This window comes from Theobroma cacao, chromosome 2 (assembly GCF_000208745.1).
Source record: "Theobroma cacao cultivar B97-61/B2 chromosome 2, Criollo_cocoa_genome_V2, whole genome shotgun sequence".
NCBI lineage: Eukaryota > Viridiplantae > Streptophyta > Magnoliopsida > Malvales > Malvaceae > Theobroma > Theobroma cacao.
Window position 1 is genome coordinate 28,774,609 of NC_030851.1, and position 63,299 is coordinate 28,837,907.

Here is a 63,299-nt window from a genome sequence, read left to right on the forward strand (position 1 = left end):
TCAAATTATTCCAACAACAATTCCTCTTCCATACCCATTTTTCAGAATTGAATTCATCATGATAACTCAATATTCAACCATGGAAATTAAGAACAAAAGCATGGGTAAGCTAGGTATCAAGGAGAATTAAAGAAATTCTAACTTACCTAGCTTGTTTTCTTAATTTCTTCACTTTTTCTTTAAATTTCCACCTAGGTTTTCTTGTTTTTCCCTTTGTTCTTCCTATGTTCTTGTTGCTGGTTACTAGGTCGAATATGGTGAGAGAATTGGAGATTTAATGGGCTGATTTCTATAGAAAATAATAAAATAATCAAACATGCCACGTGTCACATGCTTATTGGCCCAATTTTTTAACTTTTTGACTTTTTCTTTTTAATTTTCCACCACAAATATTCCGGTATTTATCCAATACTACCACAATTAAAATCTCTTGGTCTTGACAAGCACTGGGGGGGAAAATTTACCGATTTGCCCCCGAGGTAAAAAAATTACAATTTTACCCTTATACTCCGAAATGTACCGAAATCACATTGTTTCTACTTTTCAACCTCAGATAACACTAATATGGATCAATATTAACCAAATGGGGCAAAAATCATTTTATAAAAATTCTCGTTTTGTCCTCAGTGGCAAAATTACCATTTTACCCTTGTGCTCCAAAAATATCGAGAATCATAATTTTTCACTGCTAAACATCATTTTATACTCCAATAATCATAATTATATTTCATATAATTATTCTTCGTCAAATGTGATCAAATCTTGGCTAAAAATCTCCATTTTATCATCAAATGGTAAAATGATCGTTTTGTCCCTAATCGGTCAATTTTCCTAATGGACTCCGAACTGGACCTTGAACTTCGAATCACTATTCTAAGTCATTCTGTGGATTTTAGAATTTTCAAATTCCTCTTAGAATTTCTATTTGAACTAGTTCAAGGCTCGATTTAACTTAATTGTACCACTCGGTACAATACCGTCTTTTAATCGAGCTTGACAAGGTCTCACAATGACTGTCTTGGGGAAGGTTTTGGGGATGACTTGTTTAAGACAGGGATTGGAGAGGAGGGTGAAACTGGTTTGGATTTCTCTGTCAACTTGGAAGACTTTCTTCTTTTGAGAAAAGCTGTCTTGGTTGCCATTGTCTTTTTGCCTTTAGTTAGTAGTTTTTCTTCAGTCGGTGGTGCTCAGTGGCTTTGGCTTTCCCTACTTTTGTCTTTACTCTAGCAATTGATGCAGATTTCTTTCTTTTTTCTACACCTTCACTAGCCTTTTGAGTTTCTATCCTAGCAGTGTCCTTTTCAACTTCTCACTCCTTAACCATTTGGTGGAAGATATCCATGATGGAGACTTTCTTTGAGTTTTGAGGAGAGGCCTGGTGTTTCTCTGTTTATTAATCATTTTTGCTTTAAGGTTCAGGGGAGGTTGTCTTGGCTGGATGATCAACCCCTTAGTGTGAGTCTTCAGTCTGCAGAGTAGGATTGGCAGATTTGTGGGTGTAACCTTCAACCTGAATGTCAGAACTTCCAACATGAGGAGCTGATTTTTTTGCTGACTTAGCTGAACTTTTAGCACCTTGTTGTACAGGTGTAAGGCTGGATGCCGTAGAACTATCTGCAGCCATAGGTTCAGATGGCATTTTTCTTTTTCCTTCAGCTTGTTTTCCAACTCAGTGATTTTATCTTCCATTTTCTATAGCTTCACTCCTTGGTTAGTCAGCTTACCATCAATCCTCATAAGCAAATTAAAAATCATCTCATTCGAAAATCTGGAAGAAGCTTCTTCAGGTTGAGCAGGCCGATTGTGATCTTTTCTTGGGCCAGTTTTAAAGGTCTTAATGAACATTTCTCCATCAAGCACATACCCTATTTTGACCAAGCTGCCATACTGAATAGCTTGATCTTTGGTTTTTACCAGGTCCATATCATACCTCTTTGCCCATATTCCCTTCTTCTACACAAGGGATGTAATCACATTCCCATACGGTAGATTTACCTTATCAAGTCTGCAGGCACTTCTCATTTTCTCAATCATAAATCTTCCCAAATTCAGAGACACTCCATTGAAAGCATGCTCCATCAGCCAAAGGTCTTGGAGGCTGATGTAGCTAAGGCTTCCACTTTTGCCTTGTATATTTGCTACTATGAAATAGTGTAGAATTTTGATCCGAGGGCTGGTTATCAAACCAGAATTACTTTTCGAAGAGTATTTTTCTTTCTTTCTAGTGATGATCTCCCATAATGACGGATCATATTTTTCAAGTAGTTCAAATTCACATTCTTCATACTCTATTTTCATCAAGTTTCCTAAATCCTCAACAGTCATAACAAACTTTTTTCCATTTAGATAAACATTCAAACCATCTTCTACATAGTGATCAGAATCTATTAATTCCTTTCCTTTCAACACAATTCCAGAATAAAATTCTTTGACCAGACTTGGACTGTAAGATCTATTCTTAAAGGTGTTGTATCCTTTTAGTTTTAGTTCATCAAAGTACTCAGATAGATTGGTCTGGATTTCTATATTTTCCTTAAAACTCTTTCAGTCAATGAGTTTTTCACAAGAGATTGGTGCATTCTCGATATTCTTGAATCTATACCCATGCAACTTATTCCTAAATTTTGAAGAAAAAGAACTAGTACCTTTGTGGAGTGAGGGCTTTGTTTCTTTCTTTTTGCCAGTTTTTTACTTTTTTTCTCTAAGCTTCTCGGATATATCTTTCACTGAACCAGGCATGATTTTTAATTTCTTCTTCACACTTTCAGTTCCTGTTTCTTCCTTCATTGGCCTTTTCCCTTTCTTCTTTTCTGATATCTCTTTGCTCTGAGATGTTCTAGCCATGTTGGTTACAAATATTTTTGAGGGTTTGAGTCAGTTTCAGAAGCAACCAATGAGATTTAGGTTTTTGTTTCTAGAGCAGCGGGTTTCAAGGGAGAGAGGAAGAAAGGTAGTCTGCAGTTATTGCAAAGAAAAACTGTTCATCTTCCTTTAAGTACTGCCCTATTTTATTTCTTAATAATTTCAAACTTCCCTCAAAAATTTGGTAATTTACCCTTGACAATTTTTCCTCATTCTTTTTGCACCCAGTAAACACATATTTTTACCACTTTTTATTCTTCTTTCTCTATACTTACTAGGTCTTATTATTTAAGACTGTTAGACCACTCTTAGTTGACTGAGAAATCCTTAGTCGACTGAAAGCATTCTGTTTCTTATGAAAAAGCCAAAGGTTTTCTTATAATTCCTTCACACTAATAATCCCTAAATTTCTTCTAATCTCACAGAATTTATCTTCACTCAGAGGTTTGGTAAAAATGTCTGCTAATTGATGTAAGGTGTTCACAAATTCTATCTTAATATCATTTTTCATCACATGGTCTTTAATAAAATGGTGTCTAATTTCAATGTGCTTTGTCCTAGAGTGTTGCACAGGATTTTTTGATATATTGATTGCACTTGTATTATCATAGGATATCGGTACATTATGCATAGTTATTCCATAGTCTTTTAATTGTTGCTTGATCCAAAGGATTTGTGCACAGCAGCTACTTAATGATACATATTCAGCCTCTGCTGTAGACAGTGCCATTGAGTTTTCCTTTTTGCTGGACCAAGACGCAAGCATCCTTCCTAAAAATTGGCATGTTCCACTAGTGCTTTTCCTATCAATTCTGCTACCAGCAAAGTCAGCATCAGAGTATCCAACTAAGCTAAGAGTTGAGTTTCTAGAGTACCATATTCCTAGTTCTCGAGTGTCTATGAGGTATCTAAAAATTCTCTTAACAACTGTTAGGTGTGATTCTTTAGGCTGTGACTGAAATCTAGCACACAAGCACACACTAAACTGAATATCTGATTTGCTTGCTGTTAAATAGAGAAGAAAGCCAATCATACCTTTATAGAGCTTTTGATCTACATCCTTACCTTTTTCATCTAAGTCGAGTTTGGTGGATGGACTCATTGGTGTGGAAATTGATTTCAGCTTTAGCATATCGAATTTCTTGAGCATATCATAAGTATATCTTTCTTGGTTGATGAAGATTCCTTCCTCACTTTGTTTGATTTGAAAACCAAGAAAGTATTTCAACTTTCCCAACATGTTCATCTCAAATTCACCCTGCATTTCCTTTGCAAAGTTCTTGCATAAAGCTTCATTAGTTGCACCAAATACAATATCATCGACATATATTTGCACAACAATTAAATCATTTAGATATCTCTTAATGAACAATGTAGTATCGATGTTGCCTCTATCATACCCTTTCTCAACTAGAAATTTTGAAAGCCTTTCATACCAAGCTCTAGGAGCTTGTTTCAATCCATACAAGGCTTTATGTAGTTTGAAAACATGATCAGATTTTTCAAAGTCTTCAAAACCAGGTGGTTGTTCTACATATACTTCCTCTTGAATTAATCCATTTAAGAATGCACTTTTGACATCCATTTGGAATAATTTAAAATTCATGAAACATGCAAAAGATAGCAACAACCTTATAGCTTCAATCTTAGTGACCGGAGCAAAAGTTTCATCATAATCTATTCCTTTTTCTTGGTTGTATCCTTTTGCTACCAACCTAGCTTTATTTCTAACTATATTTCCTTTCTCATCTACCTTATTTCTAAACACCCATTTTGTACCAACAATAGGGTGATTTGAAGGTCTAGGTACCAATGACCATACATGACTCCTTGTGAATTGATCAAGTTCTTCTTGCATGGCCATTATCCAACTTTCCTCTTTTTCAGCTTCTTCAAAGTTTTTAGGTTTAATTTGAGATATAAAAGCTGAAAACTCACAACTTTCTCTAGTTGCTTTCCTAGTTTTAACTCCTTGAGAAATCTCACCAATTATTTGGTCTTGTGGGTGATCTCTCACAAATCTCCAACTCCTTGGTATATCATCATGCTGATTTTCTGCTCTTTGAAAATCTTCTAGAGGTGGAGTTTCATCTTCTCTTCTAGGTGAGCTTTCTTCATTATTTTTATTGGTTTCTAAGCTCATTTCCTCCATTTGTTTTTCTAGGACTTCTACATCATCATCATCATCATGAACTTCTTCTTGCAATGCATTTGACTCATCAAAAGCTGCATGAATTGATTCTTCAACAGTCAAGGTCATTTTGTTAAAAACCCTATAGGCCTTTGAGTTTAAAGCATATTCTAAAAATATTGCTTCATCACTCTTTGCATCAAACTTCCCTAGGGGTTGTTTTCCATTGTTCAATACAAAGCATTTACAACCAAAACTCCTGAGGTGAGAAATATTTGGTTTCCTGCCTTTATAAAGTTCATATGGAGTCTTTGAAATCAAGGGCCTTATTGAGACTCTATTAAGAATATAAGTTGTTGTATTTACTGCATCAGCCTAAAGATATTTAGGTAGGTTATTCTCACATAGCATGGTCCTAGCCATTTCTTTCAAGGTTCGGTTTTTCCTCTCTACAACTCCATTTTGTTGGGGTGTTCTAGGTGCAGAAAAATTGTGATCCAACCCCTTTTCATTGCAAAACTTTTCAAACTCATCATTTTCAGATTCTCCTCCATGATCACTCCTTATGCTAACTATGGCTAGTCCTTTTTCATTTTCTACTTTCTTACGATGACTTAAGAATGCATGTAGAGCATCATTCTTATGAGCAAGAAAATACACCCAAGTGTATCTAGAATAGTCATTAACTATAACAAAGCCATAAGATTTTCCTCATAAGCTAGTTGTGCTTATTGGACCAAACAGATCAATATGAAGCAATTCAAGAGGTCTAGATGATGACACAATTTTCTTTGGACTTGAAGGATGTCCTAACTTGTTTTCCTAGTTGGCAAGCATCACATATCCTATCATTTTCAAATTTTAACTCAAGCAGTCCAGCAACAAGATTTTTCTTAATTAATTTTGACATAGTTATCACGACTCAAATTCCGAGCCATGACCGGTGCATGGGCCCAATGGACGTAATCCACTAAGCCCAAGTACGCCTATTAATCTGACGTGTTCATTATTCCATCATAAACTGCTAAGTCACATTTCATAACTTAAAGTCAATATAATATTAAACATGTGCCACCTCATACTAGCATACCAAACAAGTGTATATACATTGTCTACAACATGTATCTTAATAATTTACATTAAGTTTGTCTATACACAACAAAAGAATACTCGACTTCCAGCGGGGAGACTCATACCAATGTATAGCTACTGAATGCCGAGACACCTACCAAAAGATGGATACAAGTCTATGAGGACACCTCGTCCTAATTACCGGCTGCCTCGTGATCTGAAAACATGAAGTTGAAAATGGTGAGTATAAACCCAGTTGAGTGAACAAGGAAGGGAACAAGCAACCATAAGGGAGAATTTAAAATCATGATGCACTTGTTTTAAAATAATGCAATTTAATTTCATTCATATTGAAAACCCCTCATCAAACCCTTAAATATTAATCAGTTGGTAATGATGAACACATACATAACAAATAATTTGAAAAATGAAGGCTTTAGTGATACACAAGCAAGTCAAATGCGACAACGAATCTTCACTGCAGCGATGTTGGGATTAACTTATTAACCGAACGAGGGTTCCTTAACTGGCTGAGGGTTTCTCACCAAACCTACTCATTTTAAACTTAATTCACTTATTCCTTAATGTTGGAAGTCCAAGCTCAACTATGGTACCAAAGAAATGGAAAATGGAGTAGCAATCGAACCAAAAAAGAAACAAAACAGAAAGTTTTCACTGCAGCGAGAATGAATCTCGCTGCAGCGAAATTTTAGTTCTAAAACAGAATGTTTCTCGCTGCAGTGAGAACCAAACTAATGAGGCTCTCCAAAACCTTAGAGTTTCTCGCTGTAGTGAGAATGAATTTCGCTGCAGCGAGAACAGAGCAACATGAACAAGATTTCCATTCCCCCAATAAAAGCCATCCTACTAAAATGACACCGCCAACATGAAACACATGAAATCCCCAAAGTGCAATGTATCAAATTTCACATACATTTCAATCATATATCATTTTCATGGTCTTTCATTTCATAAGTAAAGATATGCATACATACATAAATGACATCCATATCATCATAATCACACCTGGCTCATGTACATCCCCCCACATCGTGCACAATCAGTGTCATCGTGTACATCTCCTCACATCGTGCACACGGGCACTATCATCATCCATCTTTCACGCCACCATCATCACCGGCATGTGCATTCCCCACATCATGCACACACACGGTTACAATCATCATACACAATATCGATCATCATGCACAACACACATATATATATTTATCATCATAATGCAATAGTGCATGAATCCATAGCAATCACACATCACAACATAAAACCATTTAGCAAAAGCTCATTCCCAAGGCACTTGTTTTTATGAAAAACTTGATAATTCATTCAAATGTGTGGCAAATACATTATATTCCCCCAAAACAAGTTTTGAAGGCAGTTCATTCATCGATATATTGTTGAGCCTTTAGCTAACTCTAATTCTCCTAATTATCCAATTAGGGTGATGGGGCTTCGTTAGAACCAACCATCAAATTAACATTACCATAATGTCAATTCATACTTATAAACCCTAAAAGCTATCCCTTAGCAAGCTTTCAATTGCCACTTTAAATGGCTATCTATGTTCACTATCTTAATCACTATAAAAAGAATGAACATACTCAACAATAAAACAGCTCCTAATCCCAATTACTAGCCATTATTCACAGCTCAAAATCAAGCTTAGTTCATCACTCACCCTAGGGTTTCTTTGTAGTTGAATTCTCTTCCAATAGCTTCCAAACAAATGGTGTAATTCTCTCTTTCTCTCTCTAGAATGCCCAACTAGTGAGAGAAAGTATGGAAATAAGATTTATCAAGGGTTTTGAAGTAAGAGAGTGAAAGAATACAAGGATTCTAGTCAAAAAGGCACAAAGGTATGAAAATTAAAGCTAGAGAGAGAAAATTATGCAAGCTCCATATCAAGCTTCCATGGAGGTTGAAGCAACGTGAATTGGGAGGAGAAGAAGAAGAAGAAAAGCTGTTGAAAAAAATGAGAGAAGAAGCTGCTGGAACAAAGAGATATTTATAGCTAATCTTATCCATTCAACTTAAATTACCTAAATGCCCCTCCACAAATTAACTTACTCTCCTCTAACCCTTTATGCAATCTTTTTACTCCTTTGACACTGGGACAAGGTCCATAATAGTCTAGAAATGCTTGGGTTAATGAAAACTTAAAAATTTTGACCCGAGGTGAAAAATGACCATTTTGCCCTTGTTGTGAAAATTATTGTCATTTATTGTTTCTTTGTGTTTTCATCATTATGCATCACTTATGTGGTCTTATGCCTATTTAGACCTTAAAATATCATAAAACCACCTTCTGGGAAGTTAGTAGAAGAAATGACGAAACTACCCCTGGTTTGTGTTATTACATCTATGCTTAGTTACAAGCCTATAGAGGTTGAGGTCTCACAATAGTATTCATGCTCACATGTCCTAATCTCCTATGCCATAGCCAACTATCATTTTCAACATTTGCAATAAGACACACTTCACTTTTAACTTTAAGATCTTCAAGAAAAATTACATACATATTCTTCAATCTATTTCCTATAAATGAGATTTTATTTGTATTCATATCTATCACTTCACACTTAGTCGAATCAAAGCACACTCTAAATCCTTTATCACATAATTGACTAATACTTAGTAAATTATACTTTAAGCCTTTAACCAACAACACATGACTAATTTGAGTTTGGGAATTCTTACCAACCGTACCTATACCATGAATTCTTCCTTTTGAATCATCTCTAAAGGATATGGTTCCTCCCTTTCTTTTATCCAGCTGAGCAAAAAGCATTTCATGTCCTGTCATGTGCCGTGAACAACCACTGTCCAAGTACCAAGGCTGTTTCTTCTTGAGTTGAGCTTTTGAACATGCTTCTTTTAAGTCCAGCTCAACCTACAAAATAGAATTTTAGTTTTTCTTTATAGGTACCCATACTTTAATGGGTCCTTGAGTGTTAGTTGCAATAAAAGATCCCTTAGGAACCCAAATTTTCTTAACTTTCTACACTGTTCTTTTCTTAAAACACTCAGATAATAAATGACCATGTTTACCACAATTATAACATATAGGTAATGCTTTAGCTAAATTTTTATTGTGGTATACATCTCTTTTTAACAATTCATTTTTCAAACATTTAAGAACTGTATTTTCATCAAGAGTTATTTGCAAAGCTTCAGACTTGTTTTCCAGCTCTTGTTTTAAAACCTCAAAGTCTATTTTTGAGTGTTCTAACTCAATTTGCAAAATATTTCTTTACTCAAAAACAGAAGTAAACTCTTGTTTGATATGTTCCAAATCATGTTCAAGAAGTGCAGTTGTCACGACCCAAATTTCGGGCCATGAACGACGCATGGGCCCAATGGATGTAGTCCACTAAGCCCAAGCAAGCCTATTAATCTGACATGTTTATCATTCCATCATAAACTACTAAGTCACATTTCTTAACTTAGGATCAAAGTAATATTAGACATTGCCACTTCATACTGGCACACTAAACAAATGTATATACGTTGTCTACAACATGTATCTTAATAATTTACATTAGGTTTGTCTATACACAATAAAAGAATACTCGACTTCCAGCGGAGAGACTCGGACAAATGTACAGCTACTGAATGCTGAGACACCTACCAAAAGATGGATACAAGTCTACAAGGACACCTTGTCCTAGTTACCGGCTGCCTCGTGATCTGAAAACATGATGTTGAAAATGGTAAGTATAAACCCAATGAGTGAACAAGGAAGGGAACAAGCAACAATAAGAAAGAATTTAAAATCATGATGCACTTGTCTCAAAACAATGCAATTTAGTTTCATTCATATTAAAATCCCCACATTGAACCCTTAAATGATCAATCATTTGAAAATCATGAATCCATACGTAATGAAAAATTTGAAAAACAATGAAAGCTTCAGTGATACACAAGCAAGTCAAATGCGACAACGAATCTTCGCTGCAGCGGAAAGGCATTCTCAACTAGCCGAGGGTTTCTCATCAAACCTCCTTAATTTGAACTTAAATCATTTATTCTGTAATGTTAGGAGTCCATGCTCAAATATGGTAGCAAAGAAGTGGAAAATAGGGCAACAATTTGACAAGATGGGAGACAAAACAGAAGGTTTTTCGCTGCAGCGAGAATGAATCTCGTTGCAGTGAAATTTCTACTCCAAGATAGAACATTTCTCGCTGCAGCGAGATTCATTCTCGCCGTAGCGAGAATGATACAGTATTTTCTTGCTGCAGCGAGAATGCATTCTCGCTACAACGAGTTTCTAGCCAACCTTTCTCCAAAAACCCAAGAGTTTCTCCCTGCAGCGAGAAACAGGGCACCAAAGGAAAATTTCACTTACTTCCCAAAGGAAACCACCCTGCTGAAATATCCAAAACCAATATGAAACACATAATAATTTCTCAAAGTTTAACATACCAAATTTCACATGCATTACACTGATATACCATTACTTATAAATTTCCTATAACACAAATAATTATGTATGTATATATATACATATACTCATCATCATCATGCACACCATCCCATCATCATCATGCACACCGTCTCATCATCACCAGCTCATGCGCACTCCCTACTCGCACATGGTTGGGTCATCACCAAGTTATGCACACTCCCTACTCGTACATAACCGGGTCATCATCGGCCTATACGCACTCCCTACTCGCACATAGCCGAGTCAATATAATTACACAACAATATATTCCTACATATATATATATATATCAACACAATGTAGCAGTATAGGAATCCATAATAGCCACATATCACAACATAAACCATTTCTCAAGAGCTTGTTCCCAAGGCACTCTTTTTTAAGAAAAGTTGTATAAAATCACTAAAACCCTTTGTACAAAAGAGTCACATTCCCAAAATAGTTTTGATAGGCAGTCCACTCACCGGTTGATTGTAGAGCCTTTAGCTGACTCTGATTCCCTTAATGATCCAATTGGGGTGATGGGGCTTCGTTAGAACCTAGAATCACATTAGCATCAGCAATAGGTCAATTCACATACTATAAACCCTAAAAGCTATCTCTTAGCTAGCTTTCAATTACCACTTTAAATGGCTATCTATGTTCACTATCTAAATCACTATAAAAGGAATGAACATCCTCAACAATAAAACAGCTCATAATCTAAATACTAGCCATTATCCACAGCTAAAAACCAAGCTTAGTTCATCACTCACCCTAGGGTTCCTTTGTAGTTGAATTCTCTTCCAATAGCTTCCACACAAATGGGATAATTCTCTTTTTCTCTCTCTAAAATGCCCAATTAGTGAGAGAAAGTATGGAAATAAGATTTTTCAAGGGTTTTAAGGAGAGAGAGTGGAAGAATACAAGGGTTCTAGTCATAAGGGCACAAAGGTATGAAAACTAGAGCTAGAGAGAGAAAATCATGCAAGCTCTATATCAAACTTTCATGGAAGTTGGAAGTAATGTGAAAGTAAAGAAGGAGGAAGAAGAAAAAGCTGCTGGAAAATGGGAGAAGAAGTTGCTAGAAGAAAGATATTTATAGCCCAAGCTTATCCATTCCATTAAAATTACAAAAATACTTTTGACTAGGTAGCTCATTCTCATGCAACCCTTTGTGCAATCTTTTTACTCTTTTAACACTGCGACCAAATCCATAATGGTCTAGACATGCTAGGGTTTACGAAACTTTAAAAATTTTGACTTGGGGTGCAAAATGACCATTTTACCCCTATTGTGAAAATTATTGTCACTTCTAGTTTTCTTCATGTTTTCATCATTACACATCATTTATGAGGTCTTATGCCTATTTAGACCTTAAAATATCCTAAAACTTTCTTCTGGGAGCTCATTAGAGAAAGTGACAAAACTACCCTTGGCCCGTGTTATTGTGTCTATAACTAGTTACGAGCCTATAGAGGTCAAGGTCTCACAACAGTCTTTTTCTTTAATGATTTGTATTTTGAAAAAAGTTTTTCAAATTCATCATAAGGCACTCATACTCATCCTGTAAATCATCATAAGAATTAATGCAGGGGGATGAGGGTAGCTCTATTTCATACTCTTGTGCCATTAAACAGATGTTTGCTCTTTCCTCAGATTTTTCATCATCAGTTTTAGAGCTTGATGTGTCACTATCCGACCATGCAGTAGCCACCATTACTTTCTTGGATTTCTTATTTTTCTTGGGAGTTTCATCTTTCAGCAATGGACATTCGAACTTGAAGTGACCAGGTTTCTTGCATTCGTAGCAGATCATCTCCTCCTTTTTGTTGGAGTCATTTTTGTTCCTCATTTTCCATGAAGCACCTTGGTCTTTCTTGAAACCTCTTTTAGTTAGCCTTCAATTTCTTCTGCTCATTTGTTTTCTGAATTTTCTTGCAACTAGAGCTAATTCTTCATCATCATCACATTAGTCTACTGATTTGGTTGACTAAGTTGGTTTTGTTTTTGGTTTGCAGATTCTGGTAGAGAGTACTTAGTTGATTGACTTGGTTGACTAAATTGATTCTGTTTCTTAAACTCTTCAGCCCACCATTTCTCCAATTTAAAATTTGGTCAACCAATGTTCTTTCTTGCTTCACCAATAAGCTTCCTCTTTGTTATTTAGTTACATCTTGATGATTTTATCCCTCTTTTTCTTTCAGAAATACTCTTTGAAAAGTCAAGAAATTAATTTCATATATTAATTTTCTACACACTCAAGTAAAGGTATTATCATCAAAAACTAATGGAACCAACAAATCCATCCACTAAACTCTTGGTTGTAAAATTATTTAATGATGAAGGAACTGCATTCAGCATGAAATTGGAAAGAAGGGAAATTTCCAGTAATTATCCAAGTAAAGCAATATAAACAGAATGTGTCTCGTTGCAATAAAAGCAATTTGCAAATAACAGTAAATCTTCAAGATTCATCATGTGCATCTCACCCAGCCCATGTGCATCCCACCACATCATGCACATAGCCAAACATCCTATCTCACCCAACTCATGTGCATCCCACCACATAGTGCACATAACCGGACATCCCATCTCACCCAACTCATGTGCATCCCACCACATCGTGCACATAGCTGAACATCCCATCTCACCCAACTCATGCGCATCCCACCACATCGTGCACATAGCCAGACAATATCACCATCCATCTCCCTCACCACCGTCATCATCGGCAAGTGCACACTCACCCCGCACATGCACGGTTGCATTTGTCACACAATGGTACCATTTATGACATAGTATATATATATATCAACATTATACAAAAATATATGGATTCATCCTTTTACACATTTCACAACATCAAACATTTTATCAAGGGCTTGTTCCCATGAAATTTTAAAGCAAAAACCAATAAAATTCCCAAATGATTCATTGAAACAGGTAAACATTTCCCCAAAACATTTTAAAATGCAAGTTCACTCACTAGTATTTGTTGAACCATTCATCGAGTATAACCTCCCTAATGGTCCAAATAGGGCTGAGGGACCTTGTTGGAACCTTGGTGATTGTAATGAAATTTTTTCCCAAGAGTCCTCAAGCTAACATGAAACCTCTCTTTCTCTCTTTACAAAGTTCAACTGGTGAGAGAAAGTAGTGAAGACAGACTTTTAAGGGTTTGTTTAACGTGAAGGAATAAAATAGTATGAAAAACCCTACAACAGGGTGTGTAAAGCATGAAAATTAAAGTTAGTTTGAGAGAGTGATGGAAGCTTGAGAGAAGCTTTCATGGAAGAGGAATGAAACGTAAGATGGGAGGAAGAAGAAGAAGAAGTTGCTGGAGATATGTAGAAGCTGCTGGAAAAGATGAGATCTTTATAGTTAAAGGTTATCTAATTTCTCATGCAATTACAATAATGCCCTTAACAAGGCCACTTGTCTTCTTCCTTTTCTTGTGTAATCTTTTTACTCTTTTGACACTGGGAAAAGGTCCAAAATCCTCTTCAAGAGGTCCCTTAAATAGCCCCCAAAAGTCCTAGCTTCAAAAATCCCATAAACTTGTTATTTGTGGAAATTACGGTGAGGGTCGTGGCTCTCAATTTCCAGCATCGCGACGCTCAAAGGTTCTGCCAAATTCTATTCCTCTAGCACAATACTTTCACTTCAACAAAGATTTTGACCACCTTGCCGTTAGAACTGGGCAAAGTGGTAAACATCAAAGTTGTATCCATGCCTCTTATCTTTCTAATGGTTTAAAAATCATATCATTTGGACTTGTGTAGTGTGAGATATACTTGAAAAACCAAAACATATGAAAATAGAGCAACAGTCTATTGTGCACCTTTCTTCACCAATTGAAATTATTTTTGATCCTACTCCTATAAAAACATAAAATAAATATAAATAACATAAAACTAGCATTGTTAGTCACCATATCAAGGTATGGGGTACTATATAGTCCACTAAGAGAATCCTAATAGAAATCTCTTGAAGTGATATGGAGGGTTATCATCTAGTAGAAAATAATGGGAAAACTATTTAAAATTTTAAAACTTTGTTTTAAATAGTTTATGCATGTTATTTATCAATTGCTTTATCCATTCAAACATGTTTATATATATTGAAAATGGATAAAAATTTGTCACTATGGTGCATCTTGGATGCAAATCAAACTCACTAGATCAAACACTTTTGAAAGGTACCAAGACTTGAGAAATGTTCTCAAGCAAAAGGTTGTCTATCTATTGGAAGCTTTGCCATAAGCCCATGTCGAAGCAAATGGTAATAGAGCATGGGATGCTCATTAGACATGTTAAGCCACATATGTGATGTTGGCTATTATGACTACAAAGCTTCAAAAGCAACATGAGAACATCTGTGTGGCATGTATGACTTTGCAATCAAATGAATTGTTCTATAATCGAGGTCATACATAAAGTTATGAGATAACATAAAAATTGTTTCCATGTCAGAAGATAAAAGATAGTTCTATTAAAGCCAAGATTTAAGGTTGCTAGCTTTATGGTAAAGCCAGAGCAATGTGTTTATCTTGAACTAAGTATCGACTTCATTCCATAATCTCTACCAAATACAATTCATAATTAGGAGTGAGCTTCCATAAGATGGAATTTACATTACCTTAATTATGAATTGCGAAGACGACCATGATAAGAGCATTAACTTGGAAATGTTCTCAAACATCTTTATGGTAAAGATGGACAAATGAGGGACTAAAAATGTTTCCTTAATAGAGTTAAAAAAGAATAAGCTTATAAAAGTTTCTACTTTGCCAAAGTTTATGATTAAGCTAAAAGTTACTACTATTGTATTAACATCATAAGTGTTTGATACTAGATGTTGAATGCATTTAAGTAATGACATAAATCGCAAACCAATAGTAGTAAGTCAATGCTTAATATAAATGTCAAGAAAACTAATTGCATATGATCGCAATTATGGCATTTGTCTTGGTCATTGAAGTAAGAATTAGAGTATGAAGATACTTAGATCCTTTTAATTAGGAATCATAAAGGAGCTAGTAATTCTTACGTACATGACTAAATCATTTTTCATGCAAAAGTGAATGACTTGGTATGTTCAAAAGGTTTTATATATATAGATGCATACGAACCATTGAATTTTTGAAATGTTCAGAGAATTCAAATATAAGATCATATGAGTTATATAGTATGAAGTACTCTTATTAAGATATGATCTTAGTGAAGATTACTCTTGCTTATTAATTTATCATTCAAAAGATGAATGTAAATTCATGTAAAATGGAACTTTCTTATGAATAGAACATAGAGATGTTTGTTCAAAGAAGAAAGAAAATACATATAGTGATATGATTTTGTCCATAACTCTCCAATATATATCTAGCCAATTATGTTATTCCAAAACAATACGATTCCAAGCATACATTGAGATGTATGTATGTAACATCATGGAATATTCAAAAGAGTTCGAATATTACTCTCACAAGGGATCTTAGATTTAGTGGGAGCATGATGACACTAAGAAAGGAGTTTCTTTAGTATTACATGGTTACATTGGAATCTAACTCTTAAGATTTTGCATAGAGATGCATAATCATATGTATGAGAACTACATGAATTTAGTAGGATACATTGGAGATGTATTATTCATATGAGATGACTATACTAAATATGTTTTTTATTGGACTTATACGCTTTGTTCTATTAAAAGGGATCCAAAGGGTTGGATTTAATAGAATGTACCAGTGTACTTATCTCATACACATGAGGAGGTTATGTCACATCCCATTTCGGGAGGGATCATGATCGACACGTGGACACTAGGCCCAAGTAAGCCTAAATCCATGAATACATGGGCTAGTCATCCATCACATTCACTAACATAAGTTTATCCATAATCAAAATAAGCATTAATTCATCAAAGCCAGCACAATACGGAACTTCTCAACGTAAAGTGTGGTTTCTTTCACATTTCTTAAAAATATTCACATGTAAATAAGACCATTGTAGTTCGGCACGCACCCCGTGCGTATCATGCTATGGACATCCACCATAGTCTTATCATCGTTTACACCCATATCCAGGGCTTAGCATAATATGTGGAAACATAAACAAGTTTGTCAAGGTTATTTACATAACAGAGTTCATTACAAATAAGATAGTTCAAAACTAGACTAGACTGATTGTGGAGTGTATAACACTAAAAGGCTAGAAAAAAGGCTCTACCACACCTACAACCAATGAGTTGCTCCGTTACTCCACAAGTCATCTAATCAAGCAAGCTATTGATTTGAAACAAAATAGGAGAAAATAACGTTAGTCATAAAGACTCCATAAGTGGATATGGGGAAAGGGACAAGCCAAAGGGGAAGGGTTTTGCAACAAACCATAATTTGCAAAACAACATGATAAACATATAAATCCTTTCAATAGTCATGAATGCATTCGGTAACGTTAAATACATATAAATAATGTTCATATGCAAGCTCAACTTACAAACATTTGCAAGAGATAATCGAGACCCTTCAAGCCCAACAACAAACATTCAAATCAAGAACATGTAATTCACTTAACAACACATCTCATTATTCCCACATAAACACAATAATTATCAATTGACAAACACAAGCGTCACAATACCCAACATACAAATAACATGTCAATACATGCCATAGTAAATTATGAGGAGAATGGGAACTTTTGCCTAACTCATCTTTGTGGTATTCTCATCTCCCACACTGAGATTCATAATGAAAGGAGAAGTGGTACAATGCCCAACTTAACCCTATGGTATTCTTACCCCCATACCGGGACTAAAGCTAATCACAACTAAATTACAAGAAATGGAAAACTACACAATCCACTTTAAATCAAAAACATGGGAAATGGAGACCTACTCAATCCAGTTTACCACAAATCATGGGAAGTGGAGACATACTCAATCCACTTGACAATAAAATCATGGGAAGTGGAGACATACTCAATCCACTTGACAATAAAATCATGGGAATGTGGAGACTTTCTCAATCCACATCACAACACCCATCACGCAAATGTGGAGACCTTCTCAATCCACATTCACATTATTCATATGCAAGAGCAATTCAATCAACCATAATCATTATCTCAACTAACATCTCATACCCACACTAGCTCGAAGGCTAGAGTAATTGAGGGAATTGTTCAAAACATTGAAAGGGCTTGTCCCCCCTGTCGAAAACTACTACATAGTAGAATATTTAATTAAACATAATAGTTTTGAAATCCATTTCAAAATGTTTTCTCATCCATAAACATATTTTTCCTTAGTCAAATATTTAAGGCAACAATGCTGATAACAAATCCATTAAATCATGCAATCAATCTTTCACCTTTACATACTCAAATAGTTTTGAAAGTGGTGTACCCACTGACCTTAAAAGTTGATTTCTACCACGTACACAAAAGTCTACTCCAACGAAATTTTTGAAGTTTTAACAGTTCTTAAATACCCAAATAAATATTTTCCATTAATACTTAGTCTAGGAAATGCATAATAATCATTCTATGCTATTTGGAACTATTTAGGTTCACCTAAACTAATTTTCTTGACTAAATCTAGTACTTATCAAAATACTTATTTGTACAAACCCATAAAATCAATATTCTTACCTTAAGTGAGCTATAGGAAGTGAGAAAATCCACCCAAATCCTCTAGTTCACATAAATCAATAATTCTGGAACAATAAACCATATTTTCAGAATAAAAACCAAAGTTTCAAAGATTCAAGAGAAGAAAAAATCTCATTTTTCATTTAAAACCTAAAACCAACCTCAAATCTTTCACAAATGGTGATTTTGAGCAAAAATGGGTTGGAAAAGCTTAAGAGTTAGGGTTTTACGTTCAAAATGTGGCTGAGGGTTGCCATATCTCAAAAAATGTGGTATATTTATAAGCTAAGGTGTGAAAATACATTTTTACCCTTTTTATTTTTTTGAAATCGACAAATGTATCGATACATTGGCCCACGTATCAATGCATCATGAACATATATTGATACTGTCACAACCCAATTCTCAGGCCATGACTAGCGCAAGGGCCTAATAGGCATAGCCCACCAGCCCCAAGCAAGCCTCTTTTTCTTTAAGATCTATTACTTAAAATTTCTAATGAATGTTCTTTCAAAATTAGACCGTGAGAACCAAGTATATATATATATGTATATATAACATCCCCAAAATAAGGTTATCATTCTTCAACCCAAAACGACAGGGGTAATCAATCAACATACAAAGTGCATAACAATCTCATAATTTACATTTCAGTAAATATATACACTGACAAGAGACCTTGACTATCAGTGGAGTGACTCTAGGCGTGGGTGCCGCTACAGGATACCATGGTACCTACCAAATGGAAAATTCAAAATGGACACTTCAATATAGGTCTTGACTACCTCCGAATCTGAAAACATGAAGTTAAAAAGAGTGAATATAAACCCAGTGAGTGAATATAAGAACGGAACAAGCAAACGATACGGAGAGCTTTTCGACAACATGATGCACTTGTGTAAAAACAATGCAATTTTATATCTATTATCAACAAAACTTGATGTCGTGCTGTTTTTCAACTCATTTTAAAACATTTAGGAAATTCGAGTAAGGCAAGCATAGTAGAGCAAATCTTGCTGCAGCAAAAAGGCATTCTACAGCATATAGTATAATCACATTTTTTATTTTCATAACTTGTCTATAGCATATATATATACATGTACATTACCGTCGCCTTACTCAGCTCATGTGCACTCCCTACATGAACAAGGCAATATCATCATGTGCACTCCCTACACGTACATTTCAATATTATCACACGCACTCCCGCCCACATCATTACAGGCATGTGCACTCCCACACCGCACACCACCGACACCATCACGTGCACTCCCACATCGCACATGCACGATTATAGCTATTATACAGCATTATCACTCAAAGCATAACACACATATCCACATAATATAAGAGCACATGGTTTCATTATATCACATATTTTACCACATAAAAACATTTCATCAAGGGCTTGTTCCCATGCACGTTTTAAAGAAAAGTCCGTTAAAACATTTCAGGTGATTCAATTAAACACGTATGCATTTATCCTAAAACATTTTAATGCAAGTTCACTCACCTTACGAAAGCGGGATATTACATTGCTATTAGTTCGAGGCATATCTAACTATTTCTACTTGTCGATAGCTCGTTATTTCCTCCGGCACGCCACCACAGTCTACTATATTGTCACGACCTAATTTTTCGGGTCATGACCGGCATATGAGCTCAATGAGCATAGCTCACTAAGCCCAAGCAAGCCTATCCATTTACCTTTGCTTAACAAATTTATCATATCATGCATACACACACACCTTTTCCCGGGTGTGAACATAGCCAAAACACAATGGCATTATCGATAATAATATACATGCACTATACCAATCATGTATTTAGCAATTTACATTGCATACACATATTCATATTGTTAGATTGTATTCACAATACAAAAGGGCCCATTACTTCCAGCAGAGACATTTACAATAAAAGGGATTACTATCGAATGCCAGACACATACCCAAGAGATGCACTACAGGGACTCCTCGATCTAGGGTCCAATAGTCACCTGATCTGAAAACATGAATTTTTATAAAATGTGAAATACCCCATACTTTGATATGGTGATAAATAAAGTTGATCGAATACAAATTGAGGTCAATTAAAATATTTAGAAGTGATAAAAGATGAAAGGAGTAGTTTAGGATAAAATATTTTGCAAGTGAGAAAATAATAATAAAATAATAATAATTTTATCGGAGGAGAATTTGTGAGATAAAAGGCGATTTGGAAGTCAAGTGAGGCATAATAAGGTATTTTGGGTACCAAGGAGACAAGATAAAATTTTTAGAATAAAATAATATTTTATTAATGAAATAATATTAAAATATTAATATTTAGCTTGATGTCGAAGTCAATCAAGAAGAAGGATCATATGGTTGATCCAAATGGGGGAGAAGATGACAAGCCCGACTCTATAAAAATATTTATCATGACATACATGTGATGGATAGCATGTTTGCATGCTAGGAGAGTCCCGAAAAATTTACAAAAGTCGGTATTGTACCTAGAGGTACAATAAAGTTGATTTAAGCCTCGAACTAGATCAAATAGAAATTTTATGATGAAATTAAGAATTTTAAAGTCCCAGAATGGTTTAATATGGTGATTCGGAGTTCGAGGATCAATTTGGAGTAAAACTGGAATTTTCGCTATCCAGGGGCAAAATGGTCATTTTCCACTTGAGGACAAAATAAAAATTTTAGAAAAGATTTTTTTGGCCCCATTTGACTTATTGGAGTATAATTTGACTTATTTGAGTAAGATTTGAGGTTTAGAAGTGAAAAATTTTAATTTCGGTATAATTTGGAGTAAAAGGGTAAAGTGGTAATTTTGCCACCCTATGGGTAAAATTGTAATTTTCCACTACCAGGACATTTTTCCAGCACATGGTCTTCCTTTATCCTCATTTTTGACCATTGACTAATTATGTGGTGGAGATAAAAAGGATTAAAAATTTAAAATTTTAAAAATGGACCAATAAAAAAATGACATGTGTCATTCCTTTATTATTTTATTGTTTCTTATTAAAAAGGCATAAAATCAGCCCATTTTTTTCATATGTCCAGTCAAGCAAGGAAGAGAGAGAAAGAGAGGAAGAACAAACTCTTTGGAAGATCACTATGCTGAATTTCTATTCTTTGCAAATTTTCTAAATGTGGAGTTTTATTTTCTCTTCTAGGTGAGCTTTCTTCATTATTCTTATTGTTCTCTATGCTCATTTCTTCCATTTGCTTTTCTAGGATCTCTACATAATCATCATCAGTATGAATTTCCTTTTGTAAGGCATTGGACTCATCAAAAACTACATGGATGGATTCTTCAATCGTTAAAGATCTTTTGTTGAAGACTCTATAGGTTTTTGAGTTTAATGCATATCCTAGAAATATAGCTTCATCACTCTTTGTATCAAACTTTCCTAAAGGCTGTTTACCATTGTTTAATACAAAACACTTATAGCCAAAGCTCCTAAGGTGTGAAATATTTGGTTTCCTACCCTTGTAAAGTTCATATGGAGTCTTTGATATCATGGCTCTAATTGAGACTCTATTGAGTATATACGCTGCTGTGTTCACTACCTCAGCCCAAAAATATTTTGGTAGGTTATTCTCACATAACATAGTTCTAGCCATTTCTTTTAAGGTTCGATTTTTCCTCTCTACAGCTCCATTTTGTTGGGGTGTTCAAGGTGTAGAAAAATTATGATCCAACCCCTTTTCATTGCAAAATTTCTCAAATTCATCACTTTCAAACTCTCCTCCATGATCACTCCTAATACTAACTACGGCTAGTCCTTTTTCATTCTCAACTTTCCTACAATGACTTATAAATGCTGGTAGAGCATCATTCTTATGAGCAAGAAAATAAACCCAAGTGTACCTAGAGTAGTCATCAACTATTACAAAGCCATAAGATTTTCCTCCGAGACTAGTTATACTTATTGGACTAAATAGATCAATGTGCAATAATTCAAGAGGTCTAGTTGTTGACACAATCTTCTTAGTCTTAAAGGATGTTTTAACTTGTTTTCCTAGTTGGCAAGCATCACATATTTTATCATTTTCAAATTTTATATCCGGCCGTCCAACAACTAGATTTTTCTTAATTAATTTTGACATAGTATGCATGCTCACATGTCCTAGTCTTCTATGCCATAGCCAGCTATCATTTTTAGCATTTGCCACTAAACACATTTCACAATTCATTTCAATATCTTCAAGAAATATAACATACATATTCTTTAATCTTCTTCCTATAAATGAGACTTTATTAGTGCTTATATCTATCACTTCACACTTATTTAAATCAAAGCATACTTTAAATCCTTTATCACACAATTGACTAATGCTTAATAAATTATGTTTCAAACCTTGAACCAATAACACATGACTAATTTTAGTTAGAGAGTTCTTAACAACCGTTCCTATGCCATGAATTCTACTTTTGGAATCATCACCAAAAGATACGGTTCCTCCCTTTTCTTGTCTAGCTGTGCAAATAGTATTTCATTTCCTATCATGTGCCTTGAGCAGCCACTGTCCATATACCAAGGTTGCTTCTTCTTGAGTTGAACTCTTGAACATGTATCTTTTGAATGCAACTCAACCTACAAAACAAATATTCAGTTTTTCTTTATAGGTACCCATACCATGATGGGTCCTTGATTGTTAACAGTAACATAGGATCCTTTTGGAACCCATATTTTTCTTATTTTCTGCACATTTCTTTTTCTATTGCAATCATAAGATAAATGGCCAATTTTATCACATATATAACACCTATATGATGCATTAGTAGAATTTTTCTTGTAGTATGCATTTCTTTTTGGAGTTTCATTTTTCAAACTTTTGAATGCAACATTTTCTTCACTAATCTTTTGTAAGGCTTCTGTTTTACTTTCCAATTCTAATTTTAGAGTTTCAAAATCTTTTTTTGAATGTTCCAATTCAATTTGCAAAAAGTTTCTTTGTTCAAAAACAGAATTAAAGTCAAGTTTAATCTTTTCTAAATCTGATTCTAGAGATGTAGACTTTTTCTTTAAGATCTTGTATTTCAAAAGAAGTTTCTCAAATTCATCATATAAACATTCATATTCATCTTGAAGCTCATCAATAGAAATATTGTAGAGGGATGAGGATACCTCGGATTCATCATCACGTGCCATCAAGCATAGGTTTGCTCTTTCTTCAGCTTTTTCTTCCTCAACTTCAGAACTTGAAGTATCACTGACTGACCAAGTAGCTGCCACCATTGCTTTATTTGATTTCTTGTTTCTCTTTGGAGTTTTTTTTCTCAGCAAAGGGCATTCAGACTTGAAATGTCCAGGCTTCTTGCATTCGAAGCAAGTTAGTTCTTCCTTTTTGTTGGAGTCATTTTTGTTTCTGGTTCTCCATGAAGAACCTTGATCTTTTCTAAACCTTCTTTTAGCTAGTCTCTTATTTCTTTTGCCCATCAGTTTTCTAAATCTTCTAGCAACCAGTGCTACTTCTTCATCATCATCACATGATATCTCATCCAGTTCTTCTTCAAGAATACTGGCTTTTATGGCGATGCTCTTCTTCTTTTCTTTTGCTTCCTTTCTATCTTCCTCTTCCTCTTCCTTGAGTTCTAGCTCATGAGTAAAGAGAGAGCCACAAATTTCATCCAAAGTTATGACATTTAGGTCCTTTGCTTCTTGGATTGTTGTCACCTTAGGCTTTCAATTCTTGGGTAGGCTTCTAAGAAGTCTTTTAACAACTTCATGCTCGGGAATTGGTTTGCCTAGTTGACTTAATTTGTTTGTGATGTTTGTGAATCTATCTAACATGCTGGTGATATCTTCACTAGACTCCATCTTAAACATTTCATAATTGTGGGTCAAGAGGGTTATCTTGGACTCCTTAACTTGAGAAGTCCCTTCATGGATAATCCTAAGTTTATCCCACACCTGTTTTACTGTGGTACAGCTTGATACGTTATTGAATTCGGTGGGAGTTAAGGCATAATGCAATGTATTGATAGCCTTAAAATTTGTTTGGACTCTCTTAGTTTCAGCCTCGGTCCATTCAGACCTTGGCTTAGGCATTATCTCTGTCACGACCCAAATTTCGGGCCATGACCGACGCATGGGCCCAATGGACATAGTCCACTAAGCCCAAGCAAGACTATCGATTTATCCTACTCATCATTCCATCAAATATTGCTAAGTCACAAATTATAACTTAGAATCATAATAAAATTAAACATTCGCCAACTCATACTGGCATATCAATTAAATGTACATTACCTACAACATGTATCTTAATAATTTACATCAAGTTTGTCTATACATCTAAAAAAAAAAAACTTGACTTCCAGCAGAGGGACTCGGACGAATGTACAACTACTGAATGCCAAGACACTTACCAAAAGATGAGTATAAGTCTACAAAGACACCTCGTCTTAATTACCAACTGCCTCGTGATATGAAAACATGAAGTTGAAAACGTGAGTATAAACCCAATGAGTGAACAAGGAAGGGAACAAGCAACCATAAGGAATCTTTAACGAAATCATGATGCATTCTTTTTCAAAACAATGCAATTTGTTTCTATTCTTATTAAAAACCCATCATCAACCCTTAAATGATTAATCATTTGAAAATCATTAACCCATACATAACGAACCATTTGAAGAATGAAAGCTTCAATATTACACAAGTAAGTCAAATACGACAGCGTAGCTGCAGCGAGAATGCCTTTCCGCTGCAGCGACGTTGGGATTTAGTTATTAGCAGAACGAGGGTTTCTCAACTGACCGAGGGTTTCTCACTAAACCTCCCCATTTTAAACTTAACTCATTTAATCCTTAATGTTGGAAGTCTATGCTCTAATATGGTAGCAAAGAAGTGAAAGATAAGGCAACAATTGGACAAGATAGGAGACTAAAACAGAAGGTTTTTCACTACAGCGAGATTCTTTCTCGCTGCAGTGAAATTGTAACCCAGAAAGAGAAGGTTTCTCACTGCAACGAAATTCTTTCTCGCTGCAGCGAAATTCAGCTGATGAAACAGAGAGTTTTTCGCTGCAGTGAGGTTCCTTTTTGCTGCAGCGAGAAGCTACAGTGACTATCTCGCTGTAGCAAAATTTCTTCTCGCTACAGCGAGAACCAGTTCTAGTGAAGGTTCTCAAACACAAGAGTTTCTTGCAGCGAGAATGAATTTCGCTGCAGCAAAAACAGAGCAACAAGAGAAAAGTTTTCCCTCACTCAACAAAAAGGCCATCCTGCTAAACCAACAAAACAAACATACAGCACATGAAAATTCCCAAAGTGCAATGTATCAAACTTCTCATATATGTCAATCATATATCACATTCATAAGTTTTCATTTCATAAGTCTAGATGTGCATAATTACATAGATATACATCAACATCATCATAATCACACCCGGCTCATGTACATCCCCTCACATCGTGCACATAGCCGGCACCATCGTGTGCATCCCCCCACATCGTGCACAATCAGTGCCATCATGTACATCCCCCCACATCGTGCACACAGGCACTATCATCATCTATCTCTCACGCCACCATTATCACCGGCATGTGCATCCCCCCCACATCGTGCACACACACGGTTACAATCATTATACACAATATCATTTATCATGCACAACACACACATTTATATATCATCATACTACAATAATGCATGAGTCCATAGCAATCACATATCATAACATAAAACCATTTTGCAAAAGCTTGTTCCCTAGGCACTTGTCTTTATGAAAAACTTGATAATTCATTCAAATGGGTGGCAAATACATTATATTTCCCAAAACAAGTTTTGAAGGCAGTCCACTAACCAATTGATTGTAGAGCCTTTAGATGACTCCAATTCCCTTAATTGTCCAAATGAGATGATGGGGCTTCCTTAGAACCTAGGCTCACATTAGCATAATCAATAGGTCAATTTACACACTATGAACCCTAAAAGCTATCTCTTAGCTAGCTTTCAATTGCCACATTAAATGGCCATCTATGTTCACTATCTTAATCACTAAAAGTAATGAACATACTCAACAATAAAACAGCTCATAAATCCCAATTACTAGCCATTTTCTGTAGTTTAAAATCGAGTTTAGTTCATCACTTACCCTAGGGCTCCTTTGTAGTCAAATTCTCTTCCAATTGTTTCTAAATTAATGGAGTAATTCTCTCTTTCTCTCTCTAAAATGCCCAACTAGTGAGAGAAAGTCTGGAAATAAGCTTTATCAAGGGTTTTGAAGTGAGATAGTGAAAGAATTCAAAGGTTCTAGTCAAAAGGGCGCAAAGGTATGAAAACTAGAGCTAGAGTGAGAAAATCATGCAAGCTCCATATCAAGCTTCCATGGAGTTTTGAATAAACATGAGAAAGTAGAAGGGACGAAGAAGACCAGCTGCTAGAAATTCAAGGTGCTGGAAATTTCAACATATTTATAGGCCAAACTTATCCATCCCCATAAAATTATGAAAATGCCCATCCACCAATTAACTTATTCTCCTCCAATCTTTTATGCAATCTTTTTGCTCTTTTAACACTGGGACAAGATCCATAATGGTCTAGACATGTTCGGGTTCATAAAAACTTAAAATTTTAACCCAAGGTGAAAAATGACCATTTTGCCCCTATTATGAAAATTGTTGAAACTTTTAGTTTTCTTCGTGTTTTCATCATTACACATCATTTATGCAGTCTTATGCCTATTTAGGCCTTAAAATATCATAAAACTTTCTTTTGGAAGCATATTAGAGAAAATAATGAAACTACCCCTAGCTCGTATTATTACATCTATGCTTAGTTACAAGCCTATAGAGGTTGGGGTCTCACAATCTCATTGGTTACTACATTTAAGGTTGAGGGAATAAAAGGTCCATCAGTTATGATGTCTCACATTTTATAATCAATTGCTTTAATGCATATCGACATCCTAGTGCTCTAATAAGGATAGTTAGAGCCATCAAACAGATGTGGTCCGTTTGTAGATTGTCTCTTAGCAACTATGGATTTTTGGAGAGCCATTTGGATCATCCCAAAGGGTGTTAGACCTTAAAAATAGGGAACTAGCTTTGATACCACTTGTTGGTCCCAAATAAATGTTCTAGAGGGGGGTGAATAGCACTTTTTGGCTCTTGGCAAGATGAGGAACTAATTTGAAAAGCAATGAAAATAAAAACAGAGTAGATAATGCGCAGAAATTTAGAGTGGTTCGATCCAAGACTTACATCCACTACCTTGATTAATCAACCAAGGATTTTCTAAACTAATCCACTATAAAAGGTGAAATTCATAAGCTTTCACCAAGCTTTACAATGGTTTTTACCAGGTTCAGCCAAAACCTTTCACAATAGTTTTTATCGAGATCAACTAAAACCCAAATACCTAACTTTTCAAGTCTAAGTTAGAACCTTAACACAATCAAGCAATCCTAGCTTGAAATAATCACTTAAAGTGACTTGCTCACTCTAAGAATACAAGAAGAAAAGTAAAAAGAGTGTACCTATGATCACAAGGTTAATCTAAGTGGTACAAGGTTAAGGGCATATCACAATTACAAAGATAGGCATTGAGTGAAGTGAGAGTACAGTTAGTGTTTTCTAGTTTTTCAGCTCTTTTTCAGACTTGGAAGCCTTCAATCTTCTCTCTATATGTTTTCTAACCGTTAGAAGACCCTTTTATACTTGGAGAAACAACTCTGATGGCAGTTTAACAGTTTATGGCCGTTGAAAATAGTTGAGAGATGGTTCTAGCCGTTAATTTGTCTTCTAGTGCTCAAGTTCAAATTGCAGACAGAGAGCTCTTAGTCGACTAACTTCCTTCTTTGTCGATTAAGTTGGTTTTGTCTTCTAGTCTCAGTTTTTGGCAAAGAGCACTTAGTCGACTAACTTATTTCTTGGTTGACTAAGTCGATTCTATTTCTCAATATTCTTCAGCCTGCCATTTCTCCAATTTGAACTTTAGCCAACCAATACTCTTCATTATTCAACTAAGGACCTTCCTTTTTGTTGAACAATCATTTTTTCTCATTCATGTGATTTTTGATATACACTTTTGACGGATTGATTTATTATTTGCATACAATTTTTGTCTTGAACACTTAAGTAAAGATAATAAACACAAATGAATGGGAATGTTTTATTATCATCAAAAACTAATGGAGCCAACAGAGTTATCATGCATTAAATTTCTCAAAAGTGCACCAATAACCCTAGGTGTTGAAACTCTTTCAACCCCTCCATCAAGAGAAAATGAGCCCTGTGTTCCATATGAAATGATCCTCAATCTTCTTATGAGAATTGATGGAAAATTAAATGAATAGATAGGAAGGGATAAGAAGATGGAAGAGAAAGTACTAAAAATTGAAGAAAAACTCAAGAACATTGAAGACTTTTTCTACAAAGAAAAAGAAAAGGAGAAAAATGTTAAGACACTCACAACAGCATCTTCAAAAAGCAAAACTGCAGTTGAGACACCCACCTCCTCTGATGAAAGGACAGAAATAGAGGAATTTGAGATTCTAGCTTTCAACCTTGGGGTTGAAACTAAAAAAGGTGGTGCAACAAAGGACGTTAAGACATCCAAAGGTCTAAAAACTAAAACAAGCCCTCAGGAGGAAAAAGTACAAGAAATAGAAAAGGACCAAGAAAATATTGCATTGGAAGGTGAATTTGAAAAGGAAAAAGAAATTGAAACAGAGGAAGAAGAACAAGAAAAGGCTATAAACTCCCCTGAAGTTGCCCTTTCACAAAGAATAGCAATAATGGAAACTCTTGACTTTTCTAAAGAAATACTTCTCTCTAATTTTATTGCTAAACTTCTAAAGGAAGCTGAAGCTAATCATCAAAGGCAGATGCAAGAAAAGAACAAGAGGTTGAGTCAGCTGAAGAAAAGGAAGAAGGTATTGTAACTATAAAGAATCAAAACGAAGGAAAAGAAATGGCACTTGAACTTACACAAGGAAAACTTACTAGCATAAAGAAGAAAACAATGGCCACCAAAACCAAAACTTCTAAAAGGCGTAAGTCCACTAGAACTTGAAAACTAGCATCACCTGAACTTGAAACCTCATTTGAACCAGAGATACTTGAACCGCTCAATGTCCAACCGTTAATCACCCACCTAGGCATAGATAAGTTTTCCACATATTATGACTAGGCAGAAAACTAGCATCAAATTTGTAGGATAGTTAACTTCTAAGGAACCTCTTTTTAGCTAATGCCAAAAAGAGGGAGATGGTAGGATGTAAAGAAATTAGAATGTAATGTAATGTGTTTGTGTGTTTGTTTATGTATTTTTGTGGTTGTGGTGAACAATTATTGGTTTATTGTTATGAATATCTATGGTTGCTTATTAATATTTATATATTTGTGGTTGATGTGTCAATGAATTATATTTGTGTTGAGAAATCAGTATAAAGATATACATAAATTTTGCAAGGAGAAAATGTGAAGATTAAAATGAAAATTTAAAATTTTTTTTATACACATATTAAGGTGGAGCACATACGAAATGGGAGTAATCGCTCAACTGCACATAGCTATAAAGTCTATAGTTTAAACAGACATTGCACTCTTAATCAATGAAAGCTTTGTCATCATCAAAAAATGAGGAGAATGTTGACTCCATGTGATTTTTATGATAACAAAACATTGCTCATTCATTTATGTCTAATTATATTATTTAAGTGTGCAAGAAAGAGTTTAAATTCTCTAACATAATTAGTGTTTGAAAGTAAGCCAAGAAGCTTATTGAGTTGAAAGCTCAGTTAATCATTTAAACAAGCAAAGAAAAAGAGACTCAATGAAGACATATTAGTTTTAACTGATTAACAAGAGGCTTCAATCAGTTAAAGCTATACTGGGTGCTATACAAAAGTCAGACAAATAGGTTTAATCGGTTAGCACAAGAGGCTTTAATTAGTTAAAGTTGTACTAGGCATTACACAAAAGTTCGATAAAATAGGTTTAATTAGATAACACAAGGCTTAATCGGTTAAAAGGGTACTAGACGCAAAACATAAGCTTGTTAATCGGTTAACCAAGGGGTTAAACAATTAAAGGTTAAACTTGAAGTACCTAAAAAGCCAAAATTTAAAGTCAAAAAGATGTTGACCGTTGAAAGGCACCAAAATGAATGATTTCAAATTTGAAGATATTTTAATCGGTTAAAGCTTATTTCAATAAGTTAAAGATAAAGGAAGAAAAGCCTTAATCAATTAAAGGGAGGACTAACCAATTAAAGGAAGACTGATGAAAAATGCCATTTGAAGAAGTTTGAAAATAGAAAATTCTTAATCGATTAAAGTCATCTTTAACCGATTAACATTATGAAGCAAATTGTAAGTCAGAAAGGCTTTAATCGGTTAAAGCTTATCTTAACCAATTAAAGTGCTACTGTTAGGAATTTGAATTTAATCGTTAGAAGACGAAATAACGGCTAAAACTGACCTAAAACTGTCTCCAATGGCTAGAGTTTGTCCTTCAAGTATTTAAAGGGCTTCAAACAGCTAAAAATGGTTAAAGAAACTACCGAGAAAGTATTTACACTTAGAATTTCCAAAAACCTTTTTTTCACAAATGTATTTCACTCTTACTCTTTGTAAACTTATTTGAGTTTGAGTTTGTACACATTAGATCAGCTAAGTGATCATTGTACTTCATCTGTTTCTTAGTTCTTGAGTAATAAGACTATGCAACACTACAAGTGATTGTTGTAAGGGTTTAGAGTTTGGGTTAGAAGTTCATCTTGTAAAAGCTTGGTGGAAGTTGTTAATTCCACTAGTTTTTAGTGAAATTGGGTTGAAAATCCTTAATTTAGAAATCAAGGTAGTGGATGTAGGTCAAAAGGACTGAAATACTTTAAATACTTATGTTCTGTCCACTTCTTTTTACCCTCTCTTTACTTAGTGCATTTTAATCTTAATAAGTTTTAAACTTTCCTCTTCAAAATTATTCAAAAGATTTTCAAACTTGAGAACTTCTTTCAAAATATTTTTAATGCTATTTACCCCATTTCTAGCACTCCTTTGGGATAAAAAAAATACTCGCTGGAAATGCATCAGAAAAAGAGAGAACAAAGAGCAAAAAACAAAAAAAGCTGAAAAATCTTTCCTTTGATTAAAAAATGGGCAAAAATCACAATAAGATCATTCCTTTCTTCATCATTATAAACTTTTAAGCTAAAATTTTCCTTCATCAGTCCTTACTACTCAAAAATCTCTTATCTTTTTATACTTAAATTGCTTATTAGCCTTGTTAGAGGTTTTAAGCTCCATACACTTTCTAGAATCCATTGTTGCTGGTTATACCTCCATGTAAAAAGTAGTGTTAAAGGTTATACCTCCTCTTGAAAAGGTAGAATTTAGTTATACCTTTTTTGAAAAGATGGAAAAGTTGTGTTTGATCCTTAAAAGATAATTGGTTGTAAAGATTATGGTTGATCTTAAAAAGGCAGTGACTTTTGTAGAGGTTGTATTTAATCCTTGAAAAGTAGTTGCTTGTAAAGGTTGTGCTTGAACCTGTGTTGAAAAGGCAGTTGATAGTGGATTCAAATTCTTTATGCCTTCAAGGGAGAGGCGTAAGCATAAAAGGGGGTCAAACCTCTATAAAAACTTGATTGAATACTTTTTACTATCTACATTATCTTTATTTTGCTCATAATCTATTTTTACGACTCTATGTTTAATATTCATACTACCTTGTTTTTAAAAAAGGGATTTTCACTTAATAACCAAATCACCCCATCTTGGTTACTTTACTTTTAAGTTTATTCATCTAACACTTATGTAAGTTAGCTAAGTTCCAAGTGATAATAACAAACAAACATGGCCATTATCTCCTAGCAAATTACAAATAAGAGATAATAATAAAAAAATATTGAGATAATAATAAATAAAAATATTAATTGAAGATAATCTAATTAGCTATTAACTAATGAAACCAGGAAAGATGATTACACATTCCATACTTGCACATGCACATACAAAACATCTTATGTCAATACCCGGAACTCCCCTCGAGCTTGTGACAACCGTCGCGATGCCCCGATCGACACTCATTACCCGAAATGTCAACCGAAACCCCGCAAGGCTTTAATATCAGCTTCTCATTTCCCTTATGAGTAACCATTGCCAAATATCATGTTCTAAAAGATTTTAAGCTATTTCCAACTTAAAACAAATAAAATAATAATTTTCGTCTCACAGGGGTATTTTGGTCATTTTTTCTAAAAATTTTGAAATTGGCTAAAATGTAATATACAAGTACAAAACACATAATTCATAATCAAAATGAGTTTAAAAGTCCAAAATCTTCATTTAAAATGAAATTATGATTATTTGGATATAATAAGAAAATAAAAGAAATATTAAGCAAAATATTCTATTTTCTTATAAAACAATATTTTTAGAACACTACGTAAATAATTTTTATAGCATAAAAAAAATAAATTCATACATGTTGTAATACAGATAACCAAAGTACAAAATTTAATTTACAATGACACGTGGGCCCATGAATGATTAAAAGTATCAAAAGAAATGAACCTACAGTTTTTGAATGTGGCAAGTCCAACTATAGTCCTCGCCGATATCAGTTATTTACAATCTATTCTGAGCCTGAAATGGGTGAAAATGAGGGTGGTGAGATTATAAAATCCCAGTGAGTAAACAAATACCATCCAAAATATCTAAAGTCGAGTAAATGGAGACAGATAAAATAAATCATCATACTTTAATTTATCATATTTCAACTCATTTCAACCAAATAAAATTCAATTCATTTAAATCGAGTAATCAACATGGCTTATGAATTTCTTAAAACTTGGCTCATGCCAAAAATTATTCTCATACTTAGTTATCAAGGATACCTTGGCTGAGGGCTATCCCAAACCGAGTCTGCCAAGGCTATTAAAAAGTTATATACTCATAAATCATGTTTTTATTTAGAAAATATAGTCGTTCCTTAGCGTTGATTGAGTTCCCCCTCATGTGGTGGTTTGGCGTGAAATGAACTCTAAAAGTTATACCTCGAAAGTTACCCTACTCACCTCTCCAACCGAGGTAAAATATGTCAAGATTCCGTGCCCCTCTAATAGGCTAGTCCACAGAACCCAACCCACTACAGCAAGCAATACCCACCATACAATAAAATTTTGACAGCATGACAGGGTTAATTTAATACTACCGAGCCTACAAATGTAAAATAGAACAATTCATACAATTCACAAAAACTACAACCCAACCAGTCATGCCAACACATTAACATAAGCCATTTATTCAAATCATAAATTTACAACATATCAATGGTATCCAATTACTCTATTTTTCAAAATCATTATTCAATTTCAAGACAATTTATAAAATCATTTCGTTTAAACACATTTTGTTTATAAAACATAAAGATTTGCCATTGAAACTCATTTTTCATAAAATCATAAAATCGGATAAAAATCACTTTAGATAATTAAGATGATAGTAAGGTTACTCACTATTTCAGGAGTCGAATTTTCTTGCCCTTGTCGAAGGACTCACCACCTTGACATAGTACAAAATCGAGAAACTTATTACATTGATACTAAATCAAAATTAAACTAATTTAGACTAATGCATGATATGGAATGCAAAATGTCCGACTAATCGCTTAAATTTGATATTCGACCTAAGTCACACTATACTCGGTCTAATCGACTAAAATCTCCAATTTAACTCAAATCAATTCTTCTCACTTTCTACACTCCAATTATACCTAAATTACCTCAGCGACTATGAATGAGATTCAATTTATCAGTCCCGAGTCAATAATCACACATGTCTATACATTGAGCAAAAATTCAGATTTTCACACCAAAATTTCCCATGTAATTTCTAACCTCACCAAACATCAAATATCACCAAAATATCATGAAATATCATCAATTTCAGCCTCAATATTCTCCCTAGAAAATTCGGCCTCTTATGGGTAATGGGAGAAAATGAATTTTTCTTGTTGGCTTTTCTTGCTACACATCACTAACTAACTAAAAACACTAACATAACTTGAAATCAAATCAATCCAACATCATTCTCTCTCCATACCCATTCGGCCAGCCATGAATTCACCATGAAAACATAAAATTTAACCATGGAAAATAAGGAAAAATGCATGCGAAAGGTAGATCACAAGTCAAAATCAATAAATTTTACCTTTGATTGCTTGATTACTTGAAATCCACCAAATTTCCCTTGATTTTTTCCACCTAGGGTTCTTGTTCTTCTTTTCTTCCTTTGTTCTTCCTTTTGTTTTCCTTTGGCAGGCCATATGAAGAAAATGGGCTGATTTTGTGCTAAATTTAAAGTTAAATGATAAATGGTTATAAACTTGACACATGTCACCTTATTATTGGTCCATGTGTCATTTCTTAACTATTAAGCTTTCTCTCTCCACCATATAAATTCCTTCAATTATCCATGATAATATTGGATTAAATCCATGTGCTCGACAAGTGTTGGCTGTGTAAAATTATAATTTTGCCCATAGGGTGGCAAAATTACCATTTTACCCCTATGTTCGAAAAATTACCGGAATTACAATTTTTCACTTCTCAACCTCAAATCATACTCCAATAAGTCAAATGTGATCAAAATCTTTCAAAAAATTTCCCATTTTGTGCTCGAGTGGCAAAATTACCATTTTACCCCTAGATAGTGAAATTTTCGATTTGACTCCAAATTAATCCTCAAACTCCAAATCACCATTTTAAATCATTCCTGAACTGCAAAATTTTCAATTTCACCCTATAATTTTTATTTGATCTAGTTCGAGGCTTAAATCAACTTTGTTGTACCTCTAGGTACATTACCGACTTTTGTAAATTTTTCGGGACTCTCCTTGCATGGAAACATGCTATCCATCACATTTATGTCCTGTCAAGCATTTTATAAGGTCAGGCTTTACAGCACTACCCCTTTTAAAATAAAATTATGACCTCAAAATTTCATTTACTGAACTTAGAGAAAATGTGGGGGTATTGTTTTCTCATCTAATGCTCGACTTCTTATATCCTCCCCTTTATAGGGAATTGCAATTTGTTCACCTCATTTACCTCCAATTCAACTCGAGTACTTCACTTATGTCTATTATTATCCTTTAAAATTAGACCTATAGTAACATTTACATTATGATCTCTTATATCAAAACATCAAGCATGCTTCTATTACTATCATTAAACTTGAACCATAACTCCATCTCAATCATGCCAATTTCGATAGCATTGTATACTTATTTAGATATACCAATCACTATCTTACTTCTTCATTCCATATCCAATTTCTCAACTTTCATTCATTCATTCCTATCCTTATAGACTATTGTGTAGTTTATGGCATCATTAACATGCCATACTCATTCTTGTACATATCCTCTTGTGCTTATCATGTATAACTTATAATTCTTTCTCAAAGATGTTTAAACATTCTTGAAACACTTAATCACTTATTTGCTCCTTTATACACCAAGTATATCATTTCCATAAAGGCATGCCCAACTACTCATGCTTCAATTTATCTCCAAGGGTTTCTAGCATGTCACCTAGTTTACTTGTGTTGTTACTAATCCTTTCCTTTCAACAAGGTCAAGACAAGATCAGTATATTCTCATAACAATATTCTATATCAACTCATTTGCTATATCATTATTGAAATCTTTATTTACATTTTCCTCACTTGGTATTGACATCTCTTATCAGTATCTCATACATTCATCTAACCTTTCGCTCACTTCCTCATTAGTCTTTAACAAGACTTAATCTCTTGTCTTCCTTATTTCTTAAGATTTGACTTCAGTCATCATATTATTCATCTTAACACTCCACATGTTAATTTATTTTTATGTAGCCATCTCAAAAACTCTCTAACTTTTCTTTCTTTTACATGCCAATATATAAGGCAATAAAGAAACTTTGCAATTTCACTCATCATCTTTATCTTAATACCTCCCCAATGCACTTAAAATTCCAAACAACAAAGCTTAGCATCAAAACCAATGACCATTCTTCAACTCGTGAGTTCATCTTCATGCCACTCTCAATTTGCTCATGCTTTCTAGCCATTAGGGGTTTTTAACGCGACAGCGTTTGATAGTCAGTACTGTGGTGTTGCAACTGTTTGAATTCACTTTATCCCAGCAACTTTTCTACCTTTAAAGCTACTACCTCAATTATTCACAATCATGTGGCTTCCCTCTAAGTCTATACCACAATTAGCAAGACTAACTTTCTATCACAATTACGTGATCAGAACATTGATTTAACGTATTTATTTTGCCACTATCATTCCTGTATCTTTACCATAACATTTAGTACAAGTTTGCTTAAGCAAAAATATTCAAATCTATTCATAGCTACATGTATCTCAGATTGCACATCACTTATCATCAGTCAACAAATTCCACTTGAGAATACTCTTTCCATATTGTATAGTGACTTCACCATATAGTATCACAGCACTATGTTCCTCCATTATACTATCACGCATACTCCACAGAAATTAATTAAAAGATTTACGTACCTTAACTAATGGTAATTCCTTTTAATCATATCTTAAATACTCTAAACTTGTAAATTACAACTCCAAGTGTATGTCCATTTATTGATAATCTTTATATATTTCATAATCACGAAAACTACAACTTACAAACTAGCTTTCTATCATATGCACTTTATTAGTACACTAATTTCCACATATTTAACCTACCCTTGGTGGTATGTTAAAATCATCCCTGTCTCGGTGGTAATCCAGAGGAATCTCTCCTCTACGTATCCGTACGAGCTGGTGGAGATGGGGAAACTACCGTAGCCCGTCTTAACTGTGGGCAAGTACTCCTAATATGACCCTGCTGACCACAATAAAAACATCGTGCAAGCCCCCTACACAGCCCCACATGATAATTCCCACAATTTCTGCATCTATCAGAACCTCCGGAACTCTTCCCAGAAATAGTCATCGCAGATCTGTTAAATCTCAAAGACCTCTGCTGTGTCTGTAAAAATGGAGGTTGGAAAGATGTTACTGAAACAGTAGTAGTACTTCCTGAAACAGAGGAGTATTTGCCCCTTTTTGGTAGCTGACTAGAAGATACACTCAAATTTCTCCTTTTTGTTAACTCAACTCGCAGACTCCTATTTTCATTCGCAAGCTTCTCAGTTCTTAAAGCCATTTGCACCACCTCTTTAGCTACGATTGCATCTGATTCACCCATAAAAGAAGTGCAACCATGTTGCCTAGCCTCTTTAAACTTCTTAGAATTAGAAACATCCCACACTGGTGGTGGGATAGAAGGCGGGGGTGGTGGTATTGAAGGAGCAGCTGGAGGAACTATAGGAAGAGTTTGACCAGCCTAAGCCTGGCCAGCAATAGCAGTAACGAAGGCTGCCAATGCCTGAACCACCTCAGGAGGCATGGTAGGAATACTAGTAGGTAGTGGAGGAGGCGCAGGATGTGGAGGAGTCTCTATCTGTTCAGCAGCAGGTGCTGCCCGAATAGCAGACGCAGTCGATTCCCTCTCTATAGGATTTAGCTGACTATGTTGGGAACGACCTCTTCCCCTCCCAACCAATCTAGTGAGAGGTGGGTGTTCGTGTCGAGGAGGCATGATAATCTATAAGGGGAAACAAAGTGAGTTTAGGTCACCTCAGGCTCTATATGCTGATACATGTATTCTATTCAACCTAACCTAACTTAACTCGAGACCACACTGACACTGTAAAATTTTTAAAATATCTTTAAAATCAAAAACTATTATCTTTAAAACCAAAAGCTCTGATATCAATTGAATTGTCACGACCCAGAACTCTCCTCGAGCCCATGACAACCGCCACGATGCCCAGATCGACACTCATTACCCGAAATGTCAACCGGAACCCTACAAGGCTTTAATATCAGCTTCTCATTTCCCCTATGAGTAACCGTCGCCAAATATCACGTTTTAAAAGATTTTAAGCTATTTCCAACTTAAAACAAATAAAATAATAATTTTCGTCTCACAGAGGTATTTTGGTCATTTTTTAAAAAATTTTTGAAACTGGTTATAATGTAATATACAAGTACAAAACACATAATTCATTATCAAAATGAGTTTAAAAGTCTAAAATCTTCATTTAAAACCAAATTATGATTATTTGGATATAATAAGAAAATAAAATGAATATTAAGCAAAATATTCTATTTTCTTATAAAACAATATTTTTAGAACATTGCGTAAATAATTTTTATAGCGTAAAAGCAAAATAAATGCATACATGTTGTAATACAAATAACTAAAGTATAAAATTTAATTTACAGTGACACGTGAGCCCACAAATGACTAAAAGTATCAAAAGAAATGAACCTACAGTTTTTGGATGTGGCAAGTCCAACTGTAGTCCTCGCCGATATCAGTTATCTACAATCTATTTTGAGCCTGAAATGGGTGGAAATGAGGGTGGTAAGATTATAAAATTTTAGTGAGTAAACAAATACCATCTAAAATATCTAAAGTCGAGTAAATGGAGAAAGATAAAATAAATCATCATACTTTAATTTATCATATTTCAACTCATTTCAACCAAATAAAATTCAATTCATTTAAATCGAGTAATCAATATGGCTTATGAATTTCTTAAAACTTTGCTCATGCCAAAAATTATTCTCATACTTAGTTATCAAGGATACCTTGGCCGAGAGCTATCCTAAACCGAGTTCGCCAAGGCTATTAAAAAGTTATATACTCATAAATCAGGTTTTTATTTAGAAAATATAGTCATTCTTTGGCGTTGGTCGAGTTCCCCCTCATGTGGTGGTTTGGCGTGAAGTGAACTCTAAAAGTTATGCCTCGGGAGTTACCCTACTCGCCTCTCCAACAGAGGTAAAACATGTCAGGATTCCGTGCCCCTCTAATAGGCTAGTCCACAGAACTTAACCCACTGCAGCAAGCAATATCCACCATACAATAAAATTTTGACAGTATGACAGGGTTAATTTAATACTACCCAGCCTGCAAATGTAAAATAAAACAATTCATACAGCTCACAAAAACCACAACCCAGCCAGTCATGCTAACACATTAACATAAGCCATTTATTCAAATCATAAATTTACAACATATCAGTGGTATCCAATTACTCTATTTTTCAAAATCATTATTCAATTTCAAGACAATTTATAAAATCATTTCGTTTAAACACATTTTGTTTATAAAACATAAAGATTTGCCATTTAAACTCATTTTCCATAAAATCATAAAATCGGATAAAAACCACTTTAGATAATTAAGACGATAGTAAGGTTACTCACTATTTCAGGAGTCGAATTTCTAAAGTACCCCGATTATCAATCCTCGGGTACAATTTCCTTTCCCTTGTCGGAGGACTCACCACCTTGACACAGTACAAAATCGAGAAACTTATTACATTAGTACTAAATTAAAATTAAACTAATTTAGACTAATGCATGATATGGAATGCAAAATGTCCGATTAATCGCTTAAATGTAATATTTGACCTAAGTCACACTATACTCAGTCTAATCGACTAAAATCTCCAATTTAACTCCAAATCAATTCTTCTCACTTTCTACACTCCAATTATACCTAAATTACCTCAGTGACTATGAATGAGATTCAATTTATCAGTCCCGGGTCAATAATCACACATGTCTATACGTTGAGCAAAAATTCAGATTTTCACACCAAAATTTCCCATTTATTTCTAACCTCACCAAACATCAAATATCACCAAAATATCATGAAATATCATCAATTTCAGCCTCAATATTCTCCCTAGAAAATTTGGCCTCTTATGGGTAATGGGAGAAAATGAATTTTTCTTGTTGGCTTTTCTTGCTACACATCACTAACTAACTAAAAACACTAACATAACTTGAAATCAAATCAATCCAACATCATTCTCTCTCCATACCCATTCGGCCAGCCATGAATTCACCATGAAAACAGAAAATTTAACCATGAAAAATAAGGAAAAATGCATGGGAAAGGTAGATCACAAGTCAAAATCAAGAAATTTTACATTTGATTGCTTGATTACTTGAAATCCACCAAATTTCCCTTGAATTTTTCCATCTAGGGTTCTTGTTCTTCTTTTCTTCCTTTGTTCTTCCTTTTGTTTTCCTTTGGCTGGCCATATGAAGAAAATGGGCTGATTTTGTGCTAAATTTAAAGTTAAATGATAAATGGTTATAAACTTGACACATGTCACCTTATTATTGGTCCATGTGTCATTTCTTAACTATTAAGCTTTCTCTCTCCACCATATAAATGATAATATTGGATTAAATCCATGTGCTGGACAAGTGTTGGGTGTGTAAAATTACAATTTTGCCCCTAAAGTGGCAAAATTACCATTTTTACCCTTATGCTCCGAAAAATACCGGGATTACAAATTTTTCACTTCTCAACCTCAATCATACTTCCAATAAGTCAAATGTGATCAAAATCTTCAAAAAAAATTCCATTTTGTCCTCGAATGGCAAAATTACAATTTTACCCCCGAATAGTGAAATTTTCGGTTTGACTCCAAATTAATCATCGAACTCCAAATCACCATTTTAAATCATTCTTGGAATGTAAAATTTTCAATTTCACCCTATAATCTCTATTTGATTTATTTCGAAGCTTGAATTAACTTTATTGTACCTCTAGGTACAATACCGACTTTTGTAAATTTTTCGAGACTCTCCTAGCATGCAAATATGCTATCCATCACATATATGTCCTGTCAAGCATTTTATAAGGTCGGGCTTTACATCTTAAAATACTAGCAGCTCTTATCCTTTTGATTAATTAAAAAATTATCATCGATATCCCATTGGACAATCCTTAAGCATTCATTATGAATATCCTACTAAATATGGTTGTCATATACTATCTTCGTCTCATTACATTTGTCTCCTATTGATTTTTGTATCAAACAATTTCATTCTGACAATTATTATTAATAAAATAATAAAAATTTTAAAATTTTAAATTTCAAACTTACCAGAACATATTTTTTAAAATTTTAATTGGATATGATATTTTAGTTTGCTGCATCTAGTCCCTAGTCCAATGTAACTGACTCTGCTACAGTCAAGTCTCTGGAATCTTGTATGGGTCATATTACCAAGCTATTAGCTTCCTTCTTTCAGACCCATAGCTATTCATAACAAGCTGTGAACTCTGCTGGGCCTGTTGTCTTTGTCTTTTCATGTGGGAAAGAAGCTGAGAGATATGGTTGCAATTCTTTCATCCCCATCTCTTTCTCAGTGGTCAATCATTGAAAGAAACATCGAACTCTAGACCCTTTGCTAATGAGCGAAAACCACATTAACCTCCTTTGTTAAAGTGGCCGGCCACACATTTTGTTGTACGCATCAATGATTCATAAACAATTGAAATTGAATGATAGTAACACAATCGTTAGTGTGAAGGTGAAGAAAAAGAAAAGTGCAAAGAAACATTGAAGCTGCCATTGGCCTTGTTTAAAAGCTGCCATTGGCCTTGTTTAAAAGCTTACTTTCATGACGCATGATGTTTGGGGCCTTTGTTTGTATGATGTACACTTGTATTGATAATGACAGCCATCAACTTGTTGGCTTGTTCATGTTATTTTGATATTTGACTTTCATTTTCAAGTTCTTATTTTTAGGCAGTGACTTCACGGATTGTGGAATGTAGAAATTTTTGACAGATTAACTTTGTTGGCCTCTTTCACCGCAAAAATGGAAAGGATAAATGAGAATTATGTGTATAAATTGTCAACTATTAAGATTCTTCACAGGCAGGACAAAAGATTCTTGAATCTTGCTTGTCAATCTCTTTGTTGGATTTGCTAATCTCATTAGTCATGCGTGCTCACTGCTCAATGAACTTCAAAGAAAAAAAGATGGCACATGACTACAAGCAAACTCCTAGAAAGTTTGGAGCAAATGCTTTTCAAGGGCATTCCATTTTTAAGATGCATACTCAAATCATCAAAAAAACAAAAAGAAACCAATGAAGTGCATATCGCTTTTCATTTTGCCAAGAGTATGATTCCAAATCCTACGACTAAAAAAATATGCATTTCTTTCGTTTCTCCTACAGCAAAAAACCAACGTTTAAGATTCTTAGGAAAAAGGTAGGACTGGTTTTCCAACATAATTTACTCCAGTCATAAGGAAAGCACCCTTTAAACAACAAAAGAAAGACCGGCTTTTAGTTGCTTGCTGTGTCGGGTATGGCATCGTTTAACCCTTCTAACCATGGGCCAAGAATACTACTTTTTCTTTGAACTTCTTCTCTTCTTCTTGTAGTACATATGTGATTGTGAATGGGCAAAAACGTAGATTTTAAAATAGACATGTGAAAGTGTTCACAAATGACTAGTGTGGTGATTAGGGTAAGCAAAAAGGGCTAAAGCACTGAATCTTTGTCATTATCAGACAATCACGTGAGCTTCAGCTTCTCATTCACTCCGTTTTGGAGTCTCTTTCCCTACTGCTCCTATCAACAACCAAAGCCTTATAAAAACACCCTAAACGACACCCACAAAATAAATCACCTTCCTCACTTGCTTTGTTCGTAGCCCAACCTTATCCGCATCCAAACACAGCCTTCTTCAAATACCACAAAATTACGGATGATTATTATTTAAAACATTTGTTCGGCTTAATGGCTTTGGGCACTGAAAATTTGCCCGCCCAAATATATATCTAAAACAGTGCACCACATTAAATGAAGGTTACGCTTTTCGGTAGCATTGTTCGTTACTTGGCCTAAGCTTCTCTCTCTCTCTTCTTCTTCCCCTTTATCTCCCTTTATTTTTTGCTATCGTTTCCCTCCGTCGCCTCTCTACACGCCAGAGATACCTGAAAATCAATTCTTTGATAGATTTTTGATTTCCTGTTTGCCCTCTGCAACTGTTCGTAGAAATGCCTGAACCATGGCCACCTTCACTTCGTCGAGCCATACTTTTGCCTCGCCTCATTCATTTGTGACGCATTTCAGTTCTCGGGTTTTCCCGTCTTGTTTCTGCGTGATTAGACAAGGACGGAAAGGGAATTTGGTGTCTCTGAAGTTGAATCTCGTTCGTGGTTTGGAGTTTGGGAAGGAGAAAAAAAGGGTTTCTTGGTGGTCTTGTTGCTGCAAGAAAGGGTGGGACAACGACGCGGATTTAGCTTTGGAAGCAGAGATATTGGAGTTTATGAGGAATAGTGAGAAACCTGAGGTTTTTCCCAGCAAGAAAGAGTTGGTTGATGCTGGGAGGATGGATCTAGTTGAGAGGATTAAGAGACAAGGAGGGTGGCTTGCTATGGGCTGGGACTTAGATAAAGATAATGGATTTCAAGAAAATGGGTTTTCAGAAAATTATGTCAAACATTGGGACTTGGAAAAGGAGTGGGATAACGAGGCTTTTCAAGAGAGGGGTCAGAGTGAAGTTGGAAGTAGAGAGACTTCTTCTTTGGCTTTTAATTCTTCTTCTTCACCTTCCTCGTCTGGTAGATCACTGTGAGATTTCTAATTCTTGGGCATCTAAACGTATTCCTTTTTCTTGTGTGAAAGTTAGTTCGTTGCACATGTTATTGAAATGCTTTTTTTTATTATTTAGTTATGTTCTTTGTAGTTTTATTGTTCTCGTGTTTGGAACATATAGTTGCTAATGGCACTCTTTCATTTTTTTTTTGGTAGAAAAGGTAATTTGCGTGCATTTGCTATTGCTGGTGACATGTTATTTGAATGTGTTGTGTTAAAAGAAACAAAATTTTGTTCTTTGTTTCTTCTTTTATAGTTTTCATGTTTGTGATAAACAGTTGCTAAGTTAGATGTGATGCTTAAAATGAATTTAAACACTGGCCTGTGAACCTATAAATCTCCATTAAATTCGAGCACGAGAAAGTTGAAATCTTTTGGAGTTGTGGACCCTGGGAAGGATTTTGACCAAATGTTCTGTTTGTTCAGAGAAGTAGCAGCTGAGGATGACTCCGGGATCGACGGTATACTGAGTCGTTTACAGAGAGAAAGGAATGTAAGTTTTGGGTTTGGTTTCAGAGAGAAAGGTGACAATAATGCTTGTACCCAAAGTAATGATAGTGAAGAAGAATCTCTTGTTCAAGCCTCAATGGATGTGGTATGTTGGTTCTATTAATTCTGATACATTCTTACATACCGTTATTGTTTTTCAGCTTATATTAGGTGGCAAATTTATATGTTATATGTTAGGTTTTGAAAAGATATATTTATGAAAAGTGGTTTGTACCATGGTTTCTAAAGTGAAGATATCTAGTTTACTGTTTTAGCATGATTTCTTGTCACAACAACTGTTATCTTTCTCTCTTCTAGTTTCATAACTTTTTGTAATTGTTATGTGTAAAAGACAGTTGGTGGTCCTGGTAGAAGAAAACTTGTGTCATTCAGCCATAGCACAAGCCTAGTCAATGATATTGGGGTCAAGTCTAGTGAGAACCAGTCTCTTTCAGGCATTGATGGTTTAGGAAACTCAACATGGAGAGAGTGGAGCCTTCAAAGAGCAGGGTTTAGAGGCAAGGAATTTGAAGGTAGACTATCTATTAGTTTCAGGTGTTTCATGACTTTGAAGTGTGAATTTGATAGATTTCTATTTGTACTATTGCAACTCACAATTGCTGACATTATTATCTATGAAATAAAATGGTTAACAAATATTTCAGGAGATGAGATACTTGATATTAGAGATAAATCCAGTGAACTACACAGAAGAAAAGAGTCAGATGCTTCCAAAAAAGAGATTAATAACAAAATACAAAGTCGTCTTGAGCACCTGAAGTTAGAGCTTTCATCCGTACTACAGTCACTGAGGTCTAATGTTGATGAGGTTTTATCATGGAAGGTGAGTGAATGATCTCTGTTTGTTTACGCATGTTAGCTTCATGTAACTACTTCTGTCAGAATTTTTTATTTTTAGTATCTTGACAAGAAACCAAATCAAAAGTATTTTGTGGCCTTTTGTTTGTTCCCCTGAGAATTAGTTACTTCAAAGACAGTGTGGCTCTCCTTGCAATTCAGTTTTCTTTCTTTCTTTTTTCTTTTGTCAGAGCTTCTTTCACTAAATATTCTCTCTCTAATTCTCTTCTACTCACTCATTCTCTAGCTATTCCCAACCATTACTCTACTACTTATCTATTTTCTTCCACATGCCACAACACTTAGTACTTAAGAAACTGCTCCAGTCTTCCTTACTGCAGCCTCCAAGGCATCCTTTTACTTATTTGCAACATTTCCTCTCTCCTTAGCAGAAGAACCCTTTACAGAAAGCATTTTTGGTGTTGTGACCATACTTTGCATTCATTTTGAGTTATCAATTACCTTTTAACCCTGCTATCTGTGGTGCTAGGGTGATGGAAGCTCCATTGACAGTTTGCACAAGCTTTCTGACACTTGGGAGTTCCAGGAAAATGAGATAATGAATGCCCAGGACAAGTTGCGGTCAATACGGGCAAGGTTGACAGTTTTAGAAGGGAAGATGGCATTGGCAATAATGTAAGCATACTTATGTTAGTTTAAAAAGATGCCTACCTTAATTTACTTTGAGAGTATCACAATTCCACATTCCTTTGACAGAGATGCACAAAAGACGGTGGAAGAGAAACAGAATAGGATTGATGATGCTCGTAGAGCTTTGCAACTTCTTCGTACTGCCTGTGTAGTATGGCCTAATTCTGCATCAGAGGTGCTTTTAGCAGGATCATTTGATGGATGGGCAACCAAGGTTTGATCTCACCTCAAACAATTACTTGGAATTAATAATGACATTTTTATTCATTAATTGAAGTGCAGACTTGAGTCTGTTGATAAGCAATTAGGTAGTCATTTAGACTGTAAGGTACTGACACGTACCCTGTTTTTACTTTTAGTGGCTCTCTTTTGGTTACATATTCTTGTTTCATCAGTAATTATGTTGATAGTTAGAGGGAAAAAGTTTTTGATACTTTATAGAAATAAAAAGCACCAAAGTTAGACCCATGATTTCATTGGCGAACTGCAGAGATGCTTGGTGAGGCAAATAAGATGTTAAAGGAAATATACGACTAAGCATTTTACCATGGTCGATTTTTTAAATTCCTTTTAAGTGCAGAATTACTTCAAATACATGCGTGGCCTGCCTGTAATAGTCCATGATTTTTCATAAAGCAGAACATGGCCTATTTCTTTACTCAAGGACCACTACTAATGTTCGTGTCTCTTTTACACGAGGGGGATTCATTACTTCTCTGTTTATCATGATTAATACTCCTTTTGGTATTCTACATTTAAGCCTACTTGTGTGACAATTAACAATTTAACATGTCTGTAACGCTCCTCTAAAATCTTCAAATCTACAGAATGTCGAACAGTTTTCCCTTCACCGAGATGTAGCTAGCTCTCTGTGTTTCTTTTACTTATCTTTGTATCTTATGATTATATATTGCAGAGAAAGATGGAGAAGTCACGTACTGGTGTTTTTTCTTTACGCTTGAAGTTGTATCCAGGCAAATATGAGGTATATCATGTTGTCAACTTTGTTACAGTTCAAAATTGTAAATTTTAATTACATGATGGATAGCTCAGCACTTTTACCTTGTGGTATAGATTAAATTCATTGTTGATGGTGAATGGAAGATTGATCCCTTGCGCCCTATTGTTAACAACAATGGATTTGAGAATAATTTACTGATCATCACATAGGGAGGCCACACTCCAGAGGCATGCAACTGTGGGGATGGCAAGATATTTCATCATAAAGACAGTGTAGGATAAATGCAGCTGATTTTTGCTTTTAGTTTTCCATTTTCCTTCCTGTAAACAAAGTAGATTAGAGCTGGTAGAAGAGTACACTTTCTAATGATTCTTGACCAAAAGGGGCTTCAAAAAATGTAACACAACTAGACAACTGTCCCATGCCCATTTTATCTTAAATTTTTTGTTTAGTACCTTGTTGATGCCAACACCTCTGTGAATAACGAGATGATATCATGTGATTATTTTAAAAGAAAATGAGTTGTGATATTCCAATGAAAAATTGGTCTTTTTATTCAGATGAAGTATCAGCCTGCTCAGTTGGATTGTTTAATAGAGTAATGTTTTATTCAGTGATCACAAACTTTGTCTTCCTACATACTTGAGTTCATAAAACGTAAAGGAATTCTTTTTAATTTCTCTCTAGTCTTTATACATAAAACATTTACCAAATGCAAATCAATTCTGGCAAAATTTCAAGATTTATGTCATGGTTTACTGGAAGTAACATTGTCTACATCAAAGTTCTATTGCACAAATTCCTGCATCCAAAAACTCCTTTTAAAAGATAAGGATGATTGACATGATGTAATGGTTTCATCAGATTCAGAGCATAAAGAGATGGTAAATTCACCTTAATAAGAGGGCTAGAGAAATAACATAAGACACTTCCAGGGCTGCCAATTCCCTTGCTTTGAAGCTAAACTAATAACAGTCTATATTCCTAAGGGAATCTCATATGAACAACCTACAGGCTTACAGCATATTGAATATAACTACTCTGTTTTATATGTTATAAAAAATCAAGCTTATTATCAAGAGACTATGCCTGAAAGTTCCACATACTCTGGACATTTAGTTTTGGCGGATGTAAGCCCTCTGCCAAATTGAAAGATGCTGAAACCTAGAAAGCACAATTTGGAGCCTCAGTCAGTTGCATAAAAACAAATCATTAATCAAATTAAAGATCTTGCGAAATTCATGTACAATTTATTCAAAGAAAATTAACTTCTTTTAGTAGCGGGTGTGCAGGAATGATGTTAACAATGTAATACATGGCTTGACAAGTGATCTATAGCATCAGAATGTTCATGAGGATGTTCCTAAAAATACAATAAAGACTCCAATATATCTGATTTTTCTTCAATAGTTATGGATATCAAATTAACCATGCAACCTTAATAAGTTCAACTTCATGTAATGTAGAAAAACAACTTTAAGCAAATAGAAGTTAAGGAAGGTGCCTGCTAACATAGCTAGTTAAGTCCTCTGGCGACTATACCAGAGAATTAAAGATTGAATCCTGCTTTCGCCAATAATGGGGGTTACAAGGATGGGGAAGGGCTTCAGAGTCAGTGCTCACTCATCAGTAATGCAGAAAACTTTTAGAAGAATCATTTCACAACAGATGAATTGGTGGCTTAGGATGCCCCATAACATACCTAAGCACCAGTTAAAATCATCCCCTTTAACTTCTGGAGGCAGAACACCAGAGGAAATTCCTAGCAGTAAATCTGGTCAATATGACATGAAAGCAAAAATGAAGGGAAAACAAAATCAATATCAATTACTAAAAGATAGCTTCTACTTAAACCTCAGTCCAAAGTCATTCTATATGGGCAGATAATAAGAAGACTGATTTCAAAAATCAAATTGATGAAACCAAGAGATCATGACAATTTGTTTTATAATTGACCTATGGTTATTTCTTAGACCATATTTCCAAGAGCACAATGAGAATGGCCCAGCAGACGGATATAGATACAAGGTATAAACAATGTAGACTGCAGTTAACTACAGATTAAAGAAGCAAGATGATAAGTTTACCACTCTGGTATGCATGTATCTTGCCCTTGTTAGAAAAGTTAGCTACTCTTCAATAATTTTGAAAACATTGAAGAACACCAATTTCCTCCATAGACTTGTCATACGCCTTAGTCAATTTGAGTCACAATATCTTCAGAATTAGCTACTGTAATCAAAGAGAACTTAACACATTTGACATATCTAAAACCCACACTACATTCCAATGTAAGAGGAGAGTTCTTCTGATCAACTGTGAAAGTGTGAAGATGTCATGCTACCAAAAATAGAAATGATCAACCTAACGTAAACTCATACCAAATAAACCAAACATACAAACCAATGCTGTACCTTAATCATTCCATCTTCATTAATCAATGAGCTACACGACCACTCCACACCCAAAACCTGACTCGATGTCTCATAGGTAGCTTTGATTAGATCACCACCTAGAACTCTCCTTGACACGGCTAAGTCCCAAGACTTCTTGGCCAAATCATAGCAGGGCTCAAACGTTGTCAACCCTTTATGCACATGAGTGTACTTCAACTTGCAGTTAACAGAACCGAGCTCATGACTTGCAGATAACTTATTGGCTGTATCTAACAACAGGGTCCCGTCCAGTACTGTCCGTCTCTCATTCCTCACGTGGGTGTATGTCCAATTTACCTGCTTGGCCTCCACCTTAAACGTGTTCATGAACTGAAACTGAACATCCTGAACAGAAAACCAAGGCAAATTAAGCACCTTCTTTTGACAAACATTTTCCTTGCAAATAAAGACTGCATTTTTCCAGGGGAGAGGGAAAGAAAGATGGTACCTTTTTTGGGATGTCAAAGTCGATTATGAAAGAACCAGGCTTCTCAACAGAAAGTAAGAGGTCATCAAAATTTAAGGTGGACCCATCTGTGAAGTTGGTGTCTGACAGGGAAGCTCGGAGCTTAAGCTCTCCTGGATGGGCTGCTAGAGTTGCAGCCAAGCCTTTCTTGTTGCCGTTGGTTCCTCCTATAAATGACACTGCAGCATTCATCATTTTTTCCAGTTTTTTTCCTTTCCTTCTGTACTATTCTTTTCTTGGTTCTGTGGCCTAAGGGTTTTGGGGACTTTTGGTTTTCAGGGGATTGGCGTTGGAGGTGGTGGTCGAAGAGGTGGATTTTATACTTTCAATGGTCTTTGTATCCTTTCCAACAACAGTCTCCTGCGAATTACGAAAGTGCCATGTGTAGGGATGACGGATTCTGTGGTCATTTGCCTGTTAGGCGCCATTGTGATTTCCGGGTCTGGGTTTTGGAGTGAACTTAACAAATAGAGAAATTTTTTTAAAAAAAATATTTTATAGAAAAATTTAATATTTTTTTGTTATTTCGATAAACGGTTCAAAACATTTTTTGCTGTTTGGAAATAATTTTCCACTATGATCCTGAAGTTATTTGGATGTTAAAATTATGTTATTACAAAACAACATTGATATTTAACTTTCACTAATTTAGAATTAAAAATAAAAATAAAAATAAAAAAATACAAAATGAATAATGATATTTTTTAAAGTATTTAATCACCTCGTTTTAAAAAATTTTCATCTCATCACTTTTTTATCATAACACCACAAAAATATAAATATTCGCTAATTATGCAAGACATCTAAAATCTATAATTAAAAATGTTTTCACTAAATAATGATCATTAAAATATTTTTTATTATAACTATTAGTAAGATTTAAACTTATACTTATAAAAGTGTATTCATAAAATGATAATCATTGAAATATTTTTATTATAATTATTAATTAGATTTATTTAATTTATAAATAAAAAGTTTAATTATATTGAATGATTTTATTTTAAAATATATTTTTTAAATTTTAATAGTGTTGAATAATTTAAATATTAATATTTTAAGTTAAATTTTTTTAAAATTAAATATTTATTTTTTTATTTTTTAAGTTAAGATATTTATTAAATTTATACTCATAGATTTAGTATAAAAATATTTTTGTTGCTTTCTAAAAAATGATTTACGTCTTTCAAAATAGTAAGACATTTTACGTAATCAATAATTGTTTTTCTCATTGACTTGTAAAATATTTTACATGTAAAATCAATTTTTTATCAACCAAACAAATATACGTTTTAAAAACATTTTTCAAAAAATATTTTACTTCAAAAAAACAGACCATTGTTTTGGTTTGGATTACTATTAAAGAAAGATTTGTCCTAAGTCAGATTTAAATTGGTAAATCTGAATTTCATTGCTACATGAATATTGTCCAAAAAGAAAGGAAATACTAGAAAGTACATGAACCAACTAGTATTTAAAAATCGAAAAGAAGAAAAATAACTGATGAAACAGCTCTAAAATTTCTATTCAGCAAATGAATTCAGTCCATAGAGTCATCTGATCCCATAAAGAATCTAAACATTATATTACAGTGCAAGCAGCGCCACAGCGGTGTTAGACTTGGGCGACGGGCTTTCTCATGCATAGAAAATTTTACAAACTGGTTTTATCTAATATATGACACATTGATAAATGCTCATTCCAGATAACATACAGAACAACAGATTGTGCTTGGTAGAGTGTTCCTCTTCCTTCTTTGGTACGCGAAACAAGAAAATTTGGCTCGCATTGATTTTTGTATATAGGATAAAGGGTCTTTGTACTCGATCAGAATATATCAGGGTTAAGGAGGGGGACACAGCGTCCTTATGGCATATGTGAACCCACTCCCGCAGTAAACTCTGAACGTGGCATCGTTGTGCTCAATATCATGACCTAAACTAACTGTTTGCGGGATATTTTGATCGCATGTACTGCCAAGACCAAGCTGGCCATGTTCACCCCAACCCCATGTTTTTATCACTCCATCCTCTGCCATCACAATGCATATGTGGAAAAGAAAAATCAATAAACAATATGACAAGAAAACAAAGAAAAGGTCAATAGACTTTGCCTGTTATGATAGCAGAGTGCTCAGCTCCAGCTGCAATTTGCACAACTTTCATCCCATCAAGACCAGAGACTCTCTCCAAAACAGCTGCTCCTGTTTCTCCAAAACAGAAAAGGTTGTATTTATGCTGAGGGAGCTAAAGTAGCCAAACCTGTAATAAAACTTCAAAAGAGAGTGCACATGTATTATACCCATTGTGGTTGTTTTTTTTTTTTGGGTACAATGTCCACTCTGATGGTTAAGAAACCAACAATGATAACATTTTAAGATATGCACCTTTAATGTATATACATGATCATCAACCCTGATGCTTGCAATATAATTTATCAAATTTATTCTTGTCTTTAGTTTTCCAAATGGATTACCAGATAAATGCTTTGAGGGATTCATTTTCTCAGGATTGCTTAGCACTCCATGGTGGCTGCCACCAAGCATATAAACTTCTCCATCATCTGTTACAAAATAAAAATGAGTTACCAACATGTGATTTACCATATCTTACCAGGAAGAGATCAAGGAAAGCTAAAATATTTGCCCAGGATTTTTTTTTTTTTTTGAGAAGGGGGGGGTGTTGTGACGGGTTAGGGTAAGTTCAGGTGTGGATAGCTTGAGTACAAAGGTAAACCATAATGGATTAACAAGTGTGCATGTATACCAGATAATACTAGAGCATGATTCCAGCCAAGCACAGCTTTAGAAAGCAATGGTGAGGGTATGTGTTGAGGAATGAGAAAATCTGAAGTGGCACCAAACCCTCTTCCCCAAATGTATAGTTGTCCTTCAGCTGGAGGCAAGACACAATTATAAAAACTAGATTAAATTAAATGAAAAACTAGTTATTGGAACCAAATTTTACTCTATACTGTTTATGGGCTTTGGTATTGCCTAAAAAAGGGTAGTACTTGTAAGCCAACATGGTTTATGGTACAAATAAAATATTCTGCTAATTTGGGTGTACTCACCAGATAATGCCGCACTATGGTCTCCATTTGCACTGATGCTGATAATTTTAACATCATCAAATCCACAAGTAAACTGAGGAGTATTAATCGACTTGATTCTATCCATTGGAATACCCAGTTGACCACGCTTTCCAGACCCAAATCCATAAAGTTGATTTCCCAAATTATCTGCAGAGAGGAATTTTGGTTATTAGAGACTAAGGTGAAGCTTTCAACCGGTACTCCTCTAGTTCTCTTTGCTATACACCAAGCATCCAAGCCAGAAAAACTATGCTGTTACTTGTACGAGATTCCTTACTCAATCATTTAAAATTCTCAGAACTTCTAATCCAATCCAATGGGTAGGCAGAATGTACCCAACAAAGCTTCATTTAGATCAACTTGCAACAATGTTGTATTTCAAGCACTAAATTATGTATTCTTGTATAGACATATCACAAACAGAGTTTCCTTTAAATTTTGTGAAGAAATGCAGCTTTGCTATTCATCTTTCTACACTTTATTCTGTAGGTGAAGTGAGCTTAATTATAAAACAATCTGATTCAATGTTATCAGCAAGTTAAGTGAACATATAAATAATCAAAGACGGAAATGAATACGTATGCTCAAATGAAACAGATGCATATATATGTTATATGGAGAAAATGAGTAACTTACATATTTGGTATCTAAACTTCTAGTGAAATGAAGAATTTGGTACTTGAAGAAAAACAATGTACAATTTGGATCCTGAACTTTTAAATAGTGTATCATGTTCAGCCAAACTCAAGTACCATTAACCCAACTCGCTTATGTAGCTTCTAACCAATATAGTCACATCATGTGTACACCCCACTTGTTAAATAAAAATGCTAAATACTTGTGAAAATTCCACATGAATACCACATGATATCCAACAATTGGCCGGTTTTGGACGGGATTTTTACAGCCTAGGTAATAAAAAAAAAAATACATCTCATTGTTCAGTTGGCTTTGAAATGGATGTGGATGGTCTCATGTAACATATACCTAAAATGATAATGTTGGTTAGCCGCTGGATAGATTAATAGTGTTAAGAGTTTGAGTTAACATCATGGAACACAATTTGAAAGTTCATGGTGCAAATTGTACATCTTTTCTCTTCAGGTATCAATTGACAATTTGTACAATTTTTCAAAGCTTCAGGTAGTAAATGCGTATGTAATATATTCAAAAAAAAAAAGTCTTCATATTGAAACTCAAGACCTCTAGCAGCACAAGCAATTCAGCGTACATTTACCTTTCAATAAGACAAGTGAATGGCGCATACCACATGCTATCTGTTCAACATGCTTATTAACAAAAAATGATACTTTAACAGGAGAGCAATGTGACCTGTAATCACCATGCCCTAGCTGACCAAACGAACCATCTCCACAAGTAAAAACACACCCTTCATCTGAAAAGTAATTAGAAAACTAAATTCAATAGCATGTTCAATTGCATAAATATTGCCACATGAAATTCAGAATCTCCAACAAGCATGATCTGAATTGTTGGTAAGAAGTTAATTGAGGAAGCTCAAAATCAACAGCATAAAGCAGAATGGAAAAACTGAGCAAGCCCATCAATTTAATTACATTTGGTAACATTTAGATAGTTTAGCTGTATAGACAGTAATCAAACACAGAGCTACTGGCAGTATAGCAATTTTATATATGGGCAAAAAGTAGAATGATGCAAATCTACAAGGAACCTGAAACGAATCCAGACTGGCTCCATCCAGCTGAAACTTGAGTGATAAAATAGCTCTCCAAAGACATTACAGGCTTTGGAGCTAACAAGGTATTAACCATCTCCCCATGGCCTAACTGACCAGAGTTACCCCTTCCCCACGTCAGCACTTTCCCACCTGCAAAACCATTAACCAACATTTTGCGCAGAAAAAATAATTAATTCGCTGTGAAATAGAGCAAGGGAAAAAGAAAAAAGAAAAACAAAATAAAGAAATAAAGAGAAGGATGTAGCTGCTGGCACCATAGGTCAAGGCAACAACGTGAGCACCGCCACAAGCAAGGATAGAGACGGGGCCAGCGGAAGAGAGAGAAGGGAGGTTAAGGAGTTGGGGAAGGTGCTCGTCTTGGAACCTCGCGGTGCCCAGCTGTCCATCCGTGCCTGCTCCCCAGCTCCACAGTTGTTCTTCTTCTTTTTCTCTTTGTTCGATTATTGTTTCTTTGCTACTCTGATTTACTTCCACCGCCATAACCAGTTGTTCTCTGCTGTCGAGAACAAGCTTCTCGAAAGAGCCCAGGCCGCCTCTGTCAAGTGCCTGCTTTTTAATTCATGTCCACCGATCCATCCAGTTGAAACAGCGCCGTTTCCTAACAAAATTTTTACTTGCAGATAACGGTGTGGGCCTTCTTAGCTGAATATTGAGGCCTTCCCTTCCCTGTAACCAAGGCGACCCTAAATATGACAAAACCGATTTATGTATCATATATCCGAAAGTCATAGAACACATCCATTGAGCAAGATTAGAAGAACACGATAAGATGGCAGATTATTATGTTGTAGTCAGGGGATTTGCTTGGTAGAATCATTACTTAATTACCGCTGACTTCTTTGGTGAAACCATCGAAAGGAGTTTAAAAAAGAGGACAACATTTTGCATAGCAATTCAGGCAGCTGCGAGAATACTCAATAGAAATCATCGTGTACAGGGATGATTACAATTGATTAATTGTGAACAAAAATGTTTGAAACCTTGCAGAAACAAATACAACAAATGGCTGGAATGACCCATCAGAGCATTTTGAAGCTTTAAAACGAAAGCAGACAACCCCTGTCCCCTTGAGTTCGGCAGAGCATAAATACTACCGAGAGCCATGTCAAATCTGGAACTACGAATATTTCTTCGATGTGAGACTAGCTATTGGTCCTTCCGTTGAGTCTCATAGGTTTAAGCCACTTGTAAAATTCCAAACCAAGATCAAGCAACGGAAGTATGGAACCATTCAAATAACCTAATGAACTGCCAATCTCCACCTAAATTGCTCAAGAATATTGAAAACCTTGATCAAGTCAAATGAAATATCTCCTCAATTAGGGCAGAGGAGATCACTCATGCCAACAAACACTCTAATCGTTTAAAACATTCTATGAACTATATAACCAAAAACCATGACAAATATACAAAAAAGACAACGTTACACTCATTGGCACTATATAAGCATCATTGATAACCATAAACCAAAAACATACCCAACAACTTTCACTCATTCCTCCAACTTCCAAGACACTGAAACAACTTCCACTCTACACAACGCATTAGATTCTAGAAATTAGAGAAGAAAGAAAGGAGCTAAGATTAAACTTGTACTGTTGTTACAAAGATGGACAGATCCCCAAAAGCCCTAGTCCTGCGTTATAGAATATCATCGTAGGCAACAATTCCTCTCCCTTTAAAAGGCACTGCTAACATTGAAGAACCATCATCACTACTTCTTGGGTTGACTATAGCTGATGCAAGCTTATTCCCTCTTCCATGCCTGCTCAAAGGTACCTCAGGCCGCAAAAGCTTTGATGACGAGGATGACCCATTATCCTTATTAGCACCGACCCCTACCCCTTCTCTCCATTTAGCTAAAGGGTCAGTTGCCCACAAAACTTGAACCTGCAACCAACATCACATTTCAGAAGTTGGAACCTCTTAATACGTGAGCAACAAAGCATAGCTATAAAATTTAACTTCGGTTTCGCACTATTAATTAAAAAGGTGATGATTTTCAAATTAATTAAAAAAACTCTTTTAGTTTTAAATTTTAGCCTTAAAGCTGCCCAATTTAGTTTACTTTAGCCAAACGCTCCCAAAAACACAATAATTACAAAAACAGCAACCAAATTCCTTCCTCTTCTACAAGTTACCAAACAAGAAACTAAGAAATCAAAAGGGGCATAGATTAAAAATAAAAAAAGATTGCCTTTGTGGAATCAATGGTAATGCCGAAAGAGGAATCAAGGGAAGCGGCAATGGCAGACTCGGCGGATTCCTTAGAGCGATATGCTATGTAGCCAACAGCATCACGGTTAATGCGGATGCGGGAGATTGGGCCATAGATCTCAAACCTCGACTTCAAATCGAGCACCGAGCAATTTGGAGGAAGACCCATGACAACCACAGCCGGTGGCGGCGTAGGCTTGTCCTCATCCTCAGGTGGCGGCAGTGGATAAGGTGGCAGAGGACGACGCCTTTTAGAGATGGAAGCGGGGCCAAGGCGGGAGAAGTAGGGTTTGTCTCTCTTTCGACTCATGTCGACAGCAAAACCAAAGGGCTATATTCGAAGATTTCTTTAGGAGTTCGGAGTAGAGTACGCACGTTTTGTTGTATGTCTGGAGATTGATATGTCTTGAGTTCGAGTTGAGTGTTAACGCACGTGAGGATCAACTAACGCGGTGTCGTACCATAGGTCTGTTTGGTCGGGTAGAACTTGTGTAAACTGTTGTTCAAAGCAAAATATTTTTAAAATATTGTAAAGAGAAATTAAATAGTAATTTGATAAAGTTATTAAATAAGTGCTCTAATATGTAAAAAATTATTTGGTAATATTTTATTTTTTTAATAAATATAAAATAAAAGATTCAAGTTTAGTGAATAAAATAATAAGTTTTATAATGAAAAATATAAATAAAAGAAAATACTTTTTATTAATTAAAATATAAACAAAATCAAGAAGAAATTAAATCAAATAGAAAAGATGAATGTTTAAAAAATATAATTCTCTTTATAATTTTATGAATTATAGTAGCTAAACTGAAAATATAAAAAATATTATTAAATATTTGTTTCTACAGATTATCATGCTTTAGAGAAGCTTTTGAGCCTATTTGACCTGGTTGGAGCTTCTGTAAGAAATATTATTCGAGTAGAACTTGTTGATTCCTTATGTTTTTTATAATAACAAAATATTCTTTATTCATTAATGTCTAACTTCATTATTTGAGTGTGCAAAATAAAGTTAATTCCCTCAATAAGATGAATGATTAAAAATAAGATCATATAACAAATAGGCTATTAATTAAAGTGGGAAAAATGAAAATAGTTAGTGAAGACAAAACTTTTGTAACTAATTATCAAAAGGCATTAATTAGTTCAAGAATGGCTGAGCTACAAAAATCTTAATCAGTTAGCACTAAGCTTAATTGAATAAAAAGGTGCTAGATAAAGGAAAACAGAAGTGTGTTAATTAGTTAAGGCATCGGGTTAATCGATTAGAGCACTAGACTTAAAGAATCTCTAAGCACCAAAATTCAACTTTAAAGTGAAGTTGACCGTTGAAGGGAGACAAAATGAAGAAGTGCAAATTCGAAGAATTTTTAATTGATTAGAGCTTGTGTTAATCGGTTAAGGCTAAAAGAAGTGAAGCTCCGATTAGTTAAGGAGAAAGTTAACCAGTTAGAGGAAGTTTGCTGAAATAAAGAAACTTGAAGACAAATATCTCTTAATTGCATAGAATCTTCTGTAATCAGTTAACGCAGAGTGTACAGCAGCAAGATAGTGCACGATAGAGAATTTGTAATTGGTTAGAGTTACTTGTAACCAGTTAGTTGAACTCTATCTACCCATTTGTATTTAAGCACTAGAGGACAAAATAACAGCTAAAATGGCATCAGAGTTGTCTTCAACAGCTAGAAATTACCTATAACAGATAAATCTGACTCCCTAAGTATAAAAAGAAGCTCTAATGATCAAAGAAAAAAATTGAATGAGAAAATAGCCATTTTGAGAAAAAGCCAAAAGTCCTTCACCAAAAACACTTATCTTTCATTCTAATTCTAGAAAAAGTGTTTGAGCTTGCTTGTAATCTTTCCATATTTGTAAAGAGTTATTGTTGTACTTCTTTTTCTTCTTTTTCTTGGGAACTTAGAGTGTGGGAAGCACTCTAAAGTTTGTTGTAAGAGATTATAGCTTGGATTGGAAGCTCACTTTTTAAAAGCTTAATGGAAGCTGTTAATTCTACTAGTACAGTGAAGTTTGGTTGAAAATCCTTGATTAAGAAATCAAGGTAGTGGATGTAGGTTAAAAGGACCGAACCACTATAAATACTCTTGCATTGTCCACTTCTCTCTACCCTTCTTTACTAGATGTCTTTAAGCTACTACAGGTTTTAAATCCTTTTTCTTCCAACTGATTCAAAGTTCTAATTTAAAAAGGGCTAATCTTAAAATTTTTAATACTATTCATCCCCTATCTAGCACCCTAACGGAACCAACAAGTAGTATCAGAGCCATACCCTTATTTTAGAGCCTAACATCCTTAGAGGAGATCCATATGGCTTTGCAAAAGTCTGTTGTTGTTGAGGGCCAATATACAAATAGGCTTCTTTTATTTGATGGATCATATTATGCTTATTGGAACACTAGGATGTTTATGAAATATGGGATGTAATCACGGGAGAACCTTATGTTCTGACTTACTTAGTTTTGACACAAGTGAGAAAATGCCTAAGCTAAGAGCTGAGTGGACTGAAGCTAAAGTTAAAAAGGTTCACACAAATTTTAAAGTTATCAACACCCTTCAATGTGCATTGGCCTTTTTAGAATTCAACAAAATCTCTAATTGTACTACAGCCAAAAAGATTTGAAAAAAAATTTAGAGTCATTCATGAAGGGACTTCACAAGTAAAGGAGTCTAAAATTGCGTTACTCACCTATAATTATGAAATATTCAAATGGAATTGGGAGAAGATATCACTACTATGTTCGATAGGTTTACCAATATTACAAATAAGCTCAATCAACTAGAAAAAACCATCCCTGAACATGATTTAGTAAAAAAACTACTTAAATGCCTCCTAAAAAGATAAAAACCCAAGGTCAATGGCATCTGAGAGGCCAAGGATCTCAATGTGGTCACACTCAATGAAATTTGTGGCTCACTCCTTACACACAAACGTAAAATGAAAGAAAAAGAAAAGAAAGGAAATAAAGAAGCCAAAGAGAAAAGAAAAAAAATCTTGCACTTAAGATTAGTACACTTGAGGAAGAACTTGAAAAATTGTCAAGTGATATCGATGAAGAATTAACAATGATGGCCATAAGGTTTAAAAAGCTGATGAGACAAAAGGGCAAAAGATTTGGAAGGAAAAATTACAAGAAAGACCAAGGTTTCTCTTGGAAAAATAAGCACATGGGTGATCTCAACAAGAAAGATGAGATGATTTGCTTTGAATGTAAAAAACCAAAACATTTCATATCTGAATGTCCAATACTGAAGGAAGAATCTTCAAAAAGGATGAAGAAACCAAAGAAAGCAATGGTGGCAGTAATAAGGTTCGATAGTGACTCTTCAAGCTCAAAAGAAGAAAAAGAAATTTTGGAAAAAAAAAGTAAATTTTTGTTTGATGGCAAGAAAAGAAGAATTTGAGGTAACATCTAGTTCATCTGATATTTCTTACGATGATCTGCAAGATGAATATGATTGCCTATATACTAAATTTGAAAAACTTGCTTTGAAATATAAAATTATAAGGAAAAAGGATATAACATTGAATGAAGAATTAGAAAAAATTAAGGATGAGTACAACTTTGCTTTTGATCAAAGGAATATGCTTCAAATTGAACTTGAATGGTCCAAAACTGATTTTGAATTCTTGAAGTTAGAATTACAAAGAGTTGTTGATGAAAATGTTGCACTTAAAATTAAAATAGAAGAACGATCAAAATTGAAATCAAAATGTGAAGAAAAGCCTAAAAGAAATACACACCTTAAAAAGAAAATAAATGCATTATCATGTCATTGTTATGTATGTGGTAAGAAAGGTCATATGTCCTATAATTGTTATCATAATGATAGAAATCTCCCAAAAACCAAGTGGTTTAGGTTCCTAAAGGATCCCATGTGATTGCTAATCTCTAAAAACCCATCAAAGTGTCAAAGCTAGAAAAGGATTAAAAGAAGCTTATGAATATCTTGCATTCATATCAAGTGGAACCAACGAACTTTGAGGAATTTGAAAAGGAATAGAGTTGGATGATAACCATACAAGAAGAGCTAGGCCAATTTGAAAGGAACAAGGTTTGGACTTTAGTTCCAAGGCCAACCAACCATCCAATTGTTGGTACAAAATAGGTATTCAAAAACAAGATGGATAAGTTGGAAAATATGGTAAGAAACAAGGCAAGGTTAGTTGCTCAAGGGTACAATCAAGAAGAAGGTATTGATTATGATGAAACCTTTGCCCTAATAGCTAGATTAGAAACTATTAGACTTTAACTTTCCTATGCATGCTTTATAAACTTTAAATTATTTCAAATGGATGTTAAAAGTCCATTTCTTAATATCCTTATATAAGAAGAGGTATATGTTGAACAACCCCCTAGTTTTGAAGCTTTTGACAAAATTAATCATACATATAAATTGCATAAGGCCCTATATGGATTGAAACAAGCTCTTAAAGCTTGGTATGAAAAACTTTCTAATTTTTTAATTCAAAAAGGATATTCTAAGGGGATTGTAAATAATACTCTATTCATCAAGAAAATTGAAACTGATTTGATTGTAGTTTAGATTTATATTGATGATACAATATTTGGTGTTACTAATGAAAAGTTATGTGAGAATTTTGCTAAAGAAATGTAGGGAGAATTTGAAATAAGCATGATGGGAGAGCTAAAGTTCTTCCTTGGTTTACAAATCAAGTAATGTGAGGATGGAATATTCATTAACTAAGAAAAGTATACCAAAGAAATGCTGAAGAAATTCGGTATGATGAATATGAAATCAATTGGAACCCCTATGAGCTTTTCTACAAAGCTTGACAAAGATGATAAAGGGAAAGATGTGGATCAAAAGCTCTATAGAAGTATGATTGGTTCACTCATTTATCTAACTGCAAGTAGACATGATATCTTTTTTAGTGTTTGTTTATGTGCAAGATTCTAATCATGTCCCCGAAGAATCACACTTGACTATGGTAAAAAGGATTTTTAGATACTTCTTGGATACTCAAAGCTTCGACCTATGGTATGCAAAAGGTTCATATTTCAATCTTTTTGGTTATTCAAATACTGATTTTGTTGGTAGCTAAACTGATCGGAAAAGCACTAGTGGTACTTGTCAAATCCTTGGAAACATGCTTGTGTCTTGGTCTTGCAAGAAACAAAATTCTGTTGCTCTATTAACTACTGAAGCTAAGTATTTATGACTAGGTAATTGTTGTGCACAAATACTAAGGATTAGGCAGCAACTAAATAATTTTGGAATGATTATGCATAAATTTCCCATATATTGTGATAATATGAGTGCCATAAATATCTCTAAAAATCATGTTTAACACTCTAGAACAAAGCACATAGAAATTTGACATCATTTCACTAGGGATTATGTGCTTAAGGGAGATATTGAAATAGAGTTTGTAGACACCTTGCATCAATTGGCTGATAGTTTCATAAAACCATTGAGCGAATAACAATTTTGTAGAATTAAGAGAGATTTAGGAATGATTGATGTTAATGAAATCTAGTTTATGTTGAATTGATCATGTTTTTGATGATATACCTTATGATAATTATGATGATATACCTTATGATAATTATGCTCAATTCTTGATATAATTGATTAGAGAATGTTTTGATTAGTTAAAAGAATGTTAAAAGGGAAATAAAGCTCATATTAGTCAGTTAGGACCTCTGTTAATCAATTAGAACATATTTGTCTCAAGTTAGCTAAGTTGAGTCAATGAGTTCTTAATTAGTTAAAGGTGTCTCTAATCAATTAATGAAAGTCAGATACTTTGAAAGTTTTAAGTCAGAGATATAGTAATCGTTTAAGACATAGGCTAATCGATTAGAACACCCTTACTAGTAAAAGGACTGTTGTGTAGGAAAAATTTCAAACAAAAAAAAAATTAGGCAGGAAACCATCCACTTAAAACGTGCGAAACGGGGGTTAATAACTTCTCTTAAAAAGACCTTTCAACTACTAAGAGTATCACGACCCAATTTCCCGGGCCATGACCGGCGCAAGAGCTCAATGAGCATAGCTCACTAAGCCCAAGCAAGCCTATCCATTTACCTTTGCTTAACAAATTTATCATAGCATGCATACACACACACCTTTTCCTGGGTGTGAACATAGCCAAAACACAATGGCATTATCGATAATAATATACATGCACTATACCAGTCATGTATTTAGCAATTTACATTGCATACACATATTCACATTGTTAGATTGTATTCACAATATAAAAGGACCCATGACTTTCAGTGGAGACATTTACAATAAAAGGGATTACTATCGAATGCCAGACATATACCTAGGAGATGCACTACGGGGACTCCTCAATCTAGGGTCCAACAGTCACCTGATCTGAAAACATGAATTTTTATAAAACGTGAGTACAATACTCAGTGAGTGAACAAGAAGGGAACAAGCATACCATAAGGAATGTTTATCGAAATCATGATGCATTCATTTTCTCAAAACCATGCAATTGTTTTAGCTCCTTTAAACCCCTCATGTAAACCCCACATGAGTAAATCACTTTACAAAAATCCATGCTCAACTATGGTACCAAAGAAATGAAAAATATGGCAAAAACCCACAAGTTAGCAAAATGGACAGAAAGTTTCTCGTTGTAGCGAGAACCAGTTCTGGTGAAAGCCCTCAACCCGAGAGTTTCTCGTTGTAGCGAGAATGAATTTCCCTGTAGCGAAACAGAGAAACAAGAGAAAAGTTTTCGC

The 63,299-nt window shown here is 34.7% G+C and overlaps 2 protein-coding genes, 1 long non-coding RNA gene and 1 pseudogene across 7 annotated transcripts; 1 reads left to right on the forward strand and 3 right to left on the reverse strand.

Moving 5' to 3' along the window:
* On the reverse strand, positions 32,628-40,221 carry LOC108660779. The gene is made up of 3 exons (XR_001926463.1): positions 40,185-40,221; positions 39,454-39,536; positions 32,628-32,763 (listed from the first exon to the last, which is right to left on the reverse strand). It is a non-coding gene; the product is annotated as an uncharacterized LOC108660779 (long non-coding RNA).
* On the forward strand, positions 42,708-47,184 carry LOC18609272. Its single transcript, XM_007044300.2, has 8 exons — positions 42,708-43,642; positions 44,093-44,261; positions 44,508-44,688; positions 44,821-44,999; positions 45,504-45,649; positions 45,731-45,878; positions 46,581-46,649; positions 46,739-47,184. The coding sequence occupies exons 1-8, from the start codon at positions 43,077-43,079 to the stop codon at positions 46,832-46,834; spliced, it is 1,554 nt and encodes a 517-aa protein (XP_007044362.2). The 5' UTR covers positions 42,708-43,076; the 3' UTR covers positions 46,835-47,184.
* Positions 47,491-49,980, reverse strand: LOC18609273 (outer envelope pore protein 24A, chloroplastic). Of its 5 annotated transcripts, XR_001926315.1 has the most exons (5): positions 49,509-49,980; positions 49,040-49,405; positions 48,328-48,387; positions 48,168-48,229; positions 47,725-47,789 (listed from the first exon to the last, which is right to left on the reverse strand). XR_001926315.1 is itself a non-coding variant. In XM_018114554.1 (4 exons), exons 1-3 carry the CDS (start codon positions 49,719-49,721, stop codon positions 48,328-48,330), a joined length of 639 nt encoding a protein of 212 aa, XP_017970043.1. In that variant the 5' UTR covers positions 49,722-49,980; the 3' UTR covers positions 47,491-47,789. The 5 variants fall into 5 exon arrangements, 3 of the variants coding, with proteins under 3 accessions (XP_017970043.1, XP_007044367.2, XP_017970044.1); XM_018114554.1 differs by lacking the exon at positions 48,168-48,229 and having other exon boundaries at positions 47,491-47,789; XR_001926316.1 differs by lacking the exon at positions 48,168-48,229 and having other exon boundaries at positions 47,766-47,789; positions 48,328-48,399.
* On the reverse strand, positions 51,024-56,958 carry LOC18609274 (annotated as a pseudogene).

Excerpts from the sequence above, each read along its gene's own strand:
- LOC18609273 (XM_007044305.2), bottom strand. The coding sequence starts at position 49,721 with ATGATGAATGCTGCAGTGTCATTTATAGGAGGAACCAACGGCAACAAG. Across the intron at positions 49,406-49,508 it reads ACTTTGACATCCCAAAAAAG|GATGTTCAGTTTCAGTTCAT; the intron begins GTACCATCTTTC and ends TTTTCTGTTCAG. Across the intron at positions 47,790-49,039 it reads ATGAAGATGGAATGATTAAG|GTTTCAGCATCTTTCAATTT; the intron begins GTACAGCATTGG and ends TGTGCTTTCTAG.
- LOC18609272 (XM_007044300.2), top strand. The coding sequence starts at position 43,077 with ATGGCCACCTTCACTTCGTCGAGCCATACTTTTGCCTCGCCTCATTCA. Across the intron at positions 45,000-45,503 it reads ATGAGGTTTTATCATGGAAG|GGTGATGGAAGCTCCATTGA; the intron begins GTGAGTGAATGA and ends CTGTGGTGCTAG. Across the intron at positions 45,879-46,580 it reads TTGATGGATGGGCAACCAAG|AGAAAGATGGAGAAGTCACG; the intron begins GTTTGATCTCAC and ends TATATATTGCAG.